The 50,967-nt window shown below is 35.4% G+C and overlaps 2 protein-coding genes across 2 annotated transcripts; both read right to left on the bottom strand.

Moving 5' to 3' along the window:
* Window positions 1-4,606: 4,606 nt before the first annotated feature.
* Window positions 4,607-12,308, bottom strand: LOC138305020 (multiple epidermal growth factor-like domains protein 10). The gene is made up of 3 exons (XM_069245432.1): window positions 12,280-12,308; window positions 9,524-11,901; window positions 4,607-4,704 (listed from the first exon to the last, which is right to left on the bottom strand). Exons 1-3 carry the CDS (start codon window positions 12,306-12,308, stop codon window positions 4,607-4,609), a joined length of 2,505 nt encoding a protein of 834 aa, XP_069101533.1.
* Window positions 12,309-26,005: 13,697 nt separating this feature from the next.
* On the bottom strand, window positions 26,006-36,627 carry LOC138336726 (fibropellin-1-like). The gene is made up of 9 exons (XM_069286280.1): window positions 35,859-36,627; window positions 34,698-34,858; window positions 33,127-33,259; window positions 32,845-33,002; window positions 30,849-31,042; window positions 29,274-29,672; window positions 27,350-28,879; window positions 26,871-27,027; window positions 26,006-26,544 (listed from the first exon to the last, which is right to left on the bottom strand). The coding sequence occupies exons 1-9, from the start codon at window positions 35,922-35,924 to the stop codon at window positions 26,439-26,441; spliced, it is 2,904 nt and encodes a 967-aa protein (XP_069142381.1). The 5' UTR covers window positions 35,925-36,627; the 3' UTR covers window positions 26,006-26,438.
* Window positions 36,628-50,967: the final 14,340 nt, after the last annotated feature.

Below are 50,967 nucleotides of genomic sequence, written 5' to 3' on the forward strand. Positions count from 1 at the left end.
TACTTATTAAATTCCCTGATTACTTATTCGATTCCCTAATTACTTATTCGATGTCTAGCTACTAATTAACATCAGAAATGGTTCAAAATGCATTATTATGCATCACAATTATCTATTTGACCAATTACTCATTAAGGGGAGGAAACATAAGGGTGGGACTTCATAAAGTTATGGTAAATACTGGGTGTCGCATAGGTCATGTTACCCATTGAAATGACATACATGGTCAAAAGACATGTATATGAATCCATTTACTCCAAAGTGTTGTATGAATAATACATGTATAAAGGAATAATTTGATTCTGCTAAAAAGCGTTGACGTCATAATGACGTCACACATTTGGGACAGTGGCATGTCAAGAGGACGATATACAGGTAATGAAACATGTTCCATCCTTTGGAAGACGTAGTGATTTTGGTTCTTTAATGTCCCATTTCTCAACAAATCAAATAATTTCTAAGTGAGTATTATCAGAATTACATAACGTAATCACCAACACCAGAAAACGTCCATATATATATATATATTAGGCATCAGAACAACTCTTCGATACCAGTGTTCTTAAGATGCTCAAATGTCAGTGGTAATGTTGTTTTGACTGCATTTTCTGCTTTTTATTGAAGATTCCATGTATTATTTTGTTTTTATGAAGGAAAAGAACATTTTAATTCCAGGCAGTTTACAAATGGAATCTCTTCGTGCTTCACGTTCTGTATCAAACAAACTAGAACACTTTGAGAGAGTATCATAGTTTTTGGGACACCCTGTATCACATAATGAAAATTGGCTTTACCGTGGGCCTTGACGGTCATCTGACTACTGACACAATTCAACATTGTCAAAAATACATTAGTGGCAAACAATTAAGGCAATACAAGGAACTCTTTAGTAAGTTTCTGATATATTTGACGAATGTGACCTTGAATGAAAATCAAGGTAATTCATTTGAACAAACTTGTAGCCCTTCATGCTAGCATATGACAGACCCAATATCAGGTCCCTAGGGCTTTTAGTTATTCACATGGTGTTGTTTAAAGATTTGATCATTTTGACCTATATAACCTGGAATAAAAGTCAAGGTCATTTATTTGAACACACTTGGTAACCCTTCGCCCCAGCATGTTTCAGGCCAAATACCAATACCCTAAGCCGTTTGATTATTGAGAAGAAGTCGTTTGAATATAACGTTTACGCACGGCGGTTGGCGATGGACAGAGTGTGATGAATATGTAATCCTGACCCTTCCGGACACAAGGCAATAAGATCATCAGAATGGGAGAACAGCGACCGGAGGTAAAAGTCAGAGAAATTAAGAAGAGCCAACGAAGCCGCAAGGATAATAACCTCAGCAGCCCCCACCTTGCAAATTCATCAAAACTCTAGACTGATCATTACTGCCTATAAACAATCTTCATTAGCTGACATATCCATCAGAAGATAAACTGGAGATATCCTGATGAACCTGGTTAATGGGCAAGCATGGACGAGATCGAGTACATCGCCCTCTGGTTTTATCACTTTTATCAAAACTCCAGGAAATTGATTCTTTGCCGAAAAACAGGATTAGTAAGAAGGGTAACAGCGGAGCTATATCTGGCCCAACAGAGGCACGAAGAGTGAATAGACAATGCATGGATATCACTCCTCCTGCGGCCTGATGCAAGAGAATGCAGAAAGATAGTCTTAAAAGATAATACTTTATGGAAATAGACACCAAATGCATAAGGGAGCCCTTTCAATGACTAACACAAAGGCTAGGATCGAGCTGACATTTCCGAGTAAAACCTGCCTGAGCGAAGCTTCCTGCGATAGTTTTCACGCGTGACGGTAAAGGATCTCGGGACCTGAATGCATAATCAGGGACCAGGCTGGTGCAGGATATAGGTTCTGGGTGGGAGAACCAGAGGAAAATCCACCAGACACGGACAAGAGCTCCGCAAATCATGGTTGCCACAGTGGCGCTATCAGAAGGAGAGATCAAAGGTGCTCCCGAAACTTCAGTAGTACCCTGCTCACTAGGTTGAATGGAGGAAAAACATAAGCACGTATCCCTCCCGATCCAGAGATAGTGTATCCACAGCCCAAACATTTGGTCTGGTACCGGAGAAACAGGTTGGCAACTGGGTCTTCAGGGAAGTAGCGAAAAGGTCTGTTTGAGGCTCCTGTCACCCGTGACAAATGCCCTCGAAGATCGAGGGATTTAGCAGCCATTGTGTCAGAACCGTCTGGCGGCGCCTAGAGAGAATATTCGGCAGAACATTAAACTGCAGAGATGCCCATAGCATCACAAACCACTGTGGAATGCAGAATCTTTTGAAAAGCCTGCAGAGCCAACAGAACAGCCCTCATCTCCACCCGTCGTAGTGCCCGGAAAGCTGTTTCCCAGATTGGCAATGGTCACCGGGATAAGCCCTCCACCCTATCAATCACGCATTCGTGAACAAGGTCATGGTGGGAGCTGGTTTGAACAACTGAAACCTCCCCACGGAGAACATTGTCTTTCATATTCCACCACCGAGCAATCTCTTTCACAAAATGGTTGAGAGGAAGCCAAGCCTCCCATATCTGATGGTAGGGACCCAGTTCGCGAGGAGGAACATCTGGAGATGTCTGATGTAATGTCTCCCCAGAGAGACCACATCTACCAGAGCGTTGAGGTAACTCAGAAAACTGAGAAACCAGCGAATCTTGACGTAGGACCAGTCATGAGCAACAAGACCAGCAAGATATTTGGCCTTATCGAACTTCTCCAACGATGGAAAAGCCATACTCTGAATCGTATTGAAATGTTTTCCCCAGGAAGACAAAGCCCTGAGAAGGGCAAAAAGGGTGTTCTGCTCACACTAGGTGGAACATGAGAGAATCGTCGAAATATACTTTCCCTGGAGTGCGTAAACCTCACGACAACCTGCAGCAGCTTGGTGAAAACCAAAGAAGTCGACATGGTCCGGAAGTGGAAAACTTTCCTGTTGCAAGTAGAACGGAATTTATGTGACGACTTCTTTCATGTTTCAAAATATTTTATTAAATCAAAAGATTTAAGTTTGATCGGGCAGCAGGCAAGGCCTGTATACGTCCCCTCCACACGATTGCATGCATGACACAAATCATGCATGTTAGTGAAAAACACACAATAGATGATGATGTACATATATTATAGAAGAAATTACCTATAGCGACATATAACATGCATAACTTTCTGTTGTATTAAACACTAAATGATAACGGTATTAATTGGTCAGTATTCAATATTCGCTTAATTTGATTTAAGTTAAACTAGATTTTGACTCTGAACTTAATCCTTCGATGTCAATCTCACTCACGACTTTCATTGTAACCAGGCAGCACTAGAATGTCCATGGTGTTTTACTTTTAAGTGCCTACCGACCACAAATATACAGATCATGAGCAATACTGAGAGAGTAAATGGTTATATATAAATACATGTCTATTCATAAAGGAAAAGAAATTAATATTTGTTTATTCGTTGCCTTCATGATTTCGCCAGTCTCTTGGTCAAGCCCCATCATAATATATGATACAGCAAAGGGGAAAGTAGGAATGGATAAAGTAAACATGCAGTTGCATTAAAAAATATATTAATTTTACTTAAAATTTCTAAAAGCTTAAAGGTCTACCTGTTGATTCAATGTATTTCTGGATGCATGCACACATTGCAGAATTTAGATCATAAATAAGGTGATTACTTCCCCGTTGTTGGCAAGTTAATATACATCAACATTTAGGTTAAGATTCAACTTAAGATTGAGTTGGATATCTACTTGTAGGAGAGACATACAGTCAATTAAAAGTCGTCTTTCAGTTATAAATCTAGGGTAAAATAGAAAGAAGAGACAAACATCCTCAACAGAGCTGCCAAAAATACAAGATGCATTATCAATAAGATGATCTTGATATAAATCTGAGTTTAATTGACTTGCTTGGTTTCTAAGTTGGCATAAAATAATGCTAAATGATCTAGATCCACTATACAAGTATCTAAAAGCATACGTACATACTTTCTCAGCATAACTGCGTATGGTATGACGGCCTGTTGTGCCGACTGTTTGATGATAATATGGAAGTAGGCTTCTACTGAAGTGGCCCACATTGAAGCTATGATGACCGATGGAGTCTCCATTTGAAGTTAGGAAAATCAACGTGCCTGTTGAAATCACATTGATATATGACTGAACGCCATGCTCTGGACTTCTTCTGGACCAGAAATATTCTTGAATAGAATCAGCTGTTTGTGTAGTCCTCCTCGACCGCGTTCTTTAGTCTCTAAAAGTGCATTATCCGGATCCCCGGAGGAGAAAAGAAGATGCGCTTTGTCAACACGAAGGATTCCGCAAAACGGGAATGCCCAACCCCTCAACAACTACAGACAAGGCCCAAGAGTCCTCTGTGATTTCCCTCCACTCCGGAAGGAAGGCAGACAGACGACCTCCTACAGGCAGATCGGGAGGAGGAAGATCTTCCCAGGTTGGAGAATCCTTTCCTATCATGAAGCCTAGTCTTGCGGCAGAAGGACCAGAATTTGAGACTGAAGGAGCCTAGTCCTACAGAACAGACCCTTTATCTGGAATGACCAAGGAAGGGGAGTCAGAAACTCTTCTTCTTATCTCCAAGAGGGCTTGGATCATTCCCATTGTTGTCCTTGAAGTAAGGCTTCCACTTCTGCTGCACAGGGGACTGGGGAGCTGAAATTTTAGCATTCTTCTTGGGTCGCGCTGATACCTGCGAGGTACTTGCCTTCAAGATCTGCATTCATTTCAAAGAAGGACAGAAGCGACCAAGTCCTCCTTCAAACCTTTATGAACAGAAGAAAGAGTCCTCCCAAAAAGAATGGACTCAGAAAAGATGAAGTCAACAAAAAGGAACGGCAAGGTTCATCGATTGCGCGGTTTTTTAAAACAGAAAAACGCCTAGCCAACAAGATCTTGGCGAGCAATAACACCTAAGGCGTGCACGGGATGGCGACCACTCCCGTAAGCGCATGTTCGACAAGAAATATATCATCCTGAATGGCAGCAAGTGCTTGGACGCGCATCCGATATGGTGTCTCCCGTCACTTGTTCTGGCACAAATATCAGAATAAAAATGTAATTAAAAATTCCATAAACAAGGAGTGTTTGAAGTGGAAGTAGGGGTTGAATGAAAGCTCACGTTTTAATAAGTGCAACATGTCTCTCTTTATCTCTTAATTTTTGAAATTTAATTCAGTGGCGTAGGAAGATGAAACGTAATGGGGGGCAAAGGTCCTCAATATTTTGTAACCCCCCCCCCCCCGCCGCACCTACAGGAGGAGATTAATTCAACTCCCAACCATATATGCTTTATGTTCATTTTTCATATATCATTAAATTTAATCCTTGTACACATTTATAGACAGTGGGGTCGCTGAAAGGAAATTAACGAATACGCAAATTGGCCAAATTAGCTTGTGAGCGTCGAAGGCGCGATATTTTAGTGTTTTAGGGGTCTGAGGGTGATCCCCCGGAAAAAATATTGTAATTCAGAATGGCTGAGATGAGTTTTACCAGGTATTTTGACGATTTTGCGAGCGCCCGAAAGCGCGAGATTTTTGTTTTTTGGGGGTCCGGGACCTCCCCCGGGAAAAATAGCTTTATATTTAGATTAGCTTAAATGAGTTCTGATGAATTTGCGAGCGCCCGAAAGCGCGAGATTTTGGTGTTTGTGGGGTCCGGGGGTCTCCACTGGAAAAAAATTACGATTTAGAATGGCTTAGATGAGTTTTTCGATGCATTTTGATGAGTATGCGAGCGCCCAAAGGCGCGAGAATTTGGTGTTAGGGGGGTCTGGAGGTCTCCCCCGGGAAAAAAATTACGATTTTGAATGGCTGAGATGAGTTATACGATGTATTCACACCATCGGCACATTGTTGTGTAACATAAAAAATGAATTAATTGTCTCGGTAAGACATATAAATAAATTGATCTTTTAAGATACATTTTTTAAAATAGTACATAGAATCCCTTGATGGACATTTTTAGTCTAGTTTGTGTGTATTGAATTTTTACTATTTAAGGTTTGACATTATGTGCTTGAACGTTTTTAGGAAATTTTCTAGAATGAAGTACGAAAATAAATGTGCAGGAGGACCCCCCCCCCCCCCCCTCCGTTTCCTACGCCCCTGCTAATTGGATTTACGTGCGAACAGCTAGTTGGATATAGGCTCGCGCGTGTATGTCCGTTCGCGAACGCTCGTCATTCTGAACACGCCACTGTAATGAAGCCAGCGCTCGCAATGCCCTGTTCAGGGAAGAGATAACTCTGTCCTGAATGTCGGCTTGTTCTGGCTCGGATATCCAACCCTCACCCACCCTATAGACAAACTGTCAGAATTCTATATAAGACACAATCTGAATGAGGAGACGGAGCAACATCGTTCTCTTGTGATGTTCCTTGCAGTCGAAAAATTATTTTATCCACTAAATCACTTATTAAATCAAAATATCAAATAGTTCATTATAATACCAACAAATACATTTTGTACCACTTTTGATATTTATAAAGTAATTATGAATCTAATAAGTAATCGTGATATCGAATAAGTAATCAGGAAATCGAATAGGTAAGAGGCCTTTAATTGGCAATTAAAAGGTCAAATACATCATTATAATACATACCAATTCATTTTAAACAATTTCTGATGTTAAGTAGTAGCTAGAATTCGAATAAGTAATCAGAAAATCGAATAAGTAATCAGGGAATCGAATAGGTAATCAGGGAATATAATAAGTAATGGGCCCTTAATGAACATTTAAATGTCAAATTCATCATTCTGATGCATAATAATGAATTTTGAACCATTTCTGATGTTAATTAGTAGCTAAAAATCGAATAAGTAATCAGGGAATCGAATAAGTAATCAGGATATCGAATCAGTAATTGGCCCTCAATGAGTAATTAAAAGATCAAATTGATCATTGTGATGCATAATAATGCATTTTGAACCATTTCTGATGTTAATTAGTGGCTAGAAATCGAATAAGTAACCAGGGAATCGAATAAGTAATCAGGGAATCGAATAAGTAATGGGCCCTTAATGAGTAATTAAAAGGTCAAATAGATCATTGTGATGCATAATAATGCATTTTGAACCATTTCTGATGTTAATTAGTAGCTAGAAATCGAATAAGTAACCAGGGAATCGAATAAGTAATCAGGGAATCGAATAAGTAATGAGGGATTCGAATAAGTAATGGGCCCTTAATGAGTAATTAAAAGGTCAAATAGATCATTGTGATGCATAATAATGCATTTTGATCATTTCTGATGTTAATTAGTAGCTAGAAATCGAATAAGTAATCAGGGAATCGAATAAGTAATCAGGGAATCGAATAAGTAATGGGCCCTTAATGAGTAATTAAAAGGTCAAATAGATCATTGTGATGCATAATAATGCATTTTGAACCATTTCTGATGTTAATTAGTAGCTAGAAATCGAATAAGTAACCAGGGAATCGAATAAGTAATCAGGGAATCGAATAAGTAATGAGGGATTCGAATAAGTAATGGGCCCTTAATGAGTAATTAAAAGGTCAAATAGATCATTGTGATGCATAATAATGCATTTTGAACCATTTCTGATGTTAATTAGTAGCTAGAAATCGAATAAGTAACCAGGGAATCGAATAAGTAATCAGGGAATTGAATAAGTAATGAGGGATTCGAATAAGTAATGGGCCCTTAATGAGTAATTAAAAGGTAAAATAGATCATTGTGATGCATAATAATGCATTTTGAACCATTTCTGATGTTATTTAGTAGCTAAAAATCGAATAAGTAATCAGGGAATCGAATAAGTAATCAGGATATCGAATCAGTAATTGGCCCTCAATGAGTAATTAAAAGATCAAATTGATCATTGTGATGCATAATAATGCATTTTGAACCATTTCTGATGTTAATTAGTGGCTAGAAATCGAATAAGTAATCAGGGAATCGAATAAGTAATCAGGGAATCGAATAAGTAATGGGCCCTTAATGAGTAATTAAAAGGTCAAATAGATCATTGTGATGCATAATAATGCATTTTGAACCATTTCTGATGTTAATTAGTAGCTAGAAATCGAATAAGTAACCAGGGAATCGAATAAGTAATCAGGGAATCGAATAAGTAATGAGGGATTCGAATAAGTAATGGGCCCTTAATGAGTAATTAAAAGGTCAAATAGATCATTGTGATGCATAATAATGCATTTTGATCATTTCTGATGTTAATTAGTAGCTAGAAATCGAATAAGTAATCAGGGAATCGAATAAGTAATCAGGGAATCGAATAAGTAATGGAATAAGGAACTGGGAACTAGGAATCAACTTCACGGAGGTGTTCAATGCTTATATTTTCATTGCTAACTCATCCTGTAAATGTCTACATTACAATTGTGTAATTTAAACCAGGAAAGTAAGCTATCAACGACGATATATTCCGCAAAATGGACCAGCAACTTTGGCGATGAACATCTGACATTACCATGGCAACATTTGTTACAGTGTACACTTTAATGGTTAAATAAATTCACATAGACTTGGGTTAGATAGTTTATAAAGGAACTATGACAAGCAAATGTAAATATATAGAGGACATTTCTTGTTTCTATAACAGTTATATTTATCGCACTCCTGAAATAACTTTCCAACTGACAAGTTGAAATATTACTAATATACATCAAGAACAAAAAACATTCTTTTTATTTCATTTGTTTTCTTGCTTCCATTTTCAAAAGACCATCGCTAATTGTTCTGCCAAAGGTTTTTCCGCCATAGTATTGTACAGAGTTATATGCCCTTACAATTATTACGTCGTATTTCTGTGAGCATAGCGTCATATTTCTACATGAAAATATAACGTCATTTTCGCGCATAAACTAATGACGTAACTATCAAAATGATATTTTCAATGTCAATGCTGCATTCTTATTGGTCAAAAGCGAGTGAAAATATCAAAATTGAAGTATATTACTTGAATGTTCACCGCAAAACCTTATATTTCACTGCGAAAAATATAATAACAATATTTACAGTTTGCACTGACATTGACCCAATTACCATGCTTTCTAGTATTATCATTATCAGTGTATAATGAGAGCACAACACGTAAGGCGATTCTATTGTTACGGGAATAGTCGATGGCGTAGCAACGTGGGGTCATGACGCCACTTTAGGTGGGAACACATGAATGACTCGATTCCATCGATCAGCTATTCAATCGCATTCGTTGATGATGACGGGAGAGAAAAATATATGGATATTTTAATAAAAAATATGCAACTGCCGCGGGAATAAATAATAATCATTAATTTTAAAAAAATGTAAATATAAGGAATAGATGTTTATTTTGTTGAGGTTATGAGGGTATAATGATAATGGATCACGTGTAAATTATGTAACCCCGGCTTCTTCGCCGGGGTTACATAATTTACACGTGATCCATTATCATTATACCCTCATAACCTCAACAAAATAAACATCTATTCCTTAAATAACACTTACCTGGATTGCACACTGGACCAATATTAGTTACACAGAGCCCATTTTTAACTTCATCAACTTCCTGAATGCTACAATGGTCTGAGCAGTTCTCGCCAAAGAAGTTATCGTCACAAACTAAGAATCCATTTACGTCACAATGACCATGATCTACATCTGCACAAATGACGTCACAGTTTTCTCCATAATATCCTTCGTTGCATTCTAGGGTGCCATTCATTGTACAGTGACTATGTAAAGAACTGTTGCAAAAAGTTAAACAATCTGTACCGAAATAATCCGTTTCACATTCCAGCGTCCCCAAATCATTGCATTGTCCATGTAAAGTGTTTGAACAGGTGATACTGCATTGTGGACCATAGAAGCCAGCTTTACAAATAAGGCTTCCATTGTTGTTACAAGTACCGTGAGTCGTATTTACACATGAAATATTACAGTCAGGACCGAAGAAACTCATTTCACATATAAGCTTTCCGCTAACATTACACGTTCCATGTGTCTTGTTTAAACAAGCTACATCACAACTATTTCCAAAAAACCCTGTTTCGCAAATGAGAATTCCGTCATGGTTGCATGTTCCATGTGGCGTATTTGAACAAGCCACTTCACAAGTATTTCCAAAGAAACCTGTTTCGCATGTAAGAATTCCGTCATGATTGCATGTTCCATGTGACTTGTTTGAACAGGCAACGTCACAAGTGTTTCCAAAGAAACCTGTTTCGCAAAGAAGAATTCCGTTGTGATTGCATGTTCCATGGGACGTATTTGAACAAGCAATATCACAATTTGGACCAAAGAAACCTGTTTCGCATATGAGAATTCCGTCATGATTGCATGTTCCATGTGACTTATTTGAACAGGCAACGTCACAAGTGTTTCCAAAGAAACCTGTTTCGCAAATGACAATTCCGTTGTGATTGCATGTCCCGTGGGACGAATTTGAACAAGCAACATCGCAAGTAATCCCAAAGAAACCGATTTCGCATATGAGAATTCCGTCGTGATTGCATGTTCCATGTGACGTATTTGAACAAGCCACATCACAAGTGTTACCAAAGAATCCTGTTTCGCAAATGAGAATTCCGTCATGATTGCATGTCCCGTGGGACGTATTTGAACAAGAAACATTACAATTTGGACCAAAGAAACCTGTTTCGCATATGAGAATTCCGTCGTGATTGCATGTTCCTTGTGACGTATTTGAACAAGCCACATCACAAGTGTTACCAAAGAATTCTTTTTCACAAATGAGAATTCCGTCATGATTGCATGTCCCGTGGGACGTATTTGAACAAGACACATCACAATTTGGACCAAAGAAACCTGTTTCGCATATTAGAATTCCGTTGTGATTGCATGTTCCATGTGACGTATTTGAACAAGACACATCACAATTTGGACCAAAGAAACCTGTTTCGCATATGAGAATTCCATCATGATTGCATGTTCCATGAGATGTATTTGAACAAGCGACATCACAATTTGGACTAAAGAAACCCGCTTTGCAGATGAGAGTTCCGTGTTGATTACATGTTCCATGTGTCGTATTTGAACAGTGGACGTCACAATTTGAGCCAAAGAAGCTTGTTTTACAAATGTAATTTCCATTGTCGTCACATATCTTGTTCCCTTTCGGGATACATGGCACATTACATAATACTCCGTAAAAGTTGACGTTACATCGAATTTTTCCATTGACATCACATTTACCATGGACTGTCGGAACACAATGTGTGGAACATGTGGGTCCAAAGTAACCAGGATCACAGACAAGGTCAGTCCCATTACAATGCCCATGCTGTGTATGTGGACAAACCTTGTTACAGCAAGGACCATAGTAAGCTGTCGTACATACCAATGTCCCCTCGACATTCCGAATAAAATGAGTTATAACTGGGGAGCTACAGCGGGACGCACAATTATCTCCATAAAAGAAGTCCTTGCACACTTTTTTGCCTGTGCTCGAACAGTTAACATTACCATGAGGGACGCAATTGACGCTACAGTTTTGACCGTAATAGTGCGTGGAACATTGGAGGTGTCCACGGGCGTCACATCTTCCATGGGAGTTGTCCACGCAGTGAACATCACATTTAGAGCCATAATAATTAGGTCTGCATCTTAGATTTCCGTTATTGTCACAGTATCTATGTCCAGTTGGTACACAGTGAACGTCACAATTAGGCCCATAGTAAGTGTTATTACATACCATATGTCCCAGATTATCACAGACTCCGTGTTCAGTAGGTATACAAATCCTATCACAGTTAGGTCCATAGTGGTTTGACTCGCACACAAGACGGCCATCTTGGTTACATACACGATGCTGTTCTGGTTTTGATGAACATGTAACTCGGAACACCTCGTAATCTAAGGTCAAACTATAAAAAATATATGAATGAAAGGTTTTATTAATCATAATTGCATAGTATTGATTTACATCGTGGACTGATATATTGTAATAAGTTAAAGGTTTGTTTCGCCCAATCTAATAAATATTTTTTGTAAAACCCGACAAACAGCAAATGAAGCTGCAATGGTTTTGGTTGTTGAAGTTTCGCGCGTGCGCATTGTTGCGTACTAAAAGTAAACAAAACAAAATGGAGAACGAAAGCGCGTGAGAACAAATGTATTTTAATCGGCAACAAAGAGCAGGAAATTGGAATGGAATCGGCAGCATCCTATGGTATCTTTAGGGAGTAAAGATCAGAGCGAACGTATTTCACATCGGTACATGTATCTCTGGTTTTTAACCTCACTTGCCAGGACTGTCACTGCTCTCCGACATTTTGTTGCACACTCTCGTTTGTTGATACTGCCTTGTTTTCGATACTAGAATTTAAAGTGGATGTGTCGCCTGCAAAGCAGTTCAAAACATCACAAAAAATAGTTATTTACAGTTGAAAATTTGTGTTTAATAATTAGGTGAAATTATTAAGTCATGTAACTCTTGAGTTACCCTAAGTCGACCTAAACTATCTCGATGGCAGAAATATGTCACCATAGATTTGTCTTTTCCCGCAAATTTTCGTTTTTCTTATTCCTGGATTAACTCATCTGACGGAAGGTTGTTCCAAAAATTTAACATTCTCAGCTTTACCTTTATTTCTAACGGATATCTTCTCAATTCACCATAGCATATTTATTTGTGAGCCCTTTTTCTCTTATACCTACGGGTATAAACCTGGTTTATCCCATGCGATATACTCATGCCGCCATCTGAGACTGTATTACATGCCTATCAATGTCATTCAACTTAAAGACGTCACTGCGTCAACAAAGTATTATTATCGCAATGAATATTAACGTTATGCTTAGAAATTATGCTGGTTTTATTATAAAGAATGCAAACAACGGGATTTGCGTAAAAATATCACTCAATTTGTATATGTAAGGAAAATTAACTTGCAGTTGCGGTTTCCTCGAACTTATTTCTCATTATGGTTGGCTATCTTAATTGAAAAAAAAATGTAAGAAAGCGTCGAATTATGAGACAAATACTCTTACATAAGCGGATATAAAGGATAGCGATACAGTAGCATCGATATCACAAAAGATCACAAGTCTTGGGTTCTGTTGAATTTTGTAACCCTCCGGTAGAACATCCTAGCCTTCCACGTAGGAAAGCGTCTCAAAACTACCATTTTTGTCATTGATAATCCATGCTATACATTACGGTATCAAGAGGGTACATTAAGTAAAAAAAACACTTACACTGCATGTGTGTTATAGTATGTCTTTGTAACATGTCTGACGTCACTGCCTTCTGTGGTCACTGCTGCCTCTGAGATGAATGGATTAACCAAGAACGAACCAATGAGATTTGTCGCTTGACCGTTCCCATAGAATAGGACCTGGAATCTGTACCTTGGCTAACATTAAAACAATATTTTAACAAAGGATATCAACATGTAGCAGAGTGTTCTTCAACGACCAATTAGAGATTCATGCTAATCCCAGGTAACTGCTAGTGGTAAACGGTTACCAAGTTCGAACATCTCAACAGATCAACCAAAATGTCAATAACCTTTTAAAATATTTCTGTAATGAAAATGGCAACTATGATGAAATAACTTATAATTTTTAAAATGAATTGTGGAATTTTTTAGGAATAAAATGGGAGTTTACATTCTAAATGGAATCTTTATTGATATAAATATATTGATTATTTTCTCCATGTATCTCTCTTAACGTATAACAATGTTCACATTAATGAGAGATCTTTTGTTAAAAAAACCCAACAAATTCAGTTGCTTTGATTGCATGAATACTATTTTCACAAGACTGAGGCAACGGACGATTACGAAAATGTTATCCTCTAAAATGGTAGTTATTTTTTTTTTCTTTCTGTGCGCAATAAATTAATCAAATTTGTCAGAAAAATAATCAAAAGATTATTAAGGAATAAAGTACGTCCACATGCATATAGTACGGTATATGTTGGAAAAAAAGAAATATTTTAATTAAACCAACAGTGATGAATACTTGTTCTTTGACTATAGTTATGACATTAGACACCTTAAAATGGTTTCGATTGATAAAAGAGATAATACCAGAGTTCTGATACAGTATATGTAAAACGTACCGACCACGTCGGAAAATGAATGATAATAGGGTTGGATAAGTCCCCGATTGTTTCTCCAAATACTGTGCGTTGACTTCCTGTATAGTCCGTACTGCCTTTTACGATCTTGTTACATGTTTTCAGAGCACTCTCCCTTAAATATAGAACAAGGAAGCAGCATGTACATGTAGATGATATAACAGAAACTGATATCTTTTACGATCATCTATGGAATTTAACAACAGTGTCAGAAATGTAATAACATACATCATAGTTGATGAATCGTGCATAACATAAATCAGTGACGTTTACCTGAAACAAATCTGCGCCGCAGGGTGACATACTGGTATACAGGTACTGCTGGGTTTGGTGCATGGACAATCGGGTATGTAAAGGTTCTTTAGTGTTATCCTCAAAGTGTAATCACCAGTCGTCTACAATTAATGTAAAGGTTTCTTTAGTAATATCCTCTAAGATGATACATTAACTAAATATTTCTATTTTTGTATTGAAGATATATCCATCTCGTCGGTAGAAGTATGTGTACTGGTAGTGAGCTTTTTCTGCTCAATGGACGATAAGATCTAAATAGTATTTTCGAGTTACATGATCATAAGATTATAAGAATCGGATGCATACAATAAAACACAACATGTGATGCAGACATCGCAATGCAAGTAAAAGTATGTTAAATACAAGCAGAATTTGTTTTTATTTTACCAGATAAAAAAGAAGAGAATTATTTAATTGAACGCCACTATATTAAAGAAAGCCATTTAAGTGCCAATTTTACAAATGGTACAAATAAAGAGAAATCCTATTTTTGTTTAGTTATATAGCGACTTATGTTATATAAAGGTATTTATTTATAGACGCATAAGGTCCAATATTGTCCTTTAAGAAGTAGTTTCAGGGCAAAGGGCATTGAATGATTCATCCTAAAGTAATGTAAATAATGATAAAAGTGTTGTTTCCAGTCGGTAACGATAAAAAGTCCTGCTAATGTCATGGCAAATAATTTTAAATTGCTGATCTAAATATTATTCAAAACATCTCGCGTTTTAGTAACATGAAATATTAATGAAAGTACATGTATTTAGTAAATGTGTTTTAAAGATTCACACGAGGGCACTGATGTAAAAGAATCAAACCGTGTAAACATTTATGAAAGCAAAAAGGGTTCTCAGCATTGGTGGTACATGTAGCATATATACAAGAATAATTACATTTTGCCGCAGAGACTCCGATTACTCTAATGAAAAACGTGATCTGCATTATGAGCCAATAAATGCAGCCTAGACTTGGTGTAGTAATATCTATATAAATGGAAGTGAGTCTTGTTTACTGACAACATGTTAGTCCACGCGGGAACATTGACATTGTAGTTGAATGAACCAGTTTGGTTATGAAACTATAACAAAATCTTATATTTGTCTGGATAATTGAAAGTAAAATGAAAAGCTACTGAAAAACATTGAATTTTTTTTTGTCTTTTCAATTTTTTATATGGACTATATTTCATCACTTTGAACTTGGCTGTTCAGGTTAAATGGCTGAAGTGGGAAATTCAAATGTTCACTCGCATCTAAATTATGTTTTACTTTGAATTAGAAAGAAAAATGTAAATATAACAAGTAAAGGATTGTTAGATTGCATTTATTGTAGATGTAAATGCAATCTGGGTGGCAGATAAATAGAATAGCGCCTGTTAAATAATTACATACATGAAAAAAAATGAATGAATAAGAAAATGAAATATTAAAACATAGTACGGGTTAATCAGAAATAAATAAAAGCCTAGCATGAACAAATACAGGTTAAAGTTACCACAAAGACCATGTCAAAATTACGAAACATTGATGATTTTTTTTCTCAAAATAATCTAATTTATTATTTCTTATCGTGACATTTGTTATATTACAATATACAATATATATTGATTGAAATTGTAAAAGTGTACAAATAACCAAACTAATCAATACACAATGTACAATAGGTATTGGTTAAAATTTTAAAAGTTTAAAAAAAACCAAATAAATCAAGACACAATGTACAATAGGTATTGGTTAAAATTTTAAAAGTTTACAAAAAACCAAATAAATCAAGACACAATGTACAATAGGTATTGGTTAAAATTTTAAAAGTTTACAAAAAACCAAATAAATCAAGACACAATGTACAATAGGTATTGGTTAAAATTTTAAAAGTGTACTAACAACCAAATAAATCAATATACAATATACAATAGGTATTGGTTAAAATTGTAAAAGTGTACTAACAACCAAATAAATCAATACACAATATACAATAGGTATTCATTAAAATTGTAAAAGTGTACTAATAACCAAACAAATCAATATACAATATACAATAGGTATTGGTTAAAATTTTAAAAGTGTACAAATAATCAAATAAATCAATATACAATGTACAATAGGTATTGATTAAAATGGTAAAAGTGTACAAATAACCAAATAAATCAATACAAAATGTACAATAGGTATTGATTAAAATTTTAAAAGTGTACAAATAACCAAATAAATCAATACAAAATGTACAATAGGTATTGATTAAAATGGTAAAAGTGTACAGATAACCAAACAAATCAATACACAATATACAATAGGTATTGATTAAAATTGTAAAAGTGTACTAATAACCAAACAAATCAATATACAATATACAATAGGTATTGATTAAAATTGTAAAAGTGTACAAATAATCAAATAAATCAATATACAATGTACAATAGGTATTGATTAAAATTTTAAAAGTTTACAAAAAACCAAATAAATCAAGACACAATGTACAATAGGTATTGATTAAAATTTTAAAAGTGTACAAATAACCAAATAAATCAATACAAAATGTACAATAGGTATTGATTAAAATGGTAAAAGTGTACAAATAATCAAATAAATCAATATACAATGTACAATAGGTATTGGTTAAAATTTTAAAAGTGTACAAATAACCAAACAAATCAATATACAATATACAATAGGTATTGATTAAAATTGTAAAAGTACTGATAACCAAACAAATCAATATACCATATACAATAGGTATTGTTAAAATTGTAAAAGTGTACAAATAATCAAATAAATCAATATACAATGTACAATATGTATTCATTAAAATTGTAAAAGTGTACTAATAACCAAATAAATCAATATACAATATACAATAGGTATTGGTTAAAATTGTAAAAGTGTACTAACAACCAAATAAATCAATACACAATATACAATAGGTATTGGTTAAAATTGTAAAAATGTACAAATAACCAAATAAATAAATACACAATGTACAATAGTTATTGATTTAAATTTTAAAAGTGTACTAACAACCAAATAAATCAATACACAATATACAATAGGTATTGGTTAAAATTGTAAAAGTGTACTAACAACCAAACAAATCAATACACAATATACAATAGGTATTGGTTAAAATTGTAAAAGTGTACTAATAACCAAATAAATCAATACACAATATACAATAGGTATTGGTTAAAATTGTAAAAGTGTACTAATAACCAAATAAATCAATACAAAATATATAATAGGTATTCATTAAAATTGTAAAAGTGTACTAATAACCAAATAAATCAATCATAGCAAATTATGAATAAATTTAGATGTATATTGTTTACCATATCATTTAAACCTAAACAAGATACTTACTGCTAACAGAGACAAGAATTCCACGGAAGTGGATGTGTTGCCTGCACAGCATCACAAAAAAATAATTATTTACAGTTGAATATATTGTTAATAATTCAGGTGAAGAAATCAAGTTCCATAACTCTTGCAAATATTGATTGATTTTGAAAAGTATCGAATCCATCTAAGATCTCATTGATATAAAGCAATATACCAAATTTGGTTGGAATCGGAAAATAAATACTAATGTTTTCAAGCGGAAGCCATGTTTCGACTATTTTAAGGTCCCGTAACTCTTGCAAATATTGATAGATTTTGACCAGTATCGAACCCTACTAAGATCTCATTAATATAAAGCAACATACCAAATTTGGTTGAAATCGGACAATAAATATTTAAGTTATCGAGCGGAAACCATGGATTTTTCTGTTTTGATAATTTAATAACTCTTGAAAATATCGACGGATTTTGACCATTATTGAACTCATCCAAGAACTCATTAATATAAAACAATTTATGAAATTTGGTTGAAATTGGACGATAAATATTTAAGTTATCGAGCGGAAAAAATTGATTTTTCTGTTTTGGCGATTTTAAAGTCCCGTAATTTTTGCAAATATTGACGGATTTTGACCATTATCAAACCCATCTGAGATCTCATTGATATAAAGCTATAAACCAAATTTGGTTGAAATCGGACAATAAATACTTCAGTTATCGCACGGAAACCGTTTTCCGGACGCCGACGCCGACGACACCGTCGACGCCGACGCCGACATAGTGATACCTAAGTGTCGCCCTTGCGTTGCAGGCGACACAATAAAAATCGGTTGAATTGTCATAAATTAATTCACTATGTGTACTACGTAATTAAACAAAGTGAATATGAGAGACTAGTAATAACAAGCAAAAGATGTATTATCAATACAAGAAGATTAATACACTTGACTGTCTACTTACAATGTTGATGATAATTGTAATAAGTAAACACTGTAAGATCGTCTGGGTCATCTTTGCTTGAATCCTATCCACTTGGGTCACCTAAATAATCACTGTTATCGGGTGATAATTACTCCACAGGCTTTTACCGTTATGGGACAGACCAAAAAATAGCCTGATCATTTAATGTCACTCTGTAACCTTATATAACATTTGTTTATCGATGAAGATATATAATTGGGTTGTGTGTCAGATATATTTCATTGTGTCGAATATTAACACTATATATATTAATATCACTACTTTCGTGAAAATAATGAAGCTGATAAAAGTGTTTATGCACTGGGGCTAACATCAGGTATCACTGTTGACTTATAATTTTGTTGTGTAGCTTGTAAATTTTGGCAAAATATGCGAAATAAAAGTGCTTTCAGGTCCTCTGGATTAGGAACATATTTCGGTCACCAAATAGCCATGCCATTATATGTTTACAAGTGTTTATAGCATTACAAGGATCATTCGTTTTACCGGATTCGAAGTTACAAAAGCAAAGACCTCTACAGTGAACCGTCGATAATCCGGACACCTTCGTTCCCAGCATAAGCCATCCGGATTACAAATTTTCCGTACTGCCGAATTCTGTATTCTTCGTCATTTAAATTGTCATGTACGAGTTACTCCCCTGACTTTGTAATCGATGATAGAATATTATGTAGTCCTTTTCAATATAATTTACAATCGCCATTTGCATGGCAAGGTCAAAAAGACGTAAAGTGTATGCTTTTGTAAAATCGAATTACGTCAAACAAACGCTCGGTGTACCTGCTATAGACACTAGTTAACATAACGCAATGGTTATTTTGTGACAGAAGTACAATGTATATACCGAATTTTGTGGAGTTGTTTTCCGAAATGTACGCAATTTACAAGTCGATAGTAATACCTATGATACATGTTTTATCATCTTACGTATGTTGAAGTACGATAAACAGATGATAATGGACATGAAAAAGTGAAAACGGTAAGTCCATGTAATGCCTTATATTATGCATATTGAGGATCTGGAATTGTCATTTTGTCAGTCAAAATTCTTTACCTGAGGAACGACTGTCGTTGTACTCTTATTGCAGCTTGAACCGCTGAATGGGGGATCACAATGAAGAGTTCCGTTGGCATTACAATGCCCATTGGCTGGCGGAGTGATACAATGCTTGTCGCAATGTAGTCCATAGTAAGATGGATCACATACAACAGTACCGTTACTGTCGCAATGTCCATGGGAAGAAGGGGGACTGCAAAATTTCTCACATTGCGGTCCATAATAAAACAAATTGCATCTTAGTTTCCCATCTCTGTCACAGTATCCATGTGAAGGCGGAGTAATACAATGTATGTCACAATGTGGTCCGTAGTAAGACGCGTCACAGACGAGGGTACCATTGTCATCACAGTGACCACGACCTGGTGGAGGAACACAATGTCTATCACAACTTGGACCAAAGTAACCAGAATCACAAGTTATTGTCCCGTTATTATCGCAGTGTCCGTGAGGTGAATGAGAAACACAATGCTTATCACATTTTGGTCCATAGAATGAAGATACACAGACTACATTTCCATTACCATCACAGTATCCATGTGATGGCGGGGAGATACATTGTTTGTCACAACGTTGTCCGTAATACGATGAGTCACATATTATGTTTCCATATGCATCGCAATGTCCGTGGGTCGGCGGAGGGATACATTGTTTATCACAATGTAGTCCGTAGTATGTAGAATCACATCTAAGTGTCCCGTTACTATCACAGTGCCCGTGAGCTCGCGGAGTAATACATCGTTTATTGCAATATAGTCCGTAGTATGTTGAGTCGCAGATTACACTGCCATTTTTATCACAGTGACCATGAGATGGCGGAGGTGTACAATGTTTTGTCACAGTGCACACCATAGTAAAACAGATCACATCTTAGTGTTCCATTTCTGTCACAGTAACCATGGGAAGGCGGAGGAATACAATGTTTATCGCAATGTAGTCCGTAATAAGACGGATCACATCGTAGTGTTCCGTTACTATCACAATGTCCGTGAGCTAGCGGAGTAATACAATGCGTGTTACATTGTGATCCATAATAGGACTGATCACATTTTAATGTTCCGTTACTTTCGCAATGTCCATGAGTCTGAGAGATACAATGTTTGTCACAGTGTAGTCCATAGTATGTTGCGTCACAGACGAGATTACCGGTATTATCACAATGTCCGTGTGTTGTGGGTTCACATCTTTTATTACATTGTTGACCGTAGAAGTGTGGCGCACAGACGAGATTTCCGTTAGAATTACACACTTTATTATGGACAGGATCCGGTCTACATTGTGCTTGGTACACTTTAAATCTTACATGAAGGCTAAAAAATAAAATCGATAAAACTATTGTATAATATGTCATGAATAATTTTACGGATTGACATACATATACATATACAAATACATATGTAGTCAGCAGTATTTCATTTACTGAATAAAAATCGATAAATAATATCTTCAATCAACCAAGTTAAGTCGAAGGAAAAGCTAGGTACGTTTTATTTTTGCAATACATTTTCACGCCGTGTAAATTATTGTTGGAATTTATGCTTTTTCGACCCCAGTATCTTGATATTTCATGCCCTAATGTGACGTATCAATTAGTTTGTTAAAAAGTACAATTCTATACTCACATTGCGCCTGTACTGTGGTCTTTGATGTTTGACTTTTCGTGCTCTTGGGCGGATTGAAGACTGGTATCGACCTTTGATAAATACGGAAATACATCAAATGTTCCTATAACTCGTGTTTGTTTGGTGTCTTCAAAAGCTTTAACTGTAAATCCGGAAAACATCTGAAACAAAACATTGAACCAAGATCTAGATCAGTTGTCACGTCGAATTCTCACGACTACAGCAACAAAGTGGTCAAACTATGACTTCATGGATGAGTTGTTTATATATTAACAATGTTATTGGGAAAATAAATCTTTACTTTCCTTAGTATCAAGGTGTTTCAAAATACAACCATATACCTATTTTCTCTTAGATAAATTGAAGATAAAGAAAATAATAATACCAAACGGAAGAAAATAAAATCAATGTCGGGTAAAGATCGAATAACATGGAAAGAGTATCAATGTAAAGTTGTATAGGCTCATATAATTCAAAGTTTGAGCATTGTATAAGTGACAGTACATAGCAATCTCCGTACCCCCCATTGCTTTCCTTGAAGTATTACGGGATTTGATAAGTTCCCAATTGTAGAGTCGAAACGGATACTGAGTTTTCCCTGGATAAGAGACGAAGTCTGAGTCTCCAGGCAAGGCTGATGGTTCCTTGGTCTGAATAATAAATATAAAAAAAATATCATCGATATACTACATTGATAAAAACGAGCTTAAATGCTTTGTTGCAATTCTAATAATGTCTTTGCTTATTAAACAGATAGCTACTGATTGTGAATTCATGTGTTTGCGAGCGTGATGTCATACTTTTCGGAGAAAATGAAATGAGAATCACTTCCAAAATATTGGCGTCACAATTGATACCTTTTCGAAATGGATATAACTAGATCTGTAATATGCAATTTCGAATTCCAGTTAGGCGAAAGAAACCAATTCATGAAGAAAGCATTTTACCAATGATGTGAAACCAAATCACATATTAACTTATTCATTGTCAGTATTTTTTTTTTAAAGATAACTACCAGTTAAAAGCCGACATCTTATAGTGCTTAAAATTCAAACCTGTACCTGTAACAGACTTGTAGAACAACATCACATGGAGTCGGACAGGTATTTCTTACTTTTGAGGCGTCTCTACAACATCTTTTGTTGTTATTTACAAGCACTTCTTTGTTTGGGTTATAAAGGGTTACCAGTTCCACCGAAAGCAACACTGACGCATTCACCTAATATCCAAAAGAATAACTCATTTATATTGCACAACAAATCGAAATCGTTAATGCAACCCACAATATTTATATTGTACGCTTGCCTTTCTTAATATTTTGTCTTGAATTGTTTTCATTACCTTTAAATATATTTTATTTAGATCAATTCATTAAAATCGATGATGACTACATATTTACAGAATCAGCTTCTTTGTATATACTGTAGTAAAAATAAGAAATTAAGCCCACTAGTGATCTAGATATAATGTTAAAGTAAATCAAAACAGATGTCGCGAAATCGTTGCGAAGGTCAAATGGTGATTGATAACTTTAGAACAACTTTATAACAATTATTTCAACGTTATTCCTGATTTTCAACTGATTTTCGCGAACAATTTTCGCTATTTATTGGAATCTCGAAAATGAATCAACACGAAAAGGTAACACTACAAGTATATAGATCATGTCTACTGTATACGGTTTAATCAATTTGATGTGAATAGATTGTTCGGCATGAAAGAGCGAAACATAATATTACCGAAAAAAAAGTTTGGAGTACATGAAGGTAGCAAAACATTTTAACGAAGGTGAAAAATGTTGAACATGCGGTTGTTATATTCATAAGTATAGAAAGAAAATACAGAATGAAATATGACGGGAAATATTGAGAATGGTCCTAGATATTATGTTCCCACATTGTCATTTTCTGGTCTATCTATTACGTCGGAAATATAAAAAGCCAGTTTAAAAAAAGTCAAAGATATAATACTAAATTCAGAATACTGAATAGAAAAGCCAAACATAATACAGCAGGAAAAACAAATGATCTTACCGTCGTCACCAGTAGAAGCAGGGAGACGAGTGTTAACGTCTCCATTACGGAGAAGGTGAGTGTTCACCTATAGACGGCCACTGGTGAAAGTCTGACTGATGGGGTGTTATCTCATTGTACATCTGGTGATAGGGCAGTGATATACACCTCAATACGGGAGTGTTTACCTTTCACCTTATTATCTACATATCAGATCAACACTATTGATACCGGGTGTTACCATTTTGTTTTAATGATGATCTATTGGTATCGGATGTAACGGTTGGATATTTTACCACTGATGCAATATCCTTTGGACGGCAGTAACATATCAATGCGTAATCATGTAATTCCCCGATTTCATGCACCCTCTAGAGCCCCACCGAGACACTAGAATACAAAATATGGTTTTGATGAAAAGGTGATGTTCATCACTATGTATATATCGTGTCAATATCGATTCGATCATCGCATTAGTGATGTCACAAATCACCTTTGAATATGTTATAAAAATATCAAAATTTGAGGTCTAAAATCCAGATTTTAATGTGTGCCCGAAAACCTGTCATTGTGAGCTTCATTATCGAGATACAGATATGCGGATGGTCTCAAAACGATTGAGTAGAATCAATGAAAGGGAAAATAGAGAGAAAGGAGAAAGGGAAGCGGAAGGTAAAATGCGATTTGCATTCAGACTGTATAAACAATAAACACATTAAAATCTATGACTTAAATTACGTGTATAACCAGAGTACAGTGTAGGTTTTTTTCATGTATCGTTCCGTTTATTTCATTAACACAAAGAAGGAGGTTATCTAATTACAATAATATAAAATTGTTGCGTTATACAAGACGCTGGCACTTGCGGACATTATATACGCTTACTAGTTTGGAACATTAAACATGCATGCCAACTTTTACTCTTACAAAACGTTGGCTCTACAAGATTAACCATTCTTTTTATATACATCCACTGGTACAAATTACCAAAAATAATTTCCGAATCTACTTAGTATTCTGGACGCTTTGTGAAAACGCTGGATGCCCCAAATTTATTATTAAGTATTAAAGTTTACTGCAACAAAACCTTTTTATACTTTTTAACTTTTGTCAAATCGATTGCCAACTTGTTCATGGCTTTATCATCTTTTCTGACTTTTTCGTTGTTGGTTACCCTCTTACCTTTACCCTCATTGCACGTACTCTTGCAGCTCTACCGAACGCTAACTGAAAACAGCTGCTGGCGTTACGTTCATTCAAATCTTCCAAATAGTTTGTTAAATAATTCGAGTCTTTTTGGCGGTTAAGTTATATTTTCTATTTAACCAAATCATTACGTCGTCGTTTCTCTCCTAATATCACTCTTTTTTATTTCGCTATCGACACTGCCTATAAAGACATCTTTCACGTTCGTTCCCCTTTTATCATATTAAAACATAACTATTGGAATACATTGTATTGCTCTTAACATTGTAATACATTGTATTGCTCTTACGACTGCGTTCGGTCGTAACTCTGTATAATCGTCGGCATTCCAGGGGTTTCTATCGCCTGTCGTAATGTTTACCCCTGGTCTCAGTCGTAAAAAGCTAAAAGCTCTCTGCGCGGCAATAGATGAGATTTATAATTTTTTCCATTGGTGCACATCAAAATACTCTACGAAGCAAGTCTCTGTAGATCTGTGAGTGCTTATTTTGTTCTGCTGGGTGCCTTCAGTGTTGCTAAAACATAGCCATTGGATGGATATTACGTCAATGATAATAACCCCTTCAATTGCGAGGATGAATCAGTATCAGCATTGGCGAAACATTATAAAAGCTTCTTTGTGGTCTGGACGGAATTCAGGAATAAAACGAAACTTTAGAGCAAAATAGACAGTTTTTTTCTCCTAGATTGTAAAATTTGTAACACAATTGTAATTCCAACATAAATAGATATGATTTTATCTTGAAGTGAAAAATGCATGCACGGTCATGTATTGTTTTCTTTTTTAATATAATGCAATCTTCTTACAGTACAGAATACTTAGTAAATTCCAATGATGCAAAAATAAGACATCTTATAGGGAGTACTCTGTAGGCACAAGGATTTGCGCAATTATAACCGTTGAATCCGGCTCCGATCCGATGAGAATATTGACAAATCGCATTTTTTTATAATGGTTAAAACAATCTGACACATCAGCATGGTAGTTAAAAAGTTATTGCTTCGGTCACAAATGGAGAACTGTTTGATCAGTTTTTTCATTCTCATGGTTTTTTTTCTTTCAAATGTCCTGCACGTAATGCACTTTTGATTGATTGATACTTACCATTGTAAAAGTGGAATTATTTGCAGGTATGGATAGTTCGCTTACCGGTAGTTCACTGCCATTAAATCTCCGCTATGGTCTCACGTATAAATCCTTGCATACATACTCCATTGTAAGCCTATTTACGCTAAAATATATCCACAAATATCCACATTTATAGAATCCATTGGGAATTTTCAATTTTTGTGAGAAAACCTGCTGTATTGAGTCATCTCAATTAACCAGCACAAAACTTTACCTTAACATGTCTGCTGTAATAACTAAAACAATTGATAAAAGTATAGCTTTATTCAGCATAAACAGAACAAAATCACATCCTTCATGCCTTTTCTGCGTACCTTTATCTTTTATTACTAAAAATGTTAATGATTTTAAAGGCTGTCACTGGTCTTTTGCCCTCGATGTTTGATTTTGATTTACATAAATTTTTACCTCAGCCGATACCTCTAAGTTTGTTGCCTTTGAAAGTTGATTTATTGATACCTCTATCTTGTTTTCATCTTGGATGATTCAAATTGATATTATATATAGACTGTAACTTTTCTTGACCTTCGAGACAGTTTGAAGTACATTTACATTAAATTTGCCTAACCTTGTAAAAACAATTTTAAAAATTTCATCTTTTTTGTAAAATATAAATGTGCTAGCATATCATTGAAACAATTGAGTCATAGTTGAGTTCCGACTTGTATGTGGTTCCTGAAGGTTACGGAAGTACAGTGTAGGATTTTCCCAGCACAACCCGCATTGTCTCTCGACTGATGACGTCATTATTACAGTCAGCATGGACGGTCAAGGTCGACGTCGCATATCTGTCGAAAATATATAGATTGAAATTATATTTTGAAGAAAAACCATGTGTGTCTTATTTCAATTTTTGATTGTTATTCAACATAAGATGAAACATTTCAAAACATTGAAGATTTTTCACCGTTTATGAGGGTTTATTCTCTGGGTCTTGTCAGCTAGCAAAATATATTAATGAAGTAAGGAAAGGTGAATAAAACAAGAGAATGACACCATATAGGTCTTGAGTTTCACAGTTACTGACTATGAGTACAATCATAAGGTCTTGACCAGAGCTGACTATTAATATTATCATGAGGTCTTAACTTGGCCAAAGCTGACCATAACTAACCTGGACTGAACTGTATAACTCCGGATGTCTACTGAACATTTTTGCGATTCACATCCATCGCTACAGATCAGTGTCGTCAGATGATCCCTCAGTTCAGGGAGGTTAGACATCTTAATGGCATGGTCCACTTGCACCATAACAGCCTCGGCATCACCTTCTACGAACAAACAATACATTTCAATGTATCAGTAGTAATGCGAACACGGGTTAAATAATTACACCATCGATAGATGAGTGTTCCACAGCCTTAGGATAATACATAAAACTGTGTGTACTTTCTATATCTTAGACTGGAGATATAAATAATGTAATACGTTATTGAGTGTTTTCAAGGGAAGAAGGAAATTTCAAAATTGCAAAATAAATTATAGCAATCATGTATTGAGAATTAGGATGCAATGTAGATATGTATAATTAAATAATTAGTTTTTTTTATTATTTTCTTATGCTCTGTTAACAAAATACAGAACAATACAAACCTGTTCTTGACCTCCTGACAGTGTGTTTCTTTACACATGCAAATCCTCCAGCAGTATTCACACACGTGTGGTCCGTGGTACATGGACTGGAGCTGCATTCATCAATATCTATAGCGCAAGTGCTACCTTTCCATCCATTAGCACAATGACATTCATAACTAGGAGGAGTGTACCGTGAGTGAAACTCACATGTCGCACCATTTTCGCATGGCATTGCATCGCATAGATTCTTCCCATGGTGATGGTGGCACATATATCCATCCAAGGTATTGACACATTCAAGATGATTACTGCAAGGATTAGTGACACAGAGATCTTCTAATGAACAGTCTTTTCCTGCCCATCCGAAACCGCAGGTGCAAGTCGGGACGAAATTCAGCATGGAACACGTTCCATTGACGCCACAGTAAGTATTGTTACATGAGTCGCACTCGTAACTTCCGTCAGTATTGACACAAGTCATTCCATTAGGACAAGGTGATGCTTGTGCACATTCATCCGTGTCGTACTGACAAGCCACGCCTTCCCAGCCTGCGTCACACAGACATTTAGGTGTGTTGTCTACAACAACACATTGACCATGGTCGCACGGACTGTAAGCACAAAAATTGTATACGTCACAATTTCTGCCGGTAAACTGGCCAAAACAAGAGCATCTATAATCGTTTATCATGTCGATGCATGTTCCATTGTTTATGCATGGAGAGTTTGAACAATCATCAATGTTTATCTCACATTGTGTGCCGACAAACCCTGCTACACACGCGCATCTGTAACTTCCGGGAGTATTTGTACAAGTCGCTCCATTTTCACATGGCGAAAAAAGGCACTCATCCACATCCACGTCACAGTTGGTACCGCCCCATCCTTGTTCACAACGACAGTTATATTTTGCAACTTCATCTGTGCAGTTACCATGGACACAAGGGTTGCTCGCGCATTCATTTATGTCAAATTCACACAACCTGCCCGTGTAACCTAGGGGGCAATTACAGGTAAAAGTGTTCACGCCGTCAACACATTTGCCGTAGTTTGAACAGGTAACGTTAGCACACTCATCTATATCGTACTCGCATAACCCACCGCCAAAACCATCCGGGCATTTACAGTGGAAATTCCCTTCGAAATTTATGCACGTGCCGTTATTTTGACAAACTGTATGTTCGCATTCATTCACGTCAGTTTCGCAATGTAATCCCATCCAACCACTTGCACACGTGCACTGATAACCACCGGCATTATTTGTACAATTTCCGTGTTTGCAGGGGTTCGCCACGCATTCGTCTATGTCCATCTCACAATGGTGGCCTTGCCAGCCACTCTCACATGCACATATGAAGGAACCCGGTCGATTGATACATGTGCCGTTGTTTTGGCATGTGGTGATTGTGAGGCACTCGTCCTCATCTATTTCACATCTTGGCCCTGTCCATCCATAAGGGCACTGACAAATTATCCCTGTCGGTCCCTGAACTTTGAACCCGTTGTTATCACAGCTGGTAATTGTTGAACAATTTGCTCCGATGTAACCTAAGTTAAGTACAGGAACAATTCAGATTTCTTCCAAAACATATTCAGTATTTCTTAGGTCGTTGCATCTTGGTTTGTTTGGATAAATCTAGACAGAGTATGGAGTATATTATGTTGTGATATTCGGAAGGAGGAATTTTTAAAGTTTACATGTAATATGAATAAAATACGATTATTTGGTAATGGTTTATAAAAGCCAAACAGAATGATTTGTTTTTGGAATGAAAAAACAGAACAGAATGCTTTTTCTCGAAATGATAATTCCTTACGCATTTATTGCACATAGAGATGATATGATAATACGACGGAAAAATAGCTTGTTCTTGATATTTTTGTTCGCATATCAATTCGTCGTTTATTTGTGGTTAAATAATCATAGCTATATCATATTTACCAGTAGGACAAAGACTGGTGTCGCAGATTTTCCCAGACCAACCGGCTTCACACGAGCATGAAAAAGATCCCGCCAAATTATGGCACGTGCCACGGTCAGAGCATGCCCCTGGAAACAGACATTCGTTGAAATCGATATCACAGACGTCACCTGTCCATCCACTATCACAGTGACAAAGGTACCCATGAGCCTGCGTGTTGTCGTTGGTACAATTCCCATTATTACAGGTATGGAAGGAGCACGCGTCTACCTGATCGCACAGCTGACCGTCCCAACCTCTCTGACATTCGCACCGGAAGCCATACACTGGAACACTGGGATCGGTCACACAGCGGCCGCCATTGTGGCATTGTGCGGTAGAACAGACGTCAGGTATCGTGCAATGTGGACCGCTCCAACCTTCAATACAAAGAAGTTTGAGCCTTGTAATATCAAAATGTGTGGATCATCGATGTTTAGCAACTACATTTATCTTCAGATTATACGGACAAATATAATAACATCATAAGATATTTTGCCATACTGTTGGTGTAGAAGTCACTGGATGTCATGCCGATCTGTGACTACTGAACAGTAACCAGAATTTCACTTCTTAGTCAGGTATAGAATGCTGATTTTAGTGAACAAAATAAGGAAGAATGAGCTGTACATAGCCTATTTATGATAAAGAACTTCAAACCAGTTAAATCGATATATCTTCACAAAGAGTCATTGTTTGGTCAATAGTTTTCAAAATCTAAAGCTTCGGCAGATTCATTGAAGGAGTATTGCCTCAGCTCACGTGTGAGGTGTATAACAAAATGATACATTTGAAACGACATGAAGATGTTTATTAGATTCCCGTGATACATGAGAATGACTGTCATGTATTTATGTGCGTAGAGGCGGAGAAAAACGCCACGTTAACTATAAAACATTCTAAATAAATTGACCCTTTTGGCTGAAGACCGTCCGAAACTTTTCAAACATTAGGACAATTATGTGATATGCATACTGTTAGGTTATCTAGGATTCGACATCATACATGTATATACCTAACAGATGACAAGAGTAACCGCTAGAAAATGATTATATCTCCTGAAGTCCAAAACTTTTCAAACATTAGGACGATTATGTGATTTGTAAACTGTTAGGTTATCTAACTTTTCAAACATTAGGACAATTATGTGATTTGTAAACTGTTAGGTTATCTAGGATTCGACATCATACATGTATATACCTATCAGATGACAAGAGTAACCGCTAGAAAATGATTATATCTCCTGAAGTGTGACTTTGGTCGACTTTATAGTGCTACCCTACTGAAAAAGCCTGCAATAGCAGCTGGCTTTGATCTTATTATATTATTGACACAATATAAATATAACGATAAAATGTCTCTTTTTTGCACATTTTCGCCCCCTTGGCCATCAACAAGCATATGGAAATATATGTAGAATTGATCTTGAACTTCTGAAATTTTACAATGTCAATTTCTGTGGAGATACGGATTGTTACACGATCTCGGTAATATACGTTATTACATATATGTAATAACGTATATATCCCTAAGACTATTTTAAGCTGATATTGTACCTTTCTGGCATATCGGACCAACTCCGGAGATACACATTCCGCGGAGGGTACCTTGCACCGGACGTATGGAGCACTCCTGGGAACATTTGAAGCCGTAATAGGGGTCCTTACAAACGACTTGACCCTGGTCATTACAGATCTGGTGGATGGTAGGGTCAGCTAGACACTGGAATATCGTGTAATCAGTTGATAGGCTGTGAAAATGAAACTTTTAAGGTTTACACTCCTCCTATCAATTATACACAGACTAAACAACAATTTAAGGTTAGAGCTTAACGAAGTGAAAGATTTTGGAACCCGAGTGAAAGATTTTGGTTGGTCAACCCGAGACTTTCGAGAAACATTGTCAAAAGGCAGTTTTTGAAACATTTCCAAAACGCCGCCATCATAAGAACGTCGCATTGGGTCAAAATTAAAAAAACAGCGTCAACAAAATTAGTATTTTCTAGGTCTACCATATTTGTTTTTTTTTTTTTTTTGGGGGGGGGGGGGGACTAAGCTGGATTTGTTATAAAAGATACAAAGAACAGGATTTGCATTGAAAATACCATGCATTTTTATGTATGGAGATTGGACTGTCGTGGTTGTTTCGAATTTAGTTCAATATGGCGGAAAATCATAGTAGTTAAGTTGCAATTACACGTCGAGGTATGAGAGAAAAAATGCTTTTCATACGTGGATATGAAGGATAGGAATATTCTACCCTCGGCAAGCCACGAGTTTTACAACATTTTGTGTGTAGAATATCTCTATCGTGCATATCCAAACATGAAAGAGTCATATAATATTGTATAGCCGGTTAGGCCATATTTGTGTTTTTTTTCTGTTTTGCGTCCGCGTGCGGGTAGGTTTTGTGCTGTTGTGAGGCAAAAACAAACAAGTCATTATTTTTAGATCTCGTTAAAAAGTCGACCAAATAATAAAAATTCCGGAAAATGCCAGATTCCGGTTTTGATTTTAGTCAATCGTGGCAAGTATTACCTGAACGCTTGACTCACATACAGCGAATACACTGATCTCGCTATCGCTCAAGAGGATGGCTGAAAAGTTGTCAAATTCGTTCGTATGTGTTTCGGTCATTCAGAACAATGAAACGATAATATATCCATATGCATTCGATTCCAAGTATGTAACGTTATACCACAGTTATTCTCGAAGTCCTTTTTTGGCCAGTGCCCGAGATACAATCGATTTACGAAATTTGAAAGCTGGTTCGAATAAAACTCTGATCAAATGTTTTTTTCCTCGAAAAACGACTCGCCTGGTGAGGTAAACTTAGGAATAAAATGATAGAGGGGTTTGTTTGGTGCATTCTGTGAGTTCAAACTTCAGGATAATAAAAAATGAAAAGTTTCAAAAGTTAATGCCTTTCACATCATGATATCGATGAGTAAAACTGATACTAGAATATCCCAATCAAAGTGAGTGTTCTGGAGGCAAAGGTTATTTGATTATATTATTAAAAATCTGCCGAAATATTTTTATATTAAATATATTGAATCATTTTTTAAATATAACATTTAAAATCCGCATCAATTTATTTAATTGAACACAAGTCATGTTTTTTTACACACTGTTTAATAATTTTTAATAGTGAAATATGTTTGTGTTCTATACCAATGAAAATATTGTCTATTCTACCACTTGCAAGAACAAAACTGGTCAAAGTGTAAGCATCCCAGACAAAGCGTGGACTCCGTGTTTATTTTTTTCGTGTTTGTGTTTTTTCCTTGCTGGATGGTAGGTTTTGGAGATTCCAAAGGACGCAAAACAGAAAAAAAAAAAAAAAAAAAATATGGCCTTATCTTCGTGGGGTTCATAGTTTCGCGGTATAGATATTATGGATTTTAGTCCAAATCGCGAAATGTTTGAAAAATAACCAACTATACAGTATAATGTATGTCTTATCTCTGTTTTAAATCTATCAAAGGAATACTTCCTATTATATGGAAGTAAAATCAAATCTTTTTAAACGTAAAACCAACAGGAAACTTACCTTGCCCCAGTGCGAAAGTATGCCATTGAAGCATGGTGAGTGGTAGCGTGTAGTTTATCTACAGCAATATCCTTGGAGTTTGGTTGTACCACCACCTGGCTAATGATGTGTTGAGGGTTGCCGCCTTCGTATGCTGTGACCCGATATCTCGAACGAGGCTGAAAAATGTTACGTAGCATTTGTAATAAGAACGATTTTCATCAAAAAAGAAACATGTGTGAGATGTGATGAGGGTATTGTAAATCACCAAATCTATGAGGATGGTGATGGTCTGATACTTACAGTCCATGTTGGGATGTGCATTACGACAGGGTTAGATATGTTCCCCAGGGTTGTGCCGAAAGGCGTGGTACCATATCCGGCTGCCATAATGCCACTCGTGTATCTCTGAACACAGGAACTGGAAGTGGTATCCCTGTAAGGTATGATATGAAAACGCATAGTGTGACATAAACCTTCAACCATGTATCATGTAAATTACCAGAATTTTAATAGCTTGAAATTTACTTCAAGATACCATCAAGAGAAAGGCCAACCAAAGAAGTTACAATCTTTTTACATTTTTACCATAATACATTACAATCTCCATTTACATTTTTACAATACTACATTACAATCTCCATCTCCATTTACATTTTACCATACTAAATACAATCTCAATATACATTTTACACTGCCACATTACAATCTCCATTTCATTTTACAGTACCACATTACCATCTCCATTTACATTTTTACCGTACTATATAACAATATCTATATAATTTTTTACAATACTACATTTACATTTTACCATACTAAATACAATCTCCATATAAATTTTACAGTACCACATTACACTTTCCATATAAATTTTACAGTACCACATTACAATCTCCATATACATTTTACATACCATTACAATCTCCATATACATTTTACAGTACCACATTACAATCTCCATATACATTTTACAGTACTACATTACACTATCCATATACATTTTACAGTACCACATTACAATCTCCATATACATTTTACAGTACCACATTACAATCTCTATTTACATTTTTATAAAACTATATTACAGTTCTACTAATTTTGTAGTTTAAACATATAGAACAGCTGAAGCAAGCTTTGGCAATGTTTATGATACCTCACACATGGATGTAATTTGCTTTTAATGATTTTTACAAGATATGTGATCAAAAGTAGTGGTTGTAAAAAAACTAAAGAATAAAAAAACATATTATTTCTTCTAGTTATAAAGCAAGACAATTTTTATAGTAGAACCGTTGTCGTTTGATGAACGTTGTATACATTTGGTTACTCAGGATTCGATTCAACTGATTCCAATGTTCTAATTTTAATTAAAAAAATATCTAAAACTAGAAATTGTCATTGGACAATTTGACGCGCTTTTCACCAATAGGAAATATCGGTTAGGGCCATCCATGTTAGCAAACTTACAGGTCCAATTTCGGGTCTCTAGGCCTTTCAGAACTTGACAACAAGTAGTTTAAAGAGTTTTAGAATTGAGGATTTTTGGCCCCTGTGACCTTGAATATAGGTTTTAAAAAAGACAAAAAGGTTAATCACATTAACAAACTTGATAGCTATATATTTCAGCATGTTATAGGCCTAATATTATGTTTTTAGGCCTTCTAAAACTTCACATTAAGTCATTTGAAGAACTTATGACTTTTGATCAATGTGACCTTGAGTGAAGGTCAAGGTCATTTATATTAACAGACTTGGTAGCTATTTATCTCAGCATGCTACAAGCCTAATATAATGTCTCTGGTCCTTCTATAATTTATGAAGAAGAAAAGTTGGTCAAATACACTTACAGGTAAACAGATTTCGACACTTACAGGTAACAGATTTCGATGGTAACGAAACACCTCTCCTTACATCCGAAGATACCTGGCGGTACATTATTACAGCATAAAGAGCCTTGGATGTCCGTCGACATTAGATTCTGGGGATTGTCTAGCTCCAGTACATGAACGGATAGGACCATTTCCGCTGTCACCTGTTTGGTAATAGTTTACACTATATCAACAGTTATATACAGGAGTTTAGACATCAATTAAGACACGGTATATGTCAACGTGAATTACTTAACAAGAAGGATAATTAATTCCGTTGTAAGTATATATTTCATGTTAAGATGACAATCACGACATATATATTTGAAAAATAAGTTGTTTTTTAAGTATTTTTAAAGGCAATTGATAAAATGAGGCTATTAGATACGGAATCAGATACAAAATCATGTCCTTAGGGAAACACATGGGCACATAGGAAGACGATATCATCCATTGGAATGTATCTGCAAATGCGTCCCTTCTCTTCAGGTTGATCTAAATGCAAAACTAAGATGGGCTGTAATTAATTCATTAATTCGATCTTATACATGTTTATTATGGCTGATGGTATCAAAGTGGTGTAGATTGCCAACTAGTTCACAAACGATTTATCAGAATGCCTGTCTGCATGGATATCACATTTCCAAATGGAATGTTCGTCTAATGTTCAATCAGTCCTACAGCATTATCGTTTTCTTTCATCTTTCCCGCAATATCACCTCATTATCCAAATGGTGCAGTGGAAATAAATATGGCGAATACCGAGTTGCTTTAAGGATTAAGAAAAAGAAATAACTCAATGATGGCACTGAGGAACCTTTTTTTTAACTTTTTTTTTCATTTTGATAATAGTGTAATTTTAACTATTTGTAAATAACAATGTGAGAGTTATTTATTGGGAGAGAAAATGCTGTGCAGATTATTATTTACACTGAACATTGAATCTGATGCATAGTAAGCCCAGCATTCGACTGATTTAGACATAGAACTTGTAATAAACTTGATTCGTTCCCTGCTAATGTACTCTAGGGTCAAAACATTCAGGACAGGAGAACTAACATAACAATGATATCGGACAGCATGACTCTGATTGTGCCCCGTCACACGCCTATAAGAATCTTTATCAAACACCAATGACCTACATCCACACTCTACATCACTTACCTGACTGATGACCAAACACAGGAACATGCAAACGCACGCCAACATAATGGAAGTTCTGGTACTCATTCCAAGGAATTGGTTCTGCGAGAAACTTACATGAGACTATGGATCGAGGTGTAGTTCGTGTCAATGTCGATCATAATCTACTTCTTATTTATCTTTGTATTAACTCAAGTAGGTTGACCCGATTCGATCCACCCAATGCCCATATGATAAGATAATGTTTTCCTATACAAACGTTTCAAATGACATTAGTGATATAGTGCCATCGGGACATATTCACACCAAGTAAGGAATTATTTTTTTCTTCAGTCTTGTATACAGACAAGGTGAATAAGTAAAACTCTCTACTTAAACAAGTAGAAGCACACACCTAGCAACGTATGTGAACAAAACAATTAATCCATTACATCAGTAGTTGTCGTCCTTTATACATACGCTGGTAGCAGAATTCAAATGTTGGGCTTTGGTAGATATATTTGCTCAAAGTCTGGGGGGAATTCTCTGTCATCATCTTAACCGTGGTCTATTTTTCGAATATTTCAGCAAAGCATGACACAATGTGACCCCGAGAAATCGACAATGTAGCATCACGTTGACATGATGTACACATTGTACTGTGGTATATTTTATCTATTCAATCCTCCTAATTGAGGATTCGAGGACTAAACATTAGGATTAAAGCATGATGGATGGGCAGAATTACTAACATTCATGGAATTTGTTTCAACTCACTGTAATTTAGCTTATGTATGAAATTACCAGTAATGTACCAAAAAACAATTAATGAAAAGGATAGGTGGGTGGCCAGATGATTTTATATATTACACACTGGTAGCCCTGTTCTGTTAATTTTCGTTCTTAAACTGTTATTTTAACCATATTCGTGATTTTCTAACTATTTATGTTGGTTATATTTGTTTTACTGTTATTATCAAAATTTTAGTTATCTTAAACTAAAAGCATGTTATTATTTTCTAGCACACGTTATACTTTTGCTGTTGTGTTATCTCTATCTTTGCATGCGTTTGTCTTTTTTAAATGATGTTAGATTTAGTGGCTGATGTTATTATTTATTTTGCATTGTTATTAATTTCATTTCACGTGTTAGTGTCAGCAATGATTGTTAATGATTTTGTTTCCCATGTTATTGTCAGAATGTTACGTGATTTTTATGTGAAACTTTGTTAGCATCAACAGAACATGTGATTATTTACGTGACCACGTTACGAGTATCGTTGGAAACGTTTTTTTTTTTTTAAAGCGTTATTTTTGTCGTGGAAATACCACTGCCTATTGTTCTCATTGACCCCCTACGGCGACAGCGCAGTGAGCCGGCGGGCGAGCTTCGCTAGTGTGTTGACCACTCACCCATAACGAGAGCACGGCTCCCAAGATATAGTCGACTGGCGGTATCGCTGTCACTGTATCGCTACCGTATCGCATGTGCTGTGCAACTGAGCATGGAATATATATAGTTTTCAGTTACTATATTTACAGTTCTTTTTCTCTAAAGTTTGCATTTACTGTATAACTTTATTGAAAATTCCTTACATATTAGGGTTGTGATGGAATCGGCAAGGACGTTTAAATCCTTGGAATCGGTCATAGTTTAACTACACTGTACAAAGATTTGATGTTTTTTAACATATTGTGTATTTCAAGTTTATTGATTATTACGTTATAAATATAATATATAGATATGTTTCTGATAACGTACGTAATCTGTTTTGATTAACGAAATTGTGTACATTTCTTGAATGGCTGATTAACAAAATTATTTGTCGAAGTTATGCATATTGTGGAATCTGCTTTGATTAACGAAATTGTGTACATTTCTTGAATGGCTAATTTATATATATCACAACATTATTTGAGGCATATTTTGGAACAAGTGCTATATATTCAAAATGATCATTACAAAATCTACTATACCGACGGTAATTCTATATGATATGTCGTATCATACAGGGAAGACACAAATAAATATCAAATGCACGTCCCTTGAATACAGTTACAATATGCATGATGCAAACTGACATGCATTTATTTAATTAAATACACTGTTTTGTACGTTTTGTCTACGTTATGAAAAGTGAAATATATATTCAAGTTCATGCTAAAATCACTGTCAAAACAAACTCCATTGTATCCGACTTGCTACCGCGCAGGGACATGTAACATGCGCAGCGACCCGTGAAAATTGCCCGCGGGTCAAGCAGTCGTGGATCTTTTATTTTCGTCAAGTATTATTATCTACGCTAGAAGGCCGTTACCATTAATTTGTATGTACTGTTTGGAATCGGCTTGTTAACTTAAGCCATTAACTTTTAACTTCAACAAAGATTATTGAAAAATGGTACCATGACATAGAGTCATCTAGCTAGCTAAAGGAAAACTATACTCTACTATCAAAGAATTTGTGTCACGATAAAATGAGGTGTGTTCTCCTTTCAAGACACTCGGAGTCATTAGTTGCCGGACACCTAGATATCCGCATTTCGGTGTCAGGACATGTATTGTGGTAACGAGACTTATTTGGTGCGTGACGTAATCGACCCTATGCGAGGCAGCGCAGCTCATCACTATCAATGCTTGCATACGGCGCTCGACACACCTACCTGTGATTTTCAAAAACGTATTTTCAGCGATTGGGGATTGTTGCTACGTTTCTCTGATTTTTTTTTAAATTATTAAATAGCATTGTCATGAACTTTCGTTTTCTTATAAAATGTTAAGCAATGCGGGACGAAAGCGTAATTGTGAGAATCGAGATGAACAACGTAACCCTGTACAATTTCACCTGGATGCGGAGGCTGGTGGATAATTATGTATATTTAATGAGGGTAAAACTTTCGTGTAGATTTCTTACTTTTCTAAAGACTGTAGTAAAAAGTAACACATACTTGTATTCATCTTAGCGATTAACATTTTTCTACATATTTAATTCTCCCTTTCTCTTTCTTTCATTGTCTCCCTCCCTCGCTGAGTGACAGGTCACAACACTTACAGGTTCTCGCCATGTCTGCTAGTGTGATTATCCTGTTTAGACAGGAATTCACACTAGACCTATACACGGTGGAGAAGGTTAACGGAATCGTGATGCGCCCTGACTTACGAGGCTCGACTTACGGGGCGCTTATATTTCATTGTATTTAGGCGGCACTAGTAGGAGCACGAAGCGAGAAAATGGCCGACAATAATTGTATACACTTTATAGACAAAGATATTGAAAGGGAACATTAACATTGAAAGTTGCTAGTAGACGTAAAAATAATCTCTTTATGAGTTGCAAATTGGTTGAAATCTTAGCGAAGTACGGGATTAGCTGGACGGGTGGTTACGTTATGTATAGTAATCTTCAGAATGTGCACACAAGTCATCTACAAGTATTTAAACCAGAGACTTAAAGGATTTGTGCAGTCAAAAATAATAATTTCAGTTTATGATGGAAATGGCTTTATCAGACCGTGTAGAAACCTCTCCGTGCCGCGCGTGACCGGAATAACCTGTAAACCGTCAATTTTCTGACCACCCGATCATGCATATTTTCTAGCTCTAAACCGTGTGACGTCATAATAGTCCGTGGCTTATAGCTGTACTATAACTGATGTGCTATCACTTACATCGACGGTCACAGGAAAAGCCGATCAAAGAAATTTTTATGATTACTTTTGAGTGAAGTTAATCGTACAATAACGTTGGCTCTAATATAAATAACTAAAAGAGTGAAATTCGATGTTTCAAATACTCTAATTTATGCTCTAATAGCAGAAAATCCACACAGAAATAAAAGTTTCAGATTTTTTGTTGAGGAGTTCAGCAACGAATAAGCTTTAATTAGATAATATTTTCCTGTAGTCTGTATCTTTGATACATTGTGAATTGCAAAGTTTGTGACTGTAAAATGAAATTTTACGTTACAATTTAAGAAATCCTTGATTAGAGCATCAAGGATATGATGCTTGACATACGTACACACCGATGTGTGATCATTACAAACATTGTGTTGTGTGTTGCTAACCGAATAAATCGAGATACATTTATTGCAATACCGTAAAACGTTTCAACATGTGGTAGAAAGAATTTACTTTTGATATTATAAAAGATCATATAATTGAGATATTAAGCAAAACAAACTATTTTTTCAGACCGTGCGGTCGCTTTCAATTTTTATCGATATACGAGTAGATACACCGATATTATAGATATATAATTAGCCATGCCTTTGGTTTGATGGTTATGTAATACCTTGACCAGGATGTTGTTTACCTGCACACGCCGCCATTCATCGACCTCACCTGTAATTACCTGGCCGCGGGCAATTTGCTATTCGGTGGACTATATCGGGTATTTGCATTGTCTTACTGTCAATCAGGTTAGGACATCCGTTAATTGGATGGTGATTTGAATTATGGAAACCCCGTACATCTATGCTCTAGGTTTTTTATTGTCACCTCCATTTTTAAAATGAAGATGTAAAAGCAAATGGAAATAAAATATACCTGATCATACCTAGGAACATATATTACATACACATATATATATGTCGTACACAGGTAAAACAAAAATGGAAAGTGACTTATTTAGAAACAAAAATGGTTCTAAGAACTATTTCAACTAAAGGTTTAACCTAAAATCATTCCAGTCTAGTACTGTAATTACGGAATCGTCGCATATAGCAATCTTCCGTAATTTCTAAGGTATTAGTAAAAATTCTAAGAATGTATTTTAACAGTTTCGAATCTAAATGTACATGCATAGTCATACAAAAAGGGTTACAACATTATCACACTAAATATACTTATCTAAATATCACTTAGTATATTTTTAAAAAGGTACAAGATATTATATCTATTTATAATCCCTGTATACAGGTAATTTCAATTTTCATTTGAACACTTTATGTGGTTACTTTTTGGATGATATGATAAATGTTCATATATCATACTATTAAATCTCGGTATGATATACAAAACGGTCGACAATGAATATACTGTTTTAAGGATTTAGTATAATTTTGAAATAACAAATTTACAAAATCTACATTTAAACTGTAATTTAGGAACATATATCAGAAAAAACCATTGATGTATTTCTGCTTTTTAGTAAACGTTATGGATAAAATTTCAAAGGCAACAATATAGATATGCATATAATTTTCGGTATAAGTTCGGTACTGTTACTCCAATATCATATAACTGATAACCGTCCACATTTTATTTTTACTATAAACTGTGCCGTGTTTGCATCGTTATGGCAGAAGTTTGAAATAAAAACACGGATTCTAGATATATTCATGCTAAATTTTGGGATTTTACTCGTAAAAAGATAGTGTTACGTTATACTGTTTTTATTACACTGAAATTCACATCATAGCTATCTAAATCTCAGTCCAGACTGATCCGAACATCATTTTGAAATCGCTATCAAATTGGACTGATTATCTAATCGTAAGTAAGATATATGCTTGTTTGAATTTTTGAAATGGTGTAAATGGAATGTTTTTAAACTGAAAATATCTACATCACAAAGCTAGAATAACCATTTACTCGAAAAACTCGTATATGTATAGTATTATATAGGCTTACCTTGTGTAGCCGCGGACTACTCTGACATCACAAGACCACGAGACCGCCTAGCTCATTATCTCTGAACCCTAGTCGACACTACCCGTAAATCACGACCAAAACCAACCGATAGCGCTAGTGTGATGTAGATATTTTCAGTTTCAAAACATTCCATTTACACCATTTCAAAAATTCAAACAAGTATATATCTTATTTACGATTAGATATAATCAGTCCAATTTGATAGCGATATCAAAATGATGTTCGGATCAGTCTGGACTGAGATTTAGATAGCTATGATGTGAATTTCAGTGTAATAAAAAAACAGTATAACGTAACACTATCTTTTTCCGAGTAAAATCCCCAAATTTAGCATGAATATATCTAGAATCCGTGTTTGTATTTCAAACTTCTGCCATAACGATGCAAACACGGCACAGTTTTTAGTAAAAATAAAATGTGGTCGGTTATCAGTTACGTGATATTGGAGTTACAGTACCGAACTTATACCGAAAATAATATGTATATCTATATTGTTGCCTTCGAAACTTTATCCATAACGTTTACTAAAAAGCAGAAATACATCAATGGTATTTCTGATATATGTTCCTAAATCACAGTTTAAATGTAGATTTTATAAATTTATTATTTCAAAATTATACTAAATCCTTAAAATAGTATATTCATCGTCGACCGTTTTGTATATCATACCGAGATTTAATAGTATGATATATGAACATTTATCGTATCATCCAAAAAGTAACCACATAAAGTGTTCAAATGAAAATTAAAATTACCTGTATACAGGGATTATAAATAGATATAATATCTTGTACCTTTATAAAAATATACTAAGTGATATTTAGATAAGTATATTTAGTGTGATAATGTTGTAACCCTTCTTGTATGACTATACATGTACATTTAGATTCGAAACTGTGAAAATACATGCTTAGAATTTTTACTAATACCTTAGAAATTACGGAAGATTGTTATATGCGACGATTCCGTAATTACAGTACTAGACTGGAATAATTTTAAGTTAAACCTTTAGTTGAAATAGTTCTTAGAACCATTTTTGTTTCTGAATAAGTCACTTTCCATTTTTGTTTTACCTGTGTACGACATATATATATGTGTATGTAATATATGTTCCTAGGTATGATCAGGTATATTTTATTTCCATTTGCTTTAACATCTTCATTTTAAAAATGGAGGTGACAATAAAAAACCTAGAGCATAGATGTACGGGGTTTCCATAATTCAAATCACAATCCAATTAACGGATGTCCTAACCTGATTGACAGTAAGAAAATAGCAAATACCCGACATAGTCCACCGAATAGCAAATTGCCCGTGGCCAGGTAATTGCAGGTTAGTTCGATGAATGGCGGCGTGTACAGGTAAACAACATCCTGGTCAAGGTATTACATAACCATCAAACCAAAGGCATGGCTAATTATATATCTATAATATCGATGTATCTACTCGTATATCGATTAAAAATTGAAAGCGACCGCACGGTCTGAAAAAAATAGTTTGTTTTGCTTAATATCTCAATTATATGATCTTTTATAATATCAAAAGTAAATTCTTTCTACCACATGTTGAAACGTTCTACGGTATTACAATAAATGTATCTCGATTTATTCGGTTAGCAACACACAACACAATGTTTGTAATGATCAAACATCGGTGTGTACGTAATCAAGGATTTCTTAAATTGTAACGTAAAATTTCATTTTACAGTCACAAACTTTGCAATTCACAATGTATCAAAGATACAGACTACAGGAAAATGTTATCTTATTAAAGCTAATTCGTTGCTGAACTCATCGACAAAAAATCTGAAACTTTTATTTCTGTGTGGATTTTCTTTCATAATTACACGACGATACCTGCTATTAGAGCATAAAATAGAGTATTTGAAACATCGAATTTCACTCTTTTAGTTATTTATATTAGAGCCAACGTTATTGTACGATTAACTTCACTCAATAGTAATCATAAAAAAATCTTTGATTGGCTTTTCCTGTGACCGTCGATGTAAGTGATAGCACATCAGTTATAGTACAGCTATAAGCAACGGACTATTATGACGTCACACGGTTTAGAGCTAGAAAATATGCATGATCGGGTGGTCAGAAAATTTGACCTCGATATCGGCGGTTTACAGGTTATTCCGGTCGCGCGCGGCGCGGAGAGGTTTAAATTTCTACACGGTCTGATAAAGCCATTTCCATCATAAACTGAAATTATTATCTTTGACTGCACAAATCCTTTAAGTCTCTGGTTTAAATACTTGTAGATGACTTGTGTGCACATTCTGAAGATTACTATACATAACGTAACCACCCGCCCAGCCAATCCCGTACTTCGCTAAGATTTCAACCAATTTGCAACTCATAAAGAAATTATTTTTACGTCTACTAGCAACTTTCAATGTTAATGTTCCCTTTCAATATCTTTGTCTATAAAGTGTATCTAATTATTGTCGGCCATTTTCTCGCTTCGTGCTCCTACTTGTGCCGCCTAAATACAATGAAATATACTATAGGCCATGGGCTAGGAGGGTCCCACATGCACCCCCCCCCCCAAACCTCCGAACCAATATTTTTCTTAACCCTTATGACCCACTGATCACAAATCAAAATGTTAACATTGCATAAGTTGGGATGAACTTCCGGTTATGACGTCATCAAGATGGCCGCCATCTCAAATTTCACTAAAAAACGAAAAATAGTCATAACATTGACATTTTTCAACTGAAGTAGACAAATGAGGTATCAAAATGACCACAATAGAACACTAAAAACATATCAGGACCAAATAACCAAATATATGTAGTGATTTTTACGCAGGAAGTGAAAAAATAGGATTTTAAGCTCAAAAATGGTAATTTTTTAGTAAATTTTTCATATTTTGCTTGACGCAGCAAAAATGTTTTCCAACCGCAAACTATTATTTCTAATTAGTTTTTTGTCCACTTATAAATCAGTTTAAACAAAAACAAGAGAAAAAAAAATGTTAACATTGTATAAGTTCCGGTTATGACGTCATCAAGATGGCCGCCATCACTAATTTCACTAAAAAATGAAAAATATTCATAACATTGACATTTTTCAACTGAAGTAGACAAATGAGGTATCAAAATGACCACAATAGAACAACAAATACATATGTGGACCAAATCATCCAATATATGTAGCGATTTGTACGTAGGAAATGAAAAAAATAAGATTTTAAGCTCAAAAATGGTAATCTTTCAGCAAATTTTTCATATTTGTCTTCACGCAGCAAAAATGTTTCCCAACAATTATTATTGATCGTAATCATTTATTTCTTGTCAATCAGTAAAAACAGCAACAAAATATACAGAAATGCAAAAGAGAATTATTGTTATACCATCATTTGGTTTACAAAGCATCACCGTTTGCGTATACAGATCATATGATAGTGTATTTTTCCCAAACCACCGAGACTACAGTTTCCTGGTGTCTTAGAATTTCCTGAATATAATAGTGGCTATTGAAAATTTAAATCTTAACAAAGAATTTTAGGTTGGCCAAATATCTAAGTGGGACTTCAAAATAATTCACTTTCATGTTCGAAATGTTGTACACTAGTAGCGTCTCAAACTGAATTATTAAAATGCCAACCAACTAATAGCTATATGGTATCAAATTAAAACTGAGGTAATTCTGTCATACTGTAATTACCATGACACTTTCCGAAATGTTTTGTGCCTTTTAGAATGAGCACATTTCCTGTGTATAACGTCAGGAAATGTCAGATGGTTACTTAACAGTGTCACATATTTCTTTCACTAGTTCTTTGTCTTCGATAGCGATGAGCTGATGAGCTGATGTGACATTACATTACCGGGTTGCCATCGTGTTTGTAGCTTGTCAACCGTCCATGGCCAGAATTAACATAAGAAACATCAGTGTCAGGGATGTAGGAGCTCTTCCTGTTTCCAACCTAGTGATTCAAATATCGTATATGATGTTCAAGACTATCAGATCCACATTCTGCGAAGGTTTGAGCTGGTTCTCCTTATTTCGTATGAAGCACAATTCCTCATTCTTGTGAACCTTCAGTGACCATAGATGGCACAGGTGGATTCTTTGAGGTCATAAATGAGGTCTGCAGTGAAGTTCTACTATTTGCCAAGTCTGAAAAAGCACTGTAGAAAATTTTATTTCTGGAGAGTCTTCAATGGTCTCTTTACGCATACACCAGATGTGACAAAACCAGCACCTTCAAGGGAGTGGGAAAAGTCAGACCAATGAAAAACATTTAACATTAATGGCCTCATTAATGACCTCGATGATATCACCTGTGCCATTTATGGGCGCACGAGGGTCCACTAGATTAATGAATGGTACTTCATACAAATTATGGAGCTATGTGCTAAGTAGAACAAATTCCACCATTCGAATAATGTGGATCTGGTGTAGTTTCCATTATGCCGAAGAAGTCTGGAACAGTATATACGATATGTTAGAATCTGAGGGAGTTCCCACATCTCTGAACCTATTGTTCCTGATATGAACTCAGGCCAAGGATGGGTTATGAAAGATGACAGGCTAGAACAACACTGGTAATGTACTGTCACATCAGCTCATCGACATTGAAGACAACGCAATGGCTCTCGACGAATTTGATACTGATATCTCGATTATTCTGATAATTTGGACTACCAGCTACCAGACATGCCGAGTCTCTTCATTGGATGAAGCAGTGAGGCGAGAAAGCACGTACAATGACAATAGATAATAATAAGAACCAGTGAAAGAAATATGTGACACTGTACTAACCATCTAACATTTTTGCCTATGCTATGCATAGGAAATAAACAATGAATGTTCTCATTTTCAAAGACACAAATGTTCTGTAAAATGATATAAACAGAAACACAGGCTTAGGTTACATTTGTTACTCTATCAGTAGGTGTTGTGCTGTAATAATTATTTTTGAGATGCTCGTTAGCGTCAGTGGTTTCGAGTTCGAAAAAATAGCATATGCCCATTATACGCACCTGGTGATGTTTTGTAAACCTAATGAGGGTATAACAATAATTATCTTTTGCATTTCTATATATTATCATTTTTGTTAGTGTTTTCATTGATTTATTGATTGATAAGATATCAAATAACTGATTACGAATAATAATTTGTTGTTCGGAAACATTTTTGCTGCATGAAGACAAATATGAAAAATTTGCTGAAAAATTGCCATTTTTGAGTTTAAAATCTTATTTTTTCATTTCCAACGTACAAATTGCTACATATATTGGATGTTTTGGTCCTGATATGTACTTGTTGTTCTATTGTGGTCATTTTGATACCTCATTTGTCTACTTCAGTTGAAAAATGTCAATGTTATGAATATTTTTCATTTTTTAGTGAAATTCGTGATGGCGGCCATCTTGATGACGTCATAACCGGAACTTATACAATGTTAACATTGCTTTTTTTTCTTGTTTTTGTTTAAACTGATTTATAAGTGGACAAAAAACTAATTAGAAATAATAGTTTGCGGTTGGAAAACGTTTTTGCTGCGTCAAGCAAAATATGAAAAATTTACTAAAAAAATTATCATTTTTGAGCTTAAAATCCTATTTTTTTCACTTCCTGCGTAAAAATCACTACATATATTTGGTTATTTGGTCCTGATATGTTTTTAGTGTTCTATTGTGGTCATTTTGATACCTCATTTGTCTACTTCGGTTGAAAAATGTCAATGTTATGACTATTTTTCATTTTTTAGTGAAATTTGAGATGGCGGCCATCTTGATGACGTCATAACCGGAAGTTCATCCCAACTTATGCAATGTTAACATTTTGATTTGTGATCAGTGGGTCATAAGGGTTAAGAAAAATATTGGTTCGGAGGTTTGGGGGGGGGGGTGCATGTGGGACCCTCCTAGCCCATGGCCTATAATAGCCCCGTAAGTCAGGGCGCATCACGATTCCGTTAACCTTCTCCACCGTGTATAGGTCTAGTGTGAATTCCTGTCTAAACAGGATAATCACACTAGCAGACATGGCGAGAACCTGTAGAAACAGCACTGTCACTCAGCGAGGGAGGGAGACAAAGAAAGACAGAAAGAGAAATGGAGAATTAAATATGTAGAAAAATGTTAATCGCTAAGATGAATACAAGTATGTGTTACTTTTTACAACAGTCTTTAGAAAGAATGCATAAATCATTGAAAAAAAGTAAGAAATCTACACGAAAGTTTTACCCTCATTAAATATACATAATTATCCACCAGCCTCCGCATCCAGGTGAAATTGTACAGGGTTACGTTGTTCATCGCGGTTCTCACAATTACGCTTTCGTCCCGCATTGCTTAACATTTTATAAGAAAACGAAAGTTCATGACAATGCTATTTAATAATTTTAAAAAATCAGAGGAACGTAGCAACAATCCCCAATCGCTGAAAATACGTTTTTGAAAATCACAGGTAGGTGTGTCGAGCGCCGTATGCAAGCATTGATAGTGATGAGCTGCGCTGCCTCGCATAGGGTCGATTACGTCACGCACCAAATAAGTCTCGTTACCACAATACATGTCCTGACACCGAAATGCGGATATCTAGGTGTCCGGCAACTAATGACTCCGAGTGTCTTGAAAGGAGAACACACCTCATTTTATCGTGACACAAATTCTTTGATAGTAGAGTATAGTTTTCCTTTAGCTAGATGACTCTATGTCATGGTACCATTTTTCAATAATCTTTGTTGAAGTTAAAAGTTAATGGCTTAAGTTAACAAGCCGATTCCAAACAGTACATACAAATTAATGGTAACGGCCTTCTAGTGTAGATAATAATAACTTGACGAAAATAAAAGATCCACGACTGCTTGACCCGCGGGCAATTTTCACGGGTCGCTGCGCATGTTACATGTCCCTGCGCGGTAGCAAGTCGGATACAATGGAGTTTGTTTTGACAGTGATTTTAGCATGAACTTGAATATATATTTCACTTTTCATAACGTAGACAAAACGTACAATACAGTGTATTTAATTAAATAAATGCATGTCAGTTTGCAACATGCATATTGTAACTGTATTCAAGGGACGTGCATTTGATATTTATTTGTGTCTTCCCTGTACGATACGACATATCAAATAGAATTACCTTCGGTATAGTAGATTTTGTAATGTTCATTTTGAATATATAGCACTTGTTCCAAAATATGCCTCAAATAATGTTGTGATATATATAAATCAGCCATTCAAGAAATGTACACAATTTCGTTAATCAAAACAGATTCCACAATATGCATAACTTCGACAAATAATTTTGTTAATCAGCCATTCAAGAAATGTACACAATTTTGTTAATCAAAACAGATTACGTACGTTATCAGAAACATATCTATATATTATATTTATAACGTAATAATCAATAAACATGAAATACACAATATGTTAAAAAACATCAAATCTTTGTACAGTGTAGTTAAACTATGACCGATTCCAAGGATTTAAACGTCTTTGCCGATTCCATCACAACCCTAATATGTAAGGAATTTTCAATAAAGTTATACAGTGAATGCAAACTTTAGAGAAAAAGAACTGTAAATATAGTAACTGAAAACTATATATATTCCATGCTCAGTTGCACAGCACATGCGATACGGTAGCGATACAGTGACAGCGATACCGCCAGTCGACTATATCTTGGGAGTCGTGCTCTCGTTATGGGTGAGTGGTCAACACACTAGCGAAGCTCGCCCGCCGGCTCACTGAGCTGTCGCCGTAGGGAATCAATGAGAACAATAGGCAGTGCTATTTCCACGACAAAAATAACGCTTTCAAAAAAAATAACGTTTCCAACGATACTCGTAACGTGGTCACGTAAATAATCACATGTTCTGTTGATGCTAACAAAGTTTCACATAAAAATCACGTAACATTCTGGCAATAACATGGGAAACAAAATCATTAACAATCATTGCTGACACTAACACGTGAAATGAAATTAATAACAATGCAAAATAAATAATAACATCAGCCACTAAATCTAACCTCATTTAAAAAAGACAAACGCATGCAAAGATAGAGATAACACAGCAGCAAAAGTATAACGTGTGCTAGAAAATAATAACATGCTTTTAGTTTAAGATAACTAAAATTTTGATAATAACAGTAAAACAGATATAACCAACATAAATAGTTAGAAAATCACGAATATGGTTAAAATAACAGTTTAAGAACGAAAATTAACAGAACAGGGCTACCAGTGACAGTATACCTTGAATAAAAAGATGCTATCGGGACCAGACTATTTGACTGGTATTTACAGGCTTCCGGATTGTACAGGTCAGGTTTGATTACTACAATACAGAAGAAACATGTCATACAAAATAGGAGTAACAAAAGGGGATTTGGATGAGACAAGGCCCGGTTTCGACAGCTTACCCTAATTCATGTTAGTTTGTCTAGTAGTCTTATCAATTGTCCGGTTTTCTGTAAACCATCTAATTTTCGCGTCCTGCTGCATTTAGTGCGTATCCTGGGCAAGTAGATAACGCGAAGATAAATCGACACAAAAAGCTGTTAGGTTAGTGGAACCTTTTTATTCTAAATCCCGAAATTAAATCTCCGCGATAATGTATTAAGGCATGAAAACGTGAAATTAAGTCAACGAGAAGATAGCTTACTATACAGTATATATAATGCCAAAGCCTGTTTTATATAGGGAGGTGTAAACAGCAGCATTTTCTGAACAATACCATCATCCTTGGCCTAGTATCTGTAAAATACCATGGTAGGCCTACAGGAGAAAGGTAGTGGTGGAATATTATACATTTGAATATAATAAAAGCCTGGCTTTAAAAATATTGTTAATAAATCAGAACGGTTAATGATTTTCAAAACTCGGCTTTGTCATTTATGACGAAATATTGGGCGGAAATTGGTTTTTGAAGTGCCTAAATGAATTGTTAGGTAAACATTCTTATCACGGCAAATGCAGTTTTCTACCTTTGGAATTAGGTTATGTAATGGATTGCCAGTAGTCGTTCGAAAACCTAGTTAACAGAAATATTTCAAATTGCAAGACCCAATCCTTTTGTCATTCTATAATCCGATTAAAGAAGAGATACATATGACCGTTTATCATAAAAAAATACTCATTTATTTGAAACCATAATAAAATGGTTTTATGTTTTGTTTTTGTTATTGTTTAATCAGTTCTTATAAACATCTTTGAGTTGAATTGAAACACTGACGAATTCAATAAGATAATGCTTTATCTAACTATTATGGCCTGATTGAGATGGCACTATTTCCTCCTAGAGATATAGGACAAAAGTGACATAGTGCCCAAGCCGAATGCAGAGGCACTGTCACCTCACGAGGCAATACTTTGAGGTAATAGTGCCCTCTCAACTACACGAGCTTAGTGACCCACACTCATATTTATATATAACATTCATATTTCTGTCGACACCACTACATCAATTGTCACATTTCTGTGTTTCTTCAAACGAGATGCAATCTTATAAATATTTAAAGTAGA

Source organism: Argopecten irradians, chromosome 12 (genome assembly GCF_041381155.1).
Source record: "Argopecten irradians isolate NY chromosome 12, Ai_NY, whole genome shotgun sequence".
Taxonomy (NCBI): Eukaryota; Metazoa; Mollusca; class Bivalvia; order Pectinida; family Pectinidae; genus Argopecten; species Argopecten irradians.

Excerpts from the sequence above, each read along its gene's own strand:
- LOC138336726 (XM_069286280.1), bottom strand. The coding sequence starts at position 35,924 with ATGAGTACCAGAACTTCCATTATGTTGGCGTGCGTTTGCATGTTCCTG. Across the intron at positions 33,260-34,697 it reads ACCATCGAAATCTGTTACCT|GGATACCACTTCCAGTTCCT; the intron begins GTAAGTGTCGAA and ends CATACCTTACAG. Across the intron at positions 26,545-26,870 it reads AGTTATACAGTTCAGTCCAG|ATATGCGACGTCGACCTTGA; the intron begins GTTAGTTATGGT and ends TATTTTCGACAG.
- LOC138305020 (XM_069245432.1), bottom strand. The coding sequence starts at position 12,308 with ATGTCGGAGAGCAGTGACAGTCCTGGCAA. Across the intron at positions 11,902-12,279 it reads AGCAGTGACAGTCCTGGCAA|TTTGACCTTAGATTACGAGG; the intron begins GTGAGGTTAAAA and ends TATTTTTTATAG. Across the intron at positions 4,705-9,523 it reads TGGTCCAGTGTGCAATCCAG|CTCCCCAGTCCCCTGTGCAG; the intron begins GTAAGTGTTATT and ends CTAAAATTTCAG.